General features: G+C 42.3%; 1 protein-coding gene across 1 annotated transcript; it reads left to right on the forward strand.

Annotated features, from left to right (window-relative positions):
• The first annotated feature begins 19,805 nt into the window (after positions 1–19,805).
• LOC147433039 (uncharacterized) lies at positions 19,806–50,989 on the forward strand. The gene is made up of 8 exons (XM_086492788.1): positions 19,806–20,751; positions 21,104–21,299; positions 47,499–47,669; positions 47,754–47,870; positions 49,350–49,547; positions 49,664–49,723; positions 49,848–49,946; positions 50,433–50,989. Exons 1-8 carry the CDS (start codon positions 20,570–20,572, stop codon positions 50,547–50,549), a joined length of 1,140 nt encoding a protein of 379 aa, XP_086348914.1. The 5' UTR covers positions 19,806–20,569; the 3' UTR covers positions 50,550–50,989.
• The last annotated feature ends 21,100 nt before the right edge of the window (positions 50,990–72,089 follow it).

Here is a 72,089-nt window from a genome sequence, read left to right on the forward strand (position 1 = left end):
TAGAAAAACCTGAATCTCATAGAACTTGAGACTCAACGAGGATCACACCATCGATAAACTTGGACTGCAAAGAATAGGATGACTTGAAAGGTCATCGCCTACGGATCGTGTTTGTCAAAGAAGCCGTCGAGGTCCAACAAAGAACCTAGCTACTCAAGCAAACTCCCTGAGATCAAACCAAATGTCCGCCACCTCTTTGCATCTACCAAGATCAAGCCTGTAGGTAAAATCCAAATCCACTACAATATGCCAAGCTGAATACAGACTCGAAAGAGCACATATGCTCCAATTGTTATAACTTGCTTTCTTAAAAGCTTCACCAAAATTGTCCTTTGTACTTGTGCTAAAGGGAATATACCCACAATGGAATTGTGCAATCAATATCCAATACACAACATGATACTAATACTCAAGAGAAGAGTAAAGGAATTGGCTCGAGGAACAAGCATGTGAAGAACACTTCGGCTAATCTTTAACTTTCCAGAAAGGCAGGAAAAAAACTACAAGAAAGAAATTGCTATACTTGTGCCATCCAAAACCAACAAGCTTCTTCTCTCTCAATCAAGTCCAAAACAACATCGGATCAGCCAGATCCGAGCATCCAAGGTGGTCGTGTCACCGAGGGCTCTGATACCATATCAAAGGTGGCAGTGGAAAATGCAATGAAGCAAAGAATTGTCTCATGATCTGGTGGGAATCTCGACTCCGATCTAGAGCACTTGCAATGCCAAACACATGAATGAGGCACATGTGGAGAAGAGATATCGTTGAGGTTGATAACAAACTGCTCGTACAAGTGACCAAGGGTGGTCCCGCATAGATTTGACATGCCCAATGGATAGACCCGAGGAGGACCCAAGGTACACACAAATGCAACTTGCTACTAACGATGTCAACTACTCCTACACACGAGACCACTAACACAGTCTCCACATGGGCATCCAACCCTAAGGTGCTTCTCCTGACACCAACCTAGACATGAAGAGAGAAATCTACATGCCTCAAGACTAGCCATGTATGGCTGCCCTCTAGATGGTTGAATATCTCACGTCTCCTAGGCCTGCACTATTGTCTAGATGCTCTACCTATGCTTGAGATTTCTCACACAAGGGTGCTTTGAAGATAAAACATAGGGCTAGATATGTTGCCCATAAGCACATGCTACCCACAACTAATGCCGAAACACTGTTCTGTTGCCCACCAAAAACGCTAGGGGAGGGGTTGCACAAACACGGATCTGGCCCCTTAGTACATGGCCGGCAAGCAAGACAAAGGGCAGCCCATGGAGGGTGCCTTGTTGGGCTCTACACTACTCCAGAGAGGTGACCCCCCTACTCCCTAGATAAGGCCTACCCTTGGCTGCCCAACCGAGCCCTCAGCCCCCCATGACTAGATATAAATGGGAAAAGATGAACAAAAGGAAAAATGGAAATAACAACCCATAGCGATTAGGGAAAAATGTGCCAAGGCTGGAGAAAAATACTCCCAACCTATAGGAGCATTGGTGGCCAGGGAACCAAGCCCAAACTCGAGGTAAACATGGTCGGGCATAGCCACAAAATAGCCCTCGCTCCCTAACACTTGTCCTTGTGAGAAACTGTGATTGACCGGCCAATCCAGAGAGATGCCTAAACACAAAGATCCTATTTGGGTTCTTACTAAGCTACCACTAGTTTTTCACAAATTGCAAGAGTTGATTATCGTGATACTTTTTCACATGTTGTTTACATTACTAGTATTCAGGTTTTATTGGTATTTACTATTGAATTTGATTTAGAGGTTCATCAAATGGATATCAAAACTATGTTTCTTAATGGAGGCCTCAAGGAAGAGATATATATTGAGCAACTTGAAGGTTTTATAGTCAAAGATGAGGAGGATTTGGTATGTCTACTTGATCGAACACTTTATGATTTCAAACAAGCATCGTGAAGTTGGTACCAAAAGATTCATTTTGTTCTCACATATAAAGGTTTGATCTCCCGTTATCCAGATCCTAAATTATATACCAAATGTAAAAATAATAGTATTGTTTTCCTTGCTCTATATATGTGGATGACATTATACTTGTTTTTGACAATCTTAACTTTCATCAACAAGTTAAGAAGGTTTTTTCTTTTGCTTTTGACATGGTGGATTTGGGAAACATACACTTATGTCTTGGCATTCAAATTCAATTGTATCAAGAGAAGGGTGTTTTGATCCTCCATGAAGAAAAGTTCATTCAGAACATTCTTTAGAAATTTGGCATGGCCCTTGCACATTCTGGTAATACTCTTTATCTTGTGAGTTCTAATAAAAACTTTCAATCTGTGCAGAAAGATGGAGAATTGGCATCACATAAACCTTATGCTAATCGAGTCTTACAGGATGGCGAGCGATTTTTTTTTAGCAACGAAAAAAATGAGCGAGTCCTTCAATAAAGTTTTTTGTGAATTGGAGAGATACACAAGAGCCATGGCAATTGTGATAGGATAAGGGAATTGTGGGCCAATGTGAGAATGGGCCTCACGATCAGCCTACCTGTCCATGGGGTATTGGTAGGACAACTATAGCCAAAGAGAATGATTCTTTCTTTGCTATCCTAGGGACACATCCTAAGGCTATATTCAGGGGTGTTTTCTCTATGTTTGTTGCTTTGATTGGCAAAGCAAGTTTATGTTGGTTGTCAAGCCTACCAGTTGTTGGGTTTCCTTAGAAACCATGCTCTTCCATCTTGCATTTGTGTGGGAAGTGCAAACGCAGAGCTTCAAGCAATTAGAAAGTGAAGATGTAGCAGAAAAAACAACTAATAGGAAATTTTGGGTTAGACCTTTCTATGCACCTGCATCTATCCTTTGTGAACCTAATTCTTCACCTAAACTTAGACAAAGTACTGCTATATCATCTTTGTTGTTCAAGATTATAACCTACTTTTCAAGGTTTTTCTCATATATAGCAAGCCACAAAGCTGTCGATCTCTTGCATAATGTTTGCAAAAAATTGAAGTTTACTATACTTTGAATTGATGCAAATGATGAGTGCTATTTTAGAGGGTTGCAAAGGCTGTTGCTCCATTTTGGCTACTGCTATTGACGCCAACCCCAAGTGGTATTATACTTGGTTTGATTTAACATGGATGATGAGTGTTAATTTATAGTCGCATTATCGTTATCTACAATTTATCTTGTTATTTTGTGCCTTTCAACTGATTGTGCTTTTATTAAAGTTTATCTAGAGTCATGTATAGCTTGGGCATAATCTAGTTGAAATCACCCCAACAAACAATAGAGCAGGCCCTTTCATGCCCCTCTTTCTTTCTACTCCTCCCCACTAGTTATCCATTGTAAGTGAACAAAAAGGATGCTTCTCACTTCCTCTTTGCACGTATATAAGGCTAAATAGCTCATCTACTTTGAGCAAACCAGGCAACATATGTACTTCTCCCCATCAATTAGCTCCTCGTATCAAAATCAATTGCTACATGTGTTGGAAATCTACCACTACATGATTGGCCCCTTTCACCAACCCTTATTACCTTTGCCAATCGCATCTCTCTTCGTATGCACATTATAGCCGATAAAATAGTCGTGCTCTCTACAAGTGAGGCAGCTTGCATCTTGGTTGAAGCTCTATAAAAGCAACTACATCCCACTACCATCTGAGGCGGCCATTTGAGGTGCCATTTAAGCCATTAAATCAGAGGGATTGTAATACCAATTGAAGTTGTCATCAATAGCAGTAGCCCAAAATAGAGTCATGGCCTTTGCAACCCTCTGAAATAGCACTTATCATCGCTAGCTAGAACTCGTCTGCTCCAACAAAGACTACTTTGGAGTATGTGATACAATTTTTGAAAATAAAAAGAAGAAGAGAATTAACAAAGATTCTCATGATGCAATCTGCAATATAAAAAGGTCAAACTTCAGTTGGATGGTCATGTTGAGTGCTAAATGGTGGCGCATGTGCATGTGCAAGTGTATAGTGAACGTTAGGACTCTCTCTCTCTCTCTCTCTCTCTCTCTCTCTCTCTCTCTCTCTCTCTCTCTCTCTCTCTCTCTCTCTCTCACACACACACACACACACACACACACACACACACACAAAATCCATGAGGACATTGTGTTCCCTAGAAGATATTAAGTAGGTTCAAATGCAATGAGTTGATTTAACCAAAAAAACCAAAAACCTCATCGGTATACATTGTCAAAAGGCATTAATACTGCTTGCGAACACTGCTGGAACCAGTCCGCGTTGGTGCGACTTGTTTCAACAGCTTGCAGAAGGTTAAGGCAGAGGCAACATGTGTCAACTAGCTAAACTTGTCGACTTGAGCGAACATTGCTAGGACCAATCCGCGCCGGCACGGACTGGTTTTGACAGCTTACAAAAGGCTCATGCAACAACAGGTGGCAGCTGGAGGGGCACTACAATTGCTGTAGTGGCAGTTCCACCATCGCCACATATTCATGATGGGTGTTTGCGATGGTGGAGATCCACAGAGCTCAGGGAACGAGCTGAGTTGAGCGAGCATGTCCAAGCATGCTTATTCACTCACACACACACACACACACACACACACACACACACACACACACACACACACACACACACACACACACACACACACACACACGCACGCACGCACGCACGCACGCACGCGCGCATGCTTTGCCTCTCACAGGCAGGCCTTTACTTGACCAATGCATTGGAATAATAATGACAAAGCTTGTGAAACAGACGCAAGGCAAGTGAAACAAACACTTTGGCAAGTCTTATACACCAGGGTGGGCTTCGGGAAGTTTGCCACACAACCAGCTACGAGCAGAGAGGTCACAACTGCAGCTTCTCAAGTTTCGCAGTTGAGGTGTTCTAGACGTCCATCAGCCGCCTTCGTTGTAAACAGCATATGAGATTCAAATTTGCACTTACGAGGATGGCACCACCGACCCAAGCTACAATGACATGGTGGAGGCTCTCAAAGCTAAGGAGCTCCCTGTCTCTCACACATTTCAAAACATATCGAGCGCTCGGAATTGTTCCATTTCTATCTTTGTTTGTGTTCATCGAAACAATTTTTTAAGACTTGAACCATGTTCTGCGTTTATACTACAATGTGTTAAAAGATGGCATCGCTTGCGTTGTGTGGCTATGGTGAAGGTATCATGGAGATGCCAAGAGAGGGATCCCATGAAGGTGATGCTCTCACAGAGATATGAGCTATCCATACCCCCCCTTTTATATCCTATTGTTGACTGAAATTTGATTGGTTGCTCTTACAAGGCCCCTTTGGGGTTCATATTTTTCCTAATGCTACATGTAGAGCTTCTTGTTTCTTATGCAAGATGCTCTAAACTTTTGCATTTGAGGAGTGGCTAGGAGATATCACTATGTAGAGGCTACCATTTGGGGGGGTTCCTGTCAAGCCTCTCAGCTCTTGTGAAATTTTTTATAAATCTCTTCATTTCAAGAGGGCAATGAAAGATCACACACAAAGACCCTTAATGTTTTGGTTGTGCAGTGATTATTAGAATATCTTGTGTGCATAATGCCCTATCCATGCCCATCTGTATAATACTTGTATGACATGACCAAAATTAAGAACAATTGCCTCCTAGAACATAAACGTGTGTCTTCAAAAACTTGTTTGCAACTGTGTACAATGGGCAAACGCATTACTGTGTATGGCCTTCAATAAGGTCAGAGACTAGTGCTTATGATTGATAGTCACATGCAAGAGATCAAAGTGGACACTATTAAGCAACATTTTAACATTGATGGCGAAGATTTCTCTCTACATCCTCTCACTTTGTCATGGAGCAGGTAAAGCTTGAGCCCAAAGAAAATAATATAGGAGAGCATGTTTATGCTCTTGATCATGAGGTTTCTCAAATTTCCAAGGTTATTTTGTCTACTTCTCATAGACTTACTCAAAGTTTGTTAGTTCTAACCTTTTTTGGTGTTTTTGATGCATCCACAATCAACCACTTTATATGTACTTCTATGACTTGGGATTTTATTAGGGTGGCTACTTTCTGATAATTTTAGATGTATGACCCATTTGTGTTGAGAAGCTGGTCGAATTTAAAATGACATGAGCATTTGCTTCAATATACCTTGCGCTCACATCAATTTATCAAGGGTGTTGCTCATATTTGCTTGAAAATTGGCTTTGCTCGGTTTTCTTTGCTCGTTGATTGGAAAGCCTCCGTCTAATCTTATTGGATGTCTCCAATTTGTTAGATTAAATACTTCTCCCAGCATTCACTTTGCTACAAATTCTCTTGGAAAACATCTTGTCTCTCCATCTCTTAAGTGTCGGTCTACAGCAAAGTGAATTTTTGAAGTACTTGAAAGGCTCTATAGATTTTGGATTGGTTTATCAATTGATGAAAGAAAATATTTTGATAAACTTTGTAGCTTATGGTACAATCAATTTATTCTTATATGCAATAAAACATACCATTTGTTGAATATATCAACAATTATCCATATCATGACGTGCTATGATAAAGTGAGAGGAAAACCTATAATGGAAAATGCATTGATAATTCTTGTAATAATCCAAAAGGAATAGGCAAAGACATGAGAAATCTTTGGGACTTACTATGTGCATGTTTTATTAGTCAACCTCCCTGCGAGCGCACTGGAAAATTCCATATAGAGTAAGAGAGTGAATTGCTTCATAGTTCTCACTATCACGGGTAACATAACACATCCTTGAATACCTACTTGTCTTGATTGTTAAGTCTTTTGAAGGAAACCTTCAAATTGGCGATGCTTTGGTCTAAATGTATGCCAAATGTGGTAGATTCATCAAAATACCAAAAGTTACCTACCATGCTTTAGTTACCCATTGTTGAGGCTAAATTCAACCACAAAGTCCCCTTAGTTGGCACAATTTCACTTCAAGCACACAATTCAATGTCAACTAACCCATCAAATGGGTTGATTTTGTTCAATCTTTCCAACCTTGGACCTAGTATCAATCTATATGTGAAAATTTTGTTGTAGATACAGATGTCCTTGAATTAATAATGCTTCAATCTAGCACTACTTCTTTTGATCTAATGCATGACTCGTACCATGATATGTTGATTTTTCTTCTTTTTGGATTGACATGCATTCATTGACAATTTTCTCTTTTTCCATGGTTAGGTGTGTGTGACTACATGCTTTCAATAATTGGTATTGTGAGAAATGCATATGTCAATGTATATGGATCACAGGAGTTTTTTAACCACACTTTCTGCTTGGGAAGAACATTTGTATTAGCCTAACATAACATACAATATGTGTCACTCTATATCTACTTACATTACATGGCTAGGTCTCCATGCCACCCTACTACTTTGAGCCATGCATATCCAAGACACCATGCTGAGTTTCCACGTAGCATGCTTTGGTGTTCTTGATACCTCCATCCAAGTAGGAGCACTTTCACTGAATTTGAGCTCCCGCACTACGAAGTCTAGAACATGCGATAGCCTTGCCTACTTCTATCCACAAGGTAGGCATGAAAGAGCCTTTTTCTATACTTGAGATGAGGATGTTTAAAAAATACGGAGCACTTTATACCGGAGATGAGGATGTTTAAAAAATATGTAGCATGCTTTGGTGTTCTTGATACCTCCATCCAAGGAGGAGCACTTTCACTGAATTTGAGCTCCTGCACTACAAAGTCTAGAACATGTGATAGCCTTGCCTACTTCTATCCACAAGGTAGGCATGAAAGAGCCTTTTTATATACTTGAGATGAGGATGTTTAAAAAATACGGATATCCACAAAAATGGTTTAATTCTCCATGCATTTTGTTTGCATGGTAAGCCGCTATTATCTCTAGCAAAACGTGATAAAAGAAGAAGCAATCAAGCAAACAACAACCCAGACTTCAATTTCATGCACGTTTTCACGCTCTCTCTCCATCTTACTCTTTTGGAGTCAAAAACTTGAAAGTAGCTGAGATCCACGTGTGTGTCATGGAAACACCTATCTTGGAGCATAACAAAAAACCTGCAGTGGTCTTGGTCATTAATTGTTGTACTTAGTGACTCTGCATAGCCACCACAAAAAAAAAAAAAAAAAAAATCAGTTGTAAGGGTGAGGTCTCTAATGAGGGAAACAATTTAACACATTCTGGGAGGAAGTTGAAGACAAGAATCTCAAAGCACACGTCACATAAGCTTCTCAACAATGCACACATTAGCCCACTTGCACTGACTATTTGGAACTCAGTGGCAACATCATGCCAATTTGTCACTGCACATAGGTGGCAAAGAAAGACAACACTCATCATGGTTGTTGCACATTGTTAGAGAACTAACATTTAATGAACCCATCACAAACTGATGTTCCTATGTCAAGTGGTACTGCAAAAACTCCATAGGTGCTATTGAGCTACCCCATGATAGCAAGGCATTCGAAGACTTGCAAGCATAGCACAACTTACCTTGAGCTTCCGTAAGGCAGCTATATAATGGACAATGAGGTGGAAAGGAAAACCACTCTGCTTATCACCACTATTTGAATCTTATGATCCCATCTTCCTCCACATTGCAGCAACCACATGTCTATTGAATACCCACCTCCAATCTCCTCCTGATCCAAGGATGTTGCTCCTAGCATGGCCAATGGTTTTAAGGTTTGTAAATAGGGCATTGATTATGGTATACATGATATATAAGCTATGAGGATTGGGACACGTGCATGCCATATAGTATTCCAATCATAAAATATAAAAAGCTTGGTCATTTCACTAGCCAAGAAAAGGCCTTTGTTGTTATAAAAAAAGCTAACACATGAGCTCCTCTCTCTCTCTCTCTCTCTCTCTCTCTCTCTCTCTCTCTCTCTCTCTCTCTGTGTGTGTGTGTGTGTGTGTGTGTGTGTGTGTGTGTGTGTGTGTGTGTGTGTGTGTGTGTGTGTGTGTGTGCGTGCGCGCGCGTTTGTGTGTAGTTGTTTTAACATAAATAAAAACACATAATTGAACTTTTACATTCAAAAGACAGCTGGCTCCAGAGAAAGGGAAATGATAAGTATAAAAACAACTCAATCTTAGAATTATTTTTGTACAATGCTTATAAGAATGAAGCCTCATTCCACTATACAGATATCACAAAGTACTTCCCCTGCAGTAGGTGTATCTGTAATCATGTGTGGACAACTGCTTTAAGCCAAAAAAACTTCCAAGATAAAATAAAGTCCTTACCTGCACCCATCCAAACAAGACAACAGATATGTTAGCCTTGGATGTGTTTTACAGGTATCACTATTATCCATGTCCATCTCATAACTTTTTTTAAACTTACAAGCTTAGTCCAAAGTATTTATGCTGTTTTTCTTTTAAAATGTTTTATTATCCCAATGTTTATTTAGTATTTTGTTCCTATAAGAAGACCATAACCCCTTCTACTCCAAGTGGCATGCTCCCCCTTTTTTTTATTTTTTAAAACCAACTTTTTGAGTTTTTATCTGCCAAATTAATGAGGCTTCATCACATGAAGCCGTAAAGAAGCCTGAAAAATACCATTATGAGTTCAAACTTGTTTTTGTTTATTTAGAACTGATATCGTTTATGTTTTATGGAATACAATCCTTCCCAAGTTTATAAGTCACAATCTCTTAGCAAGCCAAGTGGTAGAGAATTTATGGTAACCTAGCCCGTCCAACTGTCAAACCAAAAAAAGAGCTAGATGTTTATACAGATTTTTTGTACCCGACCATGTGAATGCAAATATTGTATTGCATCATCTTGTCCAAACAACTAATGTCGAACAGGTTCAGCAATGGTATGTAACCGGGCCATATTCCCCCAAAGTCCCCAACATTTATAAAAACATGCAACATCAGCGTATAGATGGGCAAAAAAGACCCCAATATTCACTAAGCCAACTCAAATGGTGGGCTTTACCAAGTTTTTTAAGCGACAGTCATCACGATGCCAAGTTTTAAGCGACAGTACCAAGTGTAAGAACTAATATACATATGGGGTATATCCCCCATCCCAAAGCTCCACTATGTACCGACAAGTTACTTACCATCAGAGTTTTGCATTGTCAAGCCAAGCGGCGGTTAACGTACACTTCTCTCTGGCATCAGTGCACAAAAAAAACCCCTTTATATATACTTAGCCAGTCCAAAATGATGGGCTTTACCAGGCTTAAAGAACAGTGGTCAAGATGCCATGCTTAAGTGACAATTCTCACTCAAAAAATTAGTACACCAGGGGTATACCCCCCATCCCAAAAAAAATTTATGAATAGTATGCGCGGTCAAGTTACTTATCACCAGAATTTGCCAAGCCAGGCAACTTAAATATATATATATATATATATATAGATATATATATATATATATATAGATATATATATATATATATATATATATATACCTCCTATTCAAAAAAACCAGTGAACCAGTTAACGTAGAGTAACATCGCATCAGAATTTTACTGTATAAAGCGGCCATATTTATTATGCCAAACCCCAAATTTTAAGGATCACCTTCATTCAAACCATATAATTATGCAACTTTTATTGAAAAAACCGAAACTCAATAGAGGGGTCATAGCTTTTTAAAATCATTCCTTATGTATTGTCATGTAAAGTAAACCCATTTGGTGGGCCTTATCAGGCAATCAGTGAAGGTGATCAAGATACCATAGCGTGGTTATGTTTGCAATTTAAACAAGAAAGAAAACCAAGTTCAGTAAACAATGACAAACCTAGGTTGGTTGAGCTACAAGCTCCATGTTTGGTGTAGCAGTGAGTAACGAAAACCAACACACACTCCTAACTCTCAAGTAAAAACATACCCAAAGATAAGAGAGGGGCAGAAAGCGCCCTCACCTCTTTAAATAGAGGAGGGGAGACCACCATTACTCCTGACATGCACAGAATCCTCCAAGTACTTAGTATAGCATGCCCCTTCTGGGGAATCGACAATATGCAGCCACCTTAGTAGTGGTCCAGCTCAGTGGAGCGAATTTACCATAGCGCCTCATGGCAGGGTAGGTGAGGCTCAATAGAGAGACCCACGTTTTTACTTGCCAGCTAATGCTTAAGTGCCAGTTATTAGCCTATAAGGGTTCCATCCCATGGTAGATTTAAACTTAGTGTATCTTTAAAAAGTTGTAGGTTTTACAGTGTAGCTATCTACCCAGGGTGACAACATTAGGGTTTAGTAAAGTATTTTCTAATATGTTGAAAACTCAAAAGCAACAAAGTGTGTGTGTGTGTGTGTGTGTGTGTGTGTGTGTGTGTGTGTGTGTGAGAGAGAGAGAGAGAGAGAGAGAGAGAGAGAGGAGGAAGCGTGAGGCACGATGTTTAAATATACATTGCTCTTTACAAAGGATTACGGGATGTTTAAATATACGTTGCACTTTACAAAGGATTACCCTTAAAGCCTACAAGATGTTGTACTATTTATGCTTATATCAATTTATCTCTAAGTCTTCTACCTCAGCTTCTTTGTTTCCTTCTTTTGAGCATTCTTGTCTATTGCTCGATGGTTAAACTTCTATTTATTTTTGCATGTCACCTATATTTAAGTTTAAGTCACACCATCACCAAGGCGTCAAACGTCAGCTCTCAAGAGTATATTGATTGTAGGATATGCTCGAGCTAGAAGGGACATGGCAAAGAAGCTATTGAACTATTTCATAGGAGACTTAGCCTGTAATGTTTTTGAAGAAGCTCATGGTCGATCCCTAAAGAAAAGTAGACAAAGTGATGACTTGAAGGTAATGAATGATCTCCCTGATGCATTGAAATTTTTTTAAAAAGTGACCCTCGTGTAGTGGAGGAGAAGCAAACATGACCCTCCAACAGTAGAGAAGAAGCACATTATAAGTCTCCAACATTGAAGGAGGAAAGAAGCATACGGGGCAAGACCACATTTTCTATAGTTTATAATAGCTAGGTGAGGACAGTGCCACCTCCCCGCCATACATACATATGGTTTTTTTCTTTTTCTTTGTGGCCATGGCATGCAAGCATGTAATGCATTGATCAAGATCTTCTGAACCCATGTTTGTAACATTTTTATTACTAGCAACATGCCTTGACTTCTAATTTTCCATTTGTGTGAGGTTTGGATGATTGAGAACTTGTATGCGTGCACTTTGGGATCATTTTTTGACATAAAATAAAGGTACATTTCTACCCCTCCATTGGAGCACATTCAATGGTGCTTTTGTAAGGCCAAGAGAAAACCCACGGGGGTCACGGACCCAGGCAAAGGGCTTATATAATAGAGTGGTAGGGTAGAGAATCCTCGAGGCAATTTTCTGGGTCTTTACACTAATATCAAAACTCAGAGATTTTTGGGAAAAAAAGGGGCATGGTCCCACTAATCTTGCATGATTTGAATGCCCATGCAAAACCTTGGAGGGGATGACCGTGTCCAAGAGTTCTTAGCAAGCAAAAGAGGTCCAGGTTGGAAGAGCATCGCATGTGCAGGCGCCTTGGACAATCGACCATTGCAGAAGGCCGCATGGGTGAGCTCGTTGGGGTCGCAGGGACCTGCTGAGGGTTTTTTGACACAACACCAAGGCAGGGTTCGTAATGAAGCTCTCTCTCTCTCTCTCTATCTCTCTCTCCCTCTCTCTCTCTCTATCTCTCTCTCCCTCTCTCTCTCTATCTCTCTCTCTCTCTCTCTCTCTCTCTCTCTCTCAACCCACCATCACTTTGCCTTGGAGAAGTGTTTTCAAACGCAAGGCCACCCTAAATTCAACTAAGGGTGCATGCCCACCCTGAGCACACACCCTTCAAAGCCTGTATAATCAAGCTCAGCAAGATGAGGCTACCAATTTTTCGAATAGTATGAAACAAGCTACCACATCAGAAGCTGCAGAATTTTCCCCATGGTGTGACATTTTGGGTAGTTGGGAACTTTGCAAGAGCTTGCTCAATTTCAAATTTTTTGAACTTGCTCTTGAACTTTTCGACATCGACTTCGACAATCAAGACAACAGAACGAAGCTTACCAATTTTCAAGCGAGTCGGTATAGTATCAAAGTGATTTTATCCGAAGGCTACAACTTTCTTTTTGGTATCGCATCATCTTTTGGCAATTTCAAGATTGGCACGACCAAGCAATCTACTCATAGCAGTTGTTTTTCTACTATCACCCAACGCTTTTTGAGATAAGGTACTATCTTTTCTCTTGCTAGCACATCACAATACCGCCATGGATTCGGACGTTGATATGCGTCATACCTTCAATTTTGAAAATCCTGCACCGGTTCCACATGTCGTTGCCCCACGATTGGATACTCTCACGGAGGGTACCCACACGGCACCAGGGCCGGATGATGGCTATGAATTGCTTAACAAACAAGAGTTTTGTGCACTGCAAACAACATGTTTGTGTTAGAGAATAATTTTTCACGTTTAAATAAAAATAACACTAAATTATTAGATTTAGTAGTGCAATATATGCAACAGCAAACCAAGAGCGTTGTTGGCCTGCATACACAGGAGCAAGGCTCCAACCAGGGGTAGGGTCCAATCCGGATTCTCTGCACTCTCTCACCCAAAAAGAGGTGGATGATTTGTTGAAAAATACAAAACCATCGAGTTTTAGGGGAGAGAAGAGAGAACACAACAAAGATACGTCGAATATGTTCCTAAAAAATGGGATGGGATTTGCGATTTGAGACGCACTCGGGTGCAGTCAAGGCATTGCAAACAAGTCTGACTCTAGAAGGCAAGGCCACAAATGGTGGATGTCTCTCAAGGAGAAGGGCATCATACAATAGACTTGGGCAGCCTTTGAGGATGTATTTAGAAACGAATTTTTGCCCAGAAATGAAGCGGGCAAAAATTGGTATGCTTGGGATAAGTGTTCATGCTTCGGCATAAAACACTGTTGGAGTATATCTCGCACTACCATGATGTCATTCTCAAGATCGAGGGGTTAGATACCTTTCAGTGAGTATGTGGGTTCGATGGTCTGATACCAGAGTTTAAGAAGCATGTCAAGACCCAAGATCCCAAGACACTTGAGAAGGCTATAGTGCAAGCGCATACACATGATGATTTAGATGAGAAAACACTGCATAATAATCACTTGTCTACCACTAAACATGAAAATGCACGGACACAGCACATGCACAATAAAAGAAAGTTTATAGTAGCTACATTGGAGGCCAGGGGTCTAGGGGTCCTCTGTCCGTTGAAGAGTTTGAGAAGGCTAAAAAAGAAAAATTATGCTTCGCATGTTTAGGGAGTGGGCATGACAAAAAGGCTTGTCCCAAGGGCTGCTCAAGGAAAAGAGAGAGCAGTGCACATGGTGCAGCTGTCCTCTTGAGTCCTCCTCCCGTTTCTCCAATGCGGAGGTAACACACACCGAGGTGGTGCATGAATGTTGTATCATGGCCTCCATGTGGCAGCTGAACTTCGGTCCACATGAGCTGGTGCGTATGTGTAAGGTGTGAGCTTTGTCCTAGAGTCACTAGAGTGTGAGTCAAGGAGAGAAGAGGTGAAATTATCCCACATGTATTGGTGCAAGGCTGTAGAGGTACTTAAAGGTCATTTTACTCATTTCACGAGTAAACAAACCAATTCCATTTTGCATTATATCTCTCTTGTTTATGGTGAGCTTGTAATGGCTTAGCAACTACTCAAGATCGTGTTATGAGTCCAAGTTAATCTATCTTGGAACCTAATTCGCTTGAGTGATAATCTAGCCTACACACACTCACTTATGTGCACCATGTTTGTCTTTCATCCACCCTAACTAGCACGATCCCATTCCCATCAAGTGGTATTAGAGCTCCACGGTTTGCTAGCTAGGTTTGTTACTATGACTGTGTGATAATGTAATTAGCATTTCCATTAGGCTTCTCTTCTCTCTAACCAATTCATGATTAGGCTATGTGTGGGCAAGTTCGTGGTGAAAGTCCATTAAGCCACTACCCTCCATAGCTAGGTCAAGCTTGATTAAGAGTCGTAGGATCTTTGCATTCGATTAGTGCATGATTGCATTCTCTTAGTACGCTGTCATTTTTTATTTCCCCTGTAATAATCTAACTAATTAAGCATCATCAAGCAAGTTATTGCATTTTTTTAAAGGGTGCACTTAGTGTCCTTCAATTGATTTCATCAAGCTTGCTGTCTCGTCGCATTGGTCACAAGTCTTGAAGTGCTCGTTGTTGCAGCTTTCCATAGACTCCTCAAGCTCTCCATTTGGAAGCTGGGAGCCCCTCTACCCCATCACCATTTTTATGCTATCATTAGGTGTGTGTTTTTTTTTTTTTTTGTGTGCATCCTCTCTTAAACACTGCATATAAGTTAAACCCCCGGAGGCTTTGACATCAAATGGCCTTGCCTTGTTGGCTAGCTTGACTTGGGCACACTGTTATTGGCTTGTGGGGTCATGGGGTCAAGCCTCAGAAGGAGGACGGTGGATGTGAAATTGCATCAAATTAAGCTTTTCACTCAAGGCGGGTTCATAAGCAGCGATTCTTGCGCATCCACAATCGGGCAAGCTAGGCAAAATTCAAACTCCATATCAAATCGGCCTTGGGCCTCGGACAGGTCTGCAAGGGAGGTTTCTCACGCCGCGAGCATGGTCTACCTCATCGCCCGGATGCCAAACTACATGAAGCTAAGCCTATTGAGGTTTTTGGGTCCGTGAGCAAGCGCTCCCGCGTCCGGTACTCAACAGCCCTGTAAGTTCCACCACCAAAGCCCCCCTTCCCACATGGTGGCCTAGCTCCCAACCTCCTAAGAGGTGCTTCCCCAAGGCACCCATTCTCGTGAGCTTCAGGCCCGAAGGCCCTCACCCTCTTACCTTGGCAAGGGGTCTAGTCCCACGGGCAAACCCTCTTTTCTCGAGAACTTCAAGAACTCCCTCAAGGGAGATTTCTTGCCTATAGACAAAGCTAAAAGGCACTAAAGAGAAATTTTAGAAGGCTTTTCCAATGGCTATCATCAAAGCTTCAAAAGGTTGAGCTAGTCAAAGCTTTGCACTCCAAGGCAAAGAAAAGATAAAAAATTGTGAAGAGGAGCTTCACAAAATCAAAGGAATTTTCTCTCTCTCTCTCTCTCTCTCTCTCTCTCTCTCTCTCATTTAACTCCAAACAACTTTGCAGCCAAGCACAATATTTGCATTAAGGAGGATAATGTCATTGTGCTATTGTACGAAGTTCATACACTGGCCTTGGAGAGTCTCCAAATGCAAAGACCGCTGGACAAGGCATCATGAGAAAATTTCAAAATTCACTTTGAGGGGAGGAAAATTTGGCAACACCATCATTAGCATCCGCATTAGCAGTTCTTTTACATCAGTATTTTTGCATTGCATTTGTTTTTTCAATAAAGCCTGATTGCACAACAAAAGGGGGAAAGAAGCACTTGTTCGAGGAAAGGATACGAAGACAGAGACCATGAAGCAGTTGAAGACAAAGCATTGAAGAAGACGAAGGTGCTCTTGGATTAGAGTGATGCAGGCATTTTTTAGGATTTTACTCTTGGATTAGAGAGATCTTTTTTGGCTCCTGGATTGGAGTGTTATGCTGTTTGTCTCCTGGATTGGGGATGTATGTTGTCTGTGCTCTTGGATTAGAGGGTTGTCTTTCTTCATCGAGTTGTAGCCCAAAGTTCAAGGGGAGGATTCCTCTTGTATTGGCATCCTTAGTGGATACCATGTGTCATCCTTAGTGGATAAAGAACCTTCATTGTATTGTCCTAGTCCAAACCTCAAGGTGTGAGCTTTGTCATAGAGTCACTAGAGTGTGAGTCAAGGAGAGAAGCAGTGGAATTATCCCACATGTATTGGTGCAAGGTTATAAAGCTACTTAAAGCTCATTTCATGAGTAAACAAACCAATTCCATTTTGCATTACATCTCTCTTGTTTATGGTGAATTTGTAACGGCTTAGAAACTACTCAAGACCGTGTTTATGAGTCCAAGTTAATCTATCTTGGGACCTAATTCGCTTGAGTGATAATCTGGCCTACACACACACACTTGTGTGCATCATGTTTGTCTTTCATCCACCCTAGTTAGCACGATCCCATTCCCATGAGCATGCATGGGTCCATCCAAGGGCACAAGGTGCGGATCTTGGTGGATGATGGTGCTTCACACAATTTCATTAACTATAAGTTAGTGAAACGGATCAAGTTGCACTAGACTCCGAGTTCCCACCGTTACAAGGTAGCAATGATGAATGGCCATGATGCTGAGGTGTGGGACACTCAAGTGACAGATGTACCACGAGAAACTCAAGGGTATCACACGTCCTTGGATTTCTAAGTTATGAATATTGAGCGGACGGATGTGGCACTTGATCGGGAGTGGTTACATAGTCTAGGATAATCACTTAAGCGTAGCTATGAGTACAACAATTTGATGTTCGAATCCAATGGCGTGCACATGCTGCTGTTGGGAGAGAAGGATGTGCCTTATTAGCCACTCATTTGCACAATAGAGCTTATGAAGCTTACTTCTCATAATGAAATAGAAGAAGTTTTTATGTGTTACTCCATATGCCAGTTTCTTTGAATGTTGATAATTTTTACTTGACAATTCCTCCATACTACATGCTTCTTTCCTTTCTATTCCATCGATGGCTACTTCTCTCTCTCTCTCTCTCTCTCTCTCTCTCTCTCTCTCTCCCCCCCCCCCCCCCCCCCCTTCTGAATAAGCAAATGTTGCTAATAAGTTAAAAGAATTATTAAAGGAGTATAAAGATGCATTTCCAAACGATTTACCATGAGGGTTACGAGCCGACTCGAGATGTGCAACATGGCATAGACGTGGTGTGTAGGCAATAAACTAGTAAGTAAACCACCCTATAGAACGAGTCATTCTAAGGCTGCTGAGGTGGAACGTTAGCTTGCTGACTATCTCAATAGAGGTTTTATACAACCCAATTATTCACCATGGGCTTCTCCCATCTTATTGGTGAAGAAAAAAGACAAAAGCATGGGCATGTGCATAGACTTCGGGGATTGAATGCGGTTACTACAAGTAACCATTGCCAAGATTGGATGAGCTATTTGATAAGCTCACCCGTGCTTGCATCTTTAGAAATATTGATTTACGGTCAGGGTATCATCAAGTACGCTCTAGGCTTGTGGATATACCCAAAATTGCATTTTGAACGTGGTTTGTACACTATGAGTTTTTGGTTATGCCCTTCGGGTTGACCAATGCACCAGCTACTCTCATGAAACTTATGGACAGTGTCATGAGACTATATTTAGGCAAGTTTGTTATTGTTTTTCTCGATGACATTCTCGTGTATAGTGCTTCTGAAGAAGAGCATTTACAACATTTGAAGTAAGTATTTGATTTGTTATGAACACACGAGTTATATGCCAAAGAATTACAACCTAGGTCACCAGTTACGGTGGGGTTGGCGATTGAAAAGCTTCAACAGGTCAAGGATTTTCTCCAAGACCATATGGACACATTGAAACTATCTTGTCAAAATGTTTGACATATTGAGAAACATCGGCGAGTTACCTTCACGGAAGGGGAAGAGGTAGTTTAATGTGTCCCCGAGCATTCAGAAAGTCCAAAGACTAGGCCAAATCCTAAATTATCATTGCGGGCCTTTCAAAATACTCAAGCGAGTTGGTGATAGGGCTTACAAACTCTCCTTACCTGCGCACTTTGGTATTGATCCAATATGTGAGTCGTTTACGTAAACGCTTACATGGAGACGAGAATGTTTGGAAAAACATTAGTTTTCTTAAGAGGAAGTTTGCCACTTTTTATTTTCGAGGACGAAAACACTTCTCCAAGGGGGGAGTAATGTAAGGCCAAGGGCAAACCCAGGGGGGACACGCACCCAAGCCAAGGGCCAACTGCTAGGTGATTCTAAATATAGACGGCCAAGGGCTTATATAATAGGATGATAGGGTGGAGAATTCTCAAGGCAGTTCCCTGGGTCTTTACAACTCATTTCATAATGTGACTTGAATTGAACCCTTTCCTACAGAGTAATCATTGCACAGTTGCACATGTTGTCGCCTTAGAATGAAGGTGAGGGAGGAGAGTCCCATAGAGCTGGCCAGGCCTTGCTTCTTCTTGGTCGTGGAAGCACACGGGTCGCATACTAGTCTAATCTTTAATAGCTTCTCCAGGGGGCTGCATGTCCTTGGCCAACATGGAAGGCGATGCGTGTGTGTATTAACATGGGAGATGGAGTTGGCTATGGTGCAAAAGGAGATATGTAGTGCCCTCTCTAAGTTGAAGTACCCTACCATGACTGGCGCATCGCCTTCTTCATCGCACTTCACATCGCATCGTCCCCAATCACTATTGCTGCCATCACTACCATCAACTCTACAACTTGTACTGCCAACATATTACCATGCCTCTTTGCCTTTAATACTATTGGAGTCATCATTCTTCATTGGCCTTCTCTCTCTCTCTCTCATACACACACATGTTAACGTGCATTCTTCTCTCTTGGTGGTCTTTGGCAGATTGCCCAATTGAGCGAAACAATCACGCTCACACAATATGAGCGTTGAGGCTTGCGAGAGATGACAAACAACCATGGGGTGGCATTAGGTTTTGACATGTGGAAGGTGACACACACACACACACACAAAACATGAGCTTTGAGGCTTGCAAGATCCACATATGATCTTGGGGCGGCGCCTTAGCAAAATGAGCTTTTGTTTTAGTGACAACAAGTTACGCATAGATAGATAGGTAGATTTCTTAATTTGCACCCTATTTATGTGGGGATGCGGAACGCCCCCTAACTCAAGGCACCATATGATATGCATGAGCATAAAATTTGCGTTTTGAGGAGAGCTTTCGATCTGGCTGGTCCCTCGCTCCCGCTCCCAACCCCCACCATGACCATCTGTCACCTGTGAGATTGCATTGCGCGCCCATTTTACCGGTTCCCAAGTTCCAATCAACCCTGCTCCTCAATTTGTCGCCGTCGCGCGCGTGCAGCCCTCGTAAACCTCCTGCGCTTTTCTGCAGCAGTGCAGCAGCACGTGCACGCCCTTGCTTCACAACAGAGGCTCTGAGAGCAAAAGGAGGTCGCGGTAAAGATCTGCGGTGAAGAAAGCTGGCCTTTCGCTTCCCTATCACGCTCTTTATCCAGAACTCTTCACAGGCTGTGGCTAGCGGTCTGCAATCTCGTTGAAACTAGCTAGACTAGCTTTTTGGGCCAGCATCAAGGTTACCTGTCGTCCTTTCAATCACCCTTCAGACAGAAAGGGCCTAATCCTGTGGATTTGGCCCGACAAAAGAATCCTTGATCGCAGTCCTAGAACCTTTGCCCCGAGCCTGACGATTGCAAAATCCCTGGTGGCTATTCTTGTTCCGAGCATAAAAACTTCGTGGACCAGGCACACAGCACACCTACATCGTCATTGCTCGCTGTTTGTATGACGCTATCACAGCTTGTATCTGTATTGTGCAGTTTGTGAGTGATCTATCATCTGATCAAGCTGGTAGCTTCACATCAAACACACTGATAGATGAAGGAAGCTCTCTAATTTGCCACATGTTGGGGCTTCTTTGATTGTAACACAGAGGTCATTTCAAGCATTCTGTTTGAATACCTGTCTAGAGCTCCAATTCTGGAGCCATTCTCTCTTTATATGTGGCCATGAGGGGTGCTGAGGCAGATTCTGATGCTGAAAAGAAACAAACATACATTACTGAATTCGAGCCAGGGCCTGTTCCACCTCTCAAGCCTGTTGACAAGTATGGTTTTCTCAAATCAGACCAATCCACGACTGTTCCTGCAGAAGTATCCAGCAAATGCAAGCCAAGGAACGAGAGAGAAAGGTAGTTATTTTCTTGATGTCTTCGGAATGAATTTTAGTCGTAACATTCAAGTCTGGCCATGCAAATGCCACGGAACAACATGCCATTTTATGTAGTCTCTCAGGGTAGCTCATGTAGATTAGTTATTGTCACACATTGCTTTCTCAAGCGTCATAAGTATCTTTTGCATTTTGTTAGTGTTGTCCATCTGTTAGTCCACTTTGGTTTCTGCTCGGTCATACTAGGGCAGGTACTGTTAAACTCTGTGTAATTATCTTTGGTCAAGTTGGAGACTTGTTTAGTGGGTTTTGTGCATTGGATTCTAGTGATGAGCATGCTCATTTATGCTCACCCTGTTGAGTACTTTGTGCAGAGAAGAGAAAAGGTTAAGGAAATGGCGGAAAATGATTGGAGTTGGAGGGGCTGACTGGAAACATTACGCACGACGGAAACCCAGCGTGGTCAAAAGGCGCATCAGGAAGGGAATTCCTGATTGTTTGAGAGGATTAGTTTGGCAGTTAATTTCTGGGAGCAGAGACTTGCTTCTCATGCATCAGGGGGTATATGAGGTACACAACTTTCTGAGCGCTGTTAAGTTAAATGCAGGCAAGATTTTGTTATAGTAAAGCGCTTGACATGACCCTAGTTTTACCTACTGCAAGGAGACTCTGAGGTCCAATATGCTTTTTGATGTTAAAGAGGGTCCTCTTCCAGTTGCCTTCACACGATGCAAGTATGTGCTGCTACTACATTTTGTTCCTCTCTTTCCGTTGCATGTGGGTTGCGCACCCAGACACTTGTAGGCAGATACTCCATCATGTACATGCTCCTTAATGCTTCCATCAGCTTTGTTGTTGGCCTTTCCCTTGTCCATTTTTGCTATAATATAGGGTTCTTAATTTTTCAATATTTGGGGGGGGTGGTGTGTTATTTTGAGGTCATGGGTCATGTTTGACTTGTGTGACCTTCTACCTATGGAGTGTTGTAGATAGCACTCCACATGGTGGTATTAAGGGTGAATTGCATGGTTGAAAGCCGGTCTTTGTAACAGGCAAGTCACTTCTTGTGCAACACACACTGCACTAGAATTAACATGCTTAATCGATGTGCACTTTTGGAATTGTCGCAACCCTACCGAAAGCCTCTAGGTAAAGCTCTAACAATTGAGGAGTATTTGTCAAATCTTCCTCCATCCACTTTGCATCAAGAGCATGATCATTCCTAAACGTGACCAAGTGTTTTTGGACCAACTTACCCTTCACTTTCCTTGTGCGCTAGGATTTGCTTGGGTATAAAAATATAAACCTTCTACCTTAGGTTGCTCCTCTGGCTTTGTGTCCTCTAGAACTTGTTCCTTGAAAGGTCATAGTAGACTCAAACGAAAAGCATTGTGAAGCATGTGGCAACTTTACTCGAAAGGATACCCACCTTGTTAATCTTTTTGGAGACTTGGGGGAACCATAGTATGTCATACGTAGCTTTCGATAAAGCTTCTCCTTACCCTTCCACCTTTCTTAATTTAGCCTGCTCAGAACTGCAAAAGCACCTAGTCACTTTTCTCTAACTTCAAGTTGTGTCAATGCTTGTATGTTGCTGTCTTATGCCGTTCTTGAGACTTTTGCAAAGCTTTCTTAACCTTGGAAAATGACGTGGCTAGATCTTCTACAAAACGATCTACGTGAAAGATCTTATCCTTGGTGCACAAGATAGGCGGAACCTATCCAAGTCGCAACGGAAAAGGTGAATTGGATTAGATCAAGTGTGCAACTGCGAGCAAACATCCTCTCGAGAAAGGGCAGCCACTGGATCTCAGATCTACTGGCGTAGTGCGTGTGTGTGTGTGTGTGGGCTTGCTTTATTATAATGCCTTTATGTCACTTGGGCCCCATTGGACGGGGTCCCATAAGTTGGTGGGAACTTATTCCGCTTCTTCTTCTTCTGTTGCTTCCGCTTCTTAGGGTTTAGGCCTCTCAGCCGGGATCTATAGGTTGGCTTCATTCTTCAGTGGCTTGATCGAGCAGCAATTTTTGACATTTGATACCACTGTCACGGGGACGGGCACCATGTGCCAACGGAAAAGAACAGACTGAACACACTTTTAGCACTTCAAATAACATTGAGTTGAAAGAGAGATGACACACGAGACGGAGAGTGGCGGAGTTCCACCCTAGAGAGCACTAGCCCCAACCCTTGTGTCACATGCGCACTTCACTTGCGCCACGTGGACATGCTTTTGCCATGGTCTAGCATCAGTTAAAGCCTAGCTTAGGACTGAGCCTACCACTTTGTGAGCCTCTAGCAGGACGTGTATACCCAGGCCGGTCACAATTGCATACCCTCTCTTGCACATTCAGCTAGCACGAGCATTTTCCAGAGCATAGAACCCTTTTTGCGAAAGTACACATCTTTCACTTATTTATTAATAAGTGACTTGTTGGAAAAGTAGGTAAGGCAAATTGCTAAAGAAACTATAAAAGAAACCCTTTGGGCACTCAGTAGAAGCAGAGGAGCAGTAATCCAATAGCAGAAGGAGCCTCTCAACAGAAGTCCTAGCAGCAGCTAGCGTTTTGCATCCACTGCAGAGCCTAGCGTTTTTGGGCAATTTTCAGCCATCAACGTTTTTGCCGTAGTACCAACCCTTAGCCTCGTCGCATACCAGATCCCATTCCCGGCAGCAGATCCTCACTGGAAAGCCATCCATTGCGACAATTTTTAGTTTTCAGCCTCGTCGTCATCGTCATCGTCACGACACAGTTCCAGTTTTCAGCCCCTTACATCAGTCGTCGTCCCCACGACGATCGTCGTCGTTATCATCATCGACATAGTCCTAGATTTCAGCAGATTCTTAGCGATAGCAGATTTCAGCCCTAGCCTTGTGTCGTCGTAGTCACGACGACATCATCGTGTCCGTGACGGCCGTTGTCGTCATCAGCATCGTCATCGTCATTGACATAGTACCTCCAACACCTCAAGCATCTCAAGCACCCTAAGCATCTCAAAGTATTCATAGCATGACCAACATGATGACCCCATCGTAGACCTCCCCGTCCTTGACATAGAAGTCGCATGACCTCTTGTCGACTTAATCGTCTTCGACATAGACAAGTAGTACCCGTTGTCGAGTTCATCGTCTTCGACATAGACCAGCAGTGCCCGTCGTCCACATCATCGTCTTCGACATAGACAAGCAGTACCCGTCGTCGACATCATCGCCTTCAACATAGACCAGCAGTGCCCGTCGTCCACATCATCGTCTTCAACATTGACCAGCAGTATCTGTCGTTGACATCATTGTCTTCGACATAGACCAGCAGTACCCGTCGTCGACATAATCGTCTTCGACATAGACCAAGAGTACCCGTCGTCGACATCATCGTCTTCGACATAGACCAAGAATACCCGTCGCTGACATAGTACCATGTCGTTGACATAGTCCCCATCAGTACCTCGTCGTCGACATCATCGTCATCGACCTAGAACTCGGGTACCTCAGTACCCTTTAATATCACAGTACCTGTACCCAGTATCAGTAGCATCAATACCCATTAGCATGAGCATCTCAACACTTAGTCATTGTAGTAGCATTTGTGCAAGAATAAAGAAAGTACTTGCTTTGGCAACATAGCAAGGGAGCCCTTGAGGGTTGGGGTCTGACATCCCTGTGTCTGTCTCTTTTCTCTCTCTTATCTCTCTCTTTCATTCAGTTCAGTTCAGTTCTTTCAAGTGAAGTAAAGCGTCCCTTGTGTTTAGTACTAGATCCGAGCTAAATCCATAAACACTTCCGTTGCACCAGACACATTGGTGCCCCTTTCGGTATTTCTATATATTGCTTGAACTCAGTTATCGCCGGTACTCCATCCTCTGCACCTTACTGTAAGGTGCAGCGGAAGTGAATGTTGATAGTGCTCAGGATGAGTGCTCCGAACTGTGCTCAAGGATTGCTTTTACTTACGGAAGGGAGAGCCTTCCGTTCTTCTTAGAGAGAGAGTGCAAGTGCAATGATCACAAACAAAGTGAATGCTACTGTGAATGAGAGTGCTGAGAATGAGAGATAGAGGGAGATACAAGCATACGACACCAGATGGTTCTTAAACCCTCCTCCAAGAGCCCCCCTCTCTATGGCGAGAGGTCTGTGCTATAGATTGATCATTGCACAAATGTGGTACAATGGTTTTGATGCAATGGACTTGATGCTATGATGCTAGATGAGGCTAAGTCGATGATGATGGCGATGGCGACCAATGGGCTGAATTCTGAAATTTCTGCCGTAGTGCTAAGCTGGACCAAAATGCTACCTGATCTGCTATTGAGGGCTGGAATTTGGCTGAGCGACAAGGCTGGAAACTGATCAATGTCTTGGCTGAGTTCTGGCAGAAAACGGTGGGGGTTCCTGGCTGTGTAAGGTGCAGCGGAAGTGAATGTTGGACTTTGCTCAAGATGAGTGCTACGAACTGTACTCAAGGGTTCCTTTTACTTACGGAAGGGAGAGTCTTCTGTTCCTTTAGTGAGAGAGTGCAAATGATCACAAACAAAGTGGAAAAACACTGCGAATGAAGGTGTTGAGAGAGAGAGAGAGAGAGAGAGAGAGAGAGAGAGAGAGAGAGAGAAGAATGTGAGAGAGAGAGAGAAGAATGTGACACCAGAATGTTGTCAAACCCTCCTCCAAGGGCCCCACTCTCTATGGCGAGAGAGGTCTATGCTGATTGCACAAATCTGGTACAATGGTCTAGATGCAATGGACTTGCTGACGATGTCGACGACAATGATGACGGCGACGAGACTGGCTGAAATCTGAAAACGCTAGGGGTTGAAATCTGCTAACTGCTGAATTCTGACATTATGTCGGCGAGGACGGCGACGCGACGACGATGCGCTGAAAACGTAGATGCTGAAATCTGCGAACAGCGGGCTGAAACTGAAAACGCTAGTTGATCTGACTGTGTTGCGAGGATTTGTTGCGGGAAGGTGAGACATGTGAGGTTTGGGGCTGTTGCGGCGGAGTCTAAGTGCTGATAACTGAAAACGCTGATGCTAATGGCTGATCTGTCACTAGGAATCTGCAAAACGCTAGGTGTCTGCTGCGGGAAGGTGAGATCTGCGAGGTTTGGGGTTGCTGCGGCGGAGTCTAAGTGCTGAAAACTGAAAATGCTGATGCTAATGGCTGATGTGTCACTGGGAATCTGCAAAATGCTAGGTGTCTGCAAGATGCAAAAACGCTAGCCCTGAGTTGATGCAGAAACGCTGGGCAAGCTGCTGTACGAAACGCTAGGTCTTCTGTGATTTGCTAACGCCAGTGTTGATTTGCAATCTGCAAAACGCCGATGATCTGCAATTGTTGAAAACGCTAGGCTGGTCTTGATGGTTGAAAAACGCTAGGTTGTCCTGCCAAGTCTTGTTGAGAAGGTGCACTCCCAGACACTGGGTCTCTGTTGCCTCTTCTGCCAGAAAGTGCTAGCGCTAGCTTTTATTTATACTTGCTTAGCCAATTTGCCCTACCATGTTCCCAACAAAGTTAGTTATTAATAATAAGTGAAAAATGGCTAAAATAGGGAAAATGGGTTGTGTGCACTGTAAAATGCTCATGATGGCTATTGACTGTCATGGTGATGATCATGCTCTGTGCAACCAGAGGATATGCAACTACTCTAAGTGCCTGGACATACACGGCTTGCGCACAGGCTCACAAAGGTGCTAGAATACTTCCTAAGCTAACCTGAACCCTAGACCCGAAGTAGCTTGTCCACATGCACATAGGGTTAGATGTGCACGTGACATCCCCTCCTTTTTAAAGTGAGGTACTGGTACCGAACTGTATGGTGTCGAGGGAGATCGCCAACATCGTCTAGAATCTTGGGAAGGACTCTTTGCTGGCCCACTCTGATGCGTGGGTCGTGCGTGTTAGGTGCAGCGGAATGAATGTTGTATTTTCTCAAGATTAGTGACCTTCATTGCTCAAGGTTCCTTTTAGTTCTTAGGGAAAGAGAGAGCTTTCCGTCTTATGGAGAGTGCTATGATCACGAACAAAGTGAGTGGATATTGTGCGTGCAAGTGAATGAGATTGAGAGAAGGAGAGAGAAGAGATACGACACCGAGAGGTTGTAAAACCCTCCTCCGAAGGCCCCACTCTCGTCGGTGAGAGTGGTCTACTTGATTGCACAATAGCGTACAATGCGAATGCAATGGACTGATGCAATGGGACTATGCCGATGACGACGACGGTGATGACGACGGCGACTTAGGCTGAAATCTGTGACTTTCTTGGTGGCTGAAAATGACTGTTTCTCGCTGTTTTAATGGCTGAAAATTGACTGTTTTGTCGGGGTCGAAAAGGGGATAAAAAACTCTGCTGTCATCTGCTCTTTGGCTGCGTTTTTGGGGAGAAGTTCCTTGCTGAAAAACGCTGGGACAGCAGAGGGTTTCTCGCTGAAAATTGCAGGTTTTCAAGTGCTTAATAAACCCTTACCCGGTTGTGGTGATCTGCTGCAAATTGCTTGATGAAAACGCTGCATGGCTGAGGTTTTCTCTGGCGTTAGTGGTTGCTAAAAACGCTGATCTGACCAAGGCAAAAACGCTAGCTTTCCCTGTTTGCTGGTGATAGTTGCATGGGAGGAAAACACTAGGAACTGGGGTCTTGATGGTGCTGGGATCTGGAAACGCTAGGCTAGGGGAGGGAACTCGCCAAGGCCTTGCGGGGGCTGAGGGTACTCATGAGAAGTTGCCTGTTGAGCGGGAAGCTCCTGCTGCCTCTTCTGCCGGAAAGTGTGAACTTTGGTTTGCTTATATATTAACTTAGCAAAATTGCCCTACCTACCTTTGTAGGAAAGTCACTTAAAAATAATAAGTGAAAATCCCAATAAATAGGAAAATAGGCTAAATGCACTGGAAAATTCCCCTAACTGATGCGAATGGATTCTGATGGGAATTTCGATGATCATGCTGTGTGCAACCGGAGGATATGCATCTATGCTAAGTGACTGGGCATGCACGGTCTACGAATAGACTCACAAAAATGCCAGATCACTGCTAATCTAAACTGATTGAACCCTGTGGTGTGGCTTGTCCACTGACACATAGGGTTGGGATGTGTCACGTGACATCCCCTCCTTTTCAAAGTGAGGTACTGGTACCGAACTGTATGGCGTCGAGGGAGATCGCCAACAGCATCCGGAATCCTGGAAGGGACTCTTCGCCGGCCCACTCTGATGTGTGGGTCGTGCGGTACTTGAACTTCATAAAGGTCTGCAACGCTTGCTTCTTTGGGCCGCGCCGAAAGCGACTCAAAGTCTTCTGAATCTCCTTTCGTGCTTCAACTTCGTCTAGAGTCCTGCTTCTTTCGTCTTCAAGAATCTCCATGGCTGAAAATTCCTGAAACAATCTCCAACACAAAACCATGAACATACCCATTCCATGTATAGTGAAAGAAAAAAATCTGGTCTTTTCTAAAGACTGTGTATGCAATGTAGATGAACATAGAGACGGAGTGACAACCCGTTCATCAAACACATGTAAACAATGCGATCGAATCTTTTCTGTTTGATCAAAATCAATCAACTGTGGCAAATCACAATGGAAATGCCCATGCTTGGTACTCATACAATCATGTGCTCCTTCCAAAACTTTGTCATGCCAAGGAAGAGACATGCAATGTGACTTTCTGACATAAAAACTTTTCAGCTTAACAATCCGCATAGATTCGTGCTCATCCATGAGAGAACCGTGCTCAACATATAGTATGTTATGCCTAGGAAAAGGGATCACATAACGATGCTGACTAAAATACAAGAAACCTTCACGAATGAAACACTCGAACAATGCGTGCATATCAATCATGCGAATACACAATACTTCCTGTGATGGTTCCTTGGACCAAGGCTCGAGAGCCAAGATCGGTTCGTCGGGATCTATCGAATCTTCTTGTGGGGGATCTGTGGACCTCGACTCGAAAGCCAAGATCGATTCTTCCTGAATGAGTTCTTCTTGAGTGGGTTCTTTCTGAGGGGGTTCTGTTGACCTAGGCTCGAGAGCCAAGATCGATCCTTCGTGAGTGCTCATATTTGCAACGAGGTTAGCTTCGCTAGAAAAAGCATCCACTAACACATCATCCTTTTGAACAATCACATCATCTTCATGCAACTCATCATGCTTGTGAGAAATCACATCTTGATCATGCAAATCATCATGCTTGTCATTGGCATCCAAATCATCATGCTTAGCAATATCATTCAAATCATCATGCTTATCTTTGTCATCCAAATCATCATCATGCAAATCCTGTGTATCATCATGCTTTGGAGAAGAAGAGACTGAGAGAGTCTCCTTTTCCCGATCCTGTGTATCATGCTTTGGAGAAGAAGAGACTGAGAGAGTCTCCTTTTCCCGATCCTGTTGCATCTGTGCCTGTATGCGAGAAAAGAGTCGCAACATCTCTTGCCTTATTGCGTTGTTCTTGCGATCAAACTTGGCTTGCATTTCTTTGTTCTCTCGATCAAATTCTGCTTCTCTTGCTTTGGCTTTCAAGCGTGCTTGCTCGCTCTCACGCGCTATGGCTGCCATTCTTTCTTGATACTGGCGCTCTATGGCTGCCATGTCTTCTTCGTAGGCTTTTCTTTTTGCTTCTCTTTCTTCGTCTAACTCCTCCATAGGAGTTCGTGCAATCGTTGTCGTAGATGGGGAAGGGTCGGAAAAACCTCCTGGTGAGGAAAATTCTTCTTCGCCTCTCTCATGCTCATCACCTCCAAGCAAAGTATCCATTCCGCTTCGAGTGATGACCATTCTGAAGTCGTGGGTTCTTGTGGGTTCTTGTGGTCTGGGTTCTTAAGTTCTCGAGGAACTTGGGTTCTTGGGTTCTTAAGTTCACGAGGAACTTGGGTTCTTGAGGTTCTTAAGGTGCTTGATTCGTGAGAATCTAGGGTTCTTGAGGTTCTTGAGTTCTTGGGGTCCTTGATTTGTGAGAATCTAGGGTTCTTGAGGTTCTGGAGTTCTTGGGGGTCTTGGGTTCTTGGGGTTCTTGAGGTTTTCTTTCGCTTGCAAATCGCGTTGGAGAAGGATCTTCTCTTCACCCGAGTTCTACTCTTTTCTGCGGGCGCACCCCTTGGCGGCCTTGCGCTCACACCAAGGTTGCTTTTTCCCACCTTACGTCGATTGGCCGGCCGCTAAGTGCACGGTCCGCTCTCAATGAGTGAAAAGAGACACAAGGGGAGGCTGGACAAGCCCTTCTTTCTTGGGATTCCTGTCACTCTTCAACAAAACACGATTAGGAATCGCCATGCCCAAGTAAACTTGGGTTTGTGCGATCGCAACAAGCAAAAAAATTATTGTGGTTCTTGTGGTTCTTTCCTTGAGTAATGCCGAACACTTCCAAAGCTCTGATACCAATGTTAGGTGCAGCGGAATGAATGTTATATTTTCTCAAGATTAGTGATCTTTATTGCTCAAGGTTCCTTTTAGTTCTTAGGGAAAGAGAGAGCTTTCCGTCTTATGGAGAGTGCTATGATCACGAACAAAGTGAGTGGATATTGTGCGTGCAAGTGAATGAGATTGAGAGAAGGAGAGAGAAGAGATACGACACCGAGGGGTTGTAAAACCCTCCTCCGAAGGCCCCACTCTCGTCGGTGAGAGTGGTCTACTTGATTGCACAATAGCGTACAATGCGAATGCAATGGATTGATGCAATGGGACTATGCCGATGACGACGACGGTGATGACGACGGCGACCTAGGCTGAAATCTGTGACTTTCTTGGTGGCTGAAAATGACTGTTTCTCGCTGTTTTAATGGCTGAAAATTGACTATTTTGTCGGGGTCGAAAAGGGGATGAAAAACGCTGCTGTCATCTGCTCTTTGGCTGCGTTTTTGGGGAGAAGTTCCTTGCTGAAAAACGCTGGGACAGCAGAGGGTTTCTCGCTGAAAATTGCAGGTTTTCAAGTGCTTAATAAACCCTTACCCGGTTGTGGTGATCTGCTGCAAATTGCTTGATGAAAACGCTGCATGGCTGAGGTTTTCTCTGGCGTTAGTGGTTGCTAAAAACGCTGATCTGACCAAGGCAAAAACGCTAGCTTTCCCTGTTTGCTGGTGATAGTTGCATGGGAGGAAAACACTAGGAACTGGGGTCTTGATGGTGCTGGGATCTGGAAACGCTAGGCTAGGGGAGGGAACTCGCCAAGGCCTTGCAGGTCTGAGGGTACTCATGAGAAGTTGCCTGTTGAGCGGGAAGCTCCTGCTACCTCTTCTGCCAGAAAGTGTGAACTTTGGTTTGCTTATATATTAACTTAGCAAAATTGCCCTACCTACCTTTGTAGGAAAGTCACTTCAAAATAATAAGTGAAAATCCCAATAAATAGGAAAATAGGCTAAATGCACTGGAAAATTCCCCTAACTGATGCGAATGGATTCTGATGGGAATTCCGTTGATCATGCTGTGCGCAACCGGAGGATATGCATCTATGCTAAGTGACTGGGCATGCACGGTCTACGAATAGACTCACAAAAATGCCAGATCACTGCTAATCTAAACTGATTGAACCCTGTGGTGTAGCCTGATTGAACCCTGTGGTGTAGCTTGTCCACTGACACAGGGTTGGGGTGTGTCACGTGACAGTGCGATACTTGAACTTCATAAAGGTCTGCAAAGCTGGCTTCTTTGGGCCGCGCCGAAAGCGACACAAAGGGATCTCTGTGGCTGCTTCAATGTTCCAACTTCGGCTATGGACGTTGGTCCACCTTCAATTATCTCTGAGGAGGAAAACCCCTGAAACCATCTTTAACAAAAACATGAACATACCCATTCCATGTAGAGTGACTGGAAAAATACTATTCTTCCGAAAAGACTGTGCATGCAATTGAGATGAACCAAGTGACGGAGTGTCAAACCGTTCACCAAAAACATGCAAAAACTGGGGTCGAAACTTGACTTTCTGATCTACATCTATCATGGAATGGAAATGCCGATGCTTGATGGTCAATCTTCTTGTGCTCTTCCTAAGACTGTGTCATGCCAAGGAAGAAACATGGAATGTGAATTCCTTAAATGCAAACTTTTGTTCTGTTCAAGAGAAATCCGCATACATCCGTGCTCATCCATGAGTGAATCATGTGCATCGTGCAATACGGCATGCCTGTGGAAGGAAACACATAAAGACGGTGACGAAAATACAAGAAACTGTCACGAATGAAACACTTGAACAATGCGTGCTCACTAATCATGCGAACACACAATACTTCGTGAGTGATTTCGTTGGACCTCGACTCGAGTGCCAAGATCGGATCTGCGTGATTGTTCGTATGTGCAATGAGGTTAGCTTCACTATACAAATCATCATCTAAACCATCATCCTTGTGAACAATCATATCTTTATCATGCAAATCATCTTGCTTGTGAATAATCACATCTATATCATGCAAATCATGTGTGTCATGCTTTGGAGAAGAAAAGACTGAGAGAGTCTCCTCCTTTTTCTTTACAAGCTTCGCCTGCACATTAGAAATGAGAGGTCAAGAATGGACAACTTCCTCTCCACGAATGACAATGGGAGAGTCACTTTTGGCATTGAAAGTGAGAGTATTGTATACCCAATCAATGAGAGGGTTATGCTCACGAAACCATCGAATGCCTAGAATCATATCACATCCTGGAAGAGGAGACACTTCAAATTTTCTGCGGAAGGACACTTATTGTACCGTGAATAACACATCAAGGCACTCTCTTGTAATGAGAGAGTCCATACCGGAAGCGAAGCCCGACACCTCGAAAGGAGATGTCTTGTGAACCTCCAAGCGGGCTCTTTCGACAAGAGAGTCACCAATCACATCATGCATACTACCAGAATCAAACAAGACCACCATGTGTTGACCATTCACATGACCATAACACTTCATGAGAGACTCATCAATGATAAGATCATGAGAAACTTGGGACACATGAGTGTTCTCATTTATGGCATTAACAGAGGATGTGGGTTCTGTTGGTTCTTTAGATTCATTAGATTCAATCTTAGGACATGCTTTCTTTATATGACCCTTGGCGTGACAATGATAACATCGACCTTCCTTAGAATAAATGACTTGTTCTTCTGCCGTGATGTATCCTCCTATGATTCCTTGTGCAACTTTTTCACCTGGGGTGGAGCTTAGGTTTAGCAAGTGTGTTAGCTTTACCCTTAGATCCATTTTGAGTGTTCTTTTCCGAAAGACTATTGAAAGATTGGCTAGAAGAGTTACCGTTCTTACCATTCTTACCGTTCTGAGGAGTCTGAGAGGTACTTTGAGAAGACTTGTTCTCCTTGGGTTTTTCCTTGTTGTGCTTCATCTCTTGGGAGAGAGCAATTGCTACCGCCTTGTTGAGATCCACGGGGTCGAAGACTTCTACATCAAACTTGATATATTCGTCCAACCCAAAAAGGAAAGCCTCTTTGTGCTCATCATCCGATTTGCGTAATTGGGTGCTGAGCTGCAAAACACGGTTACAAAAAGACATGACTGGCATACCATTTTGCTTGAGATTGCGCTAATCTTCTTTCAACCGCGCTAGGTACTGAGGAGGCATAACCGTGCCTTGAGCTTGTCTTGGAAGTCGGCCCAATTGAAAGAAAGGGGCGCGCCTTCTTCGGCTTCCTCTAAGTGCGCGGTCAACTGTGCCTCTTGCCATGCGTGGTACCAATTAATGGCATCGCCGGCAAGGTACATGGCTGTCGTCAAAACCTTGCTATTTCCTGTCTTCTTAGTTGTCGCAAAATAAGCATTAAATTGATGTAACCAAGAATGAATAACACTAGCATCCATCTTACCGTTATACTTACTCAATGTCAACTTCTTTGTGACGGGGTTGTTGGAGTCCGAATCTCTGCCTGTGCTACTTGATAAACTACCAACGTCTTTGACCTTTTTTCTTCGGCAGCCACGCTCCAAGGCTAACCTTTTTTCTTCGGCAGCCAAGTGCGCTCGCTCACGCTCACGCTCCAAGGCTACCCTTTTTTCTTCGGCCGCCAAGCACGCTTGCACATGCTCACGCTCCAAGGCTACCCTTTTTTCTTTGGCCGCCAAGCGTGCTTGCTCACGCTCACGCTCCAAGGCTGCCTTTCTGTCACCTGCACATCTAACCCTATGTGTATGTGAACAAGCTACTTCATGACTAGGGTTCAGTTCAGTTCAGTCAATCTAGCTTAGGAAGTGTTTTGGCACTTTTGTGAGTTTGTTCGCAGACTGTGCATGTCCAGACACTTAGAGTAGATACACATCCTCTGGTTGCACACAGCATATGACCATCAGATTTCAGTTAGAACCCATCAGGAGCATTTATATAGTGCATAGAGCTATTTTCCCTATTTTAGCCATTTTTCACTTATTATTTTTAAGTGACTCTTGTTGGGAAACTGGGTAGGGCAATTTTGACAAGCATGTATATAAGAAACCCTAGCGCTAGCACTTTCTGGTAGAAGAGGCAACAGGAACCTGTGTCCAACATTGTGTCCAACAGTGCACCTTCTCAGCAAAGACCCCCCCCCCGGTAGGAGACATAGCGTTTTTCAACCACAAGAACAACCAGCGTTTTCAACAATTGCAGGCCAGCTGGCGTTTTGTAACTTGCAGGTCAACCCGGCAATAACAGACTCAGCAGATACCTAGCGTTTCTGCAGAAGCAGACCCCCAAATTAGACCTAACATTTTTGGAGCAGCATATCAGCCCAACGTTTTGCAGTTCCTTCGCGACAGAACCCCCAGAAGCATCAACGTTTTCAGTTTGCAGCAGTCAGATCCTGCATTAGAACCCCCAAACCTCGCAGATCTCACCTTCCCGCAGCAGATCCTCGTCGCACGGTCAGATCCACCGAAGTTTGAGAGCCCGGAAAATGCAGATTTCAGCATCTGCGTTTTCAACGTGTCGTCGCTGCATCGTCGTCATCCCTTCGTCATTGACATAGAGTCAGAATTCAACAGATAAAGATTTGCAAATTTCAGCCATTAGTGTTTTCAGATTTCAGCCCGTCTCGTCGTCGTCGACATCATCGGCAAGTTCATAGCATTGTAGAGATTTGTGCAATCAATAGTAGACCTCTTTCGCCATAGAGAGTGGGGCCTTCGGAGGAGGGTTTGACAACTTTTCTGGTGTCATATTCTTCTCTCTCTATCTCTCAGTCTCAGCACCTTCATTCACAGTGTTTGTAATCATTTGCACTCTCTCACTAAAGGAACGAAAGGCTCTCCCTTCCGTAAAGTAAAAGGAACCTTGAGCACAGTTCGGAGCACTCATCTTGAGCAAAGTTCAACATTCACCACCGTTGCACCTTACATTGGTAACAGAGCTTTGGCAATGTTCTGTATCACTTAAGGAAAGAACCACAAGAGTTTTTTTGCTTGTTGCGGTCGCACGTAACCCAAGTCCTCTTGGGCGTGTCGATTTCTAATCGTGTTTTTGAACAGTGACAGGAAACCCAAGAAAGAAGGGCTTGTCTAGCCTCCCCTTGTGCTTCTTTTCACTCATTGAGAGCGGACTGTGCACTTAGTGGCCGACAACCAATCGACGTGAGGTGGGAAAAAGCAACCTTGGTGTGAGTGCAAGGCCGCCAAGGGGTGCGCCCGCGGAAAAGAGTAGAGCTCGGGTAAGAGAAGATCCTTCTCTAACACAGATTGTAAGCTAAAGAAGAACCTCAAGAACCTCAAGACCCTCAAGACCCTCAAGAACCAAGAACCACAAAACCCCAAAGTTCCTCGTGAACTTAAAAACCAAAAGATCTCAGTGTGTGCTCATCACCCGAAGCGGAATGGATACTTTGCATGAAGGTGATGAGCATGAAGAAGGCGAAGAAGAATTTTCCCCACCAGGAGGTTTTTCCGACCCTCCCCCTTTCCATTTACGCCTAGGATTGTACCAAATCCGATGGAGGCTTTGGTCAAGTCGATGATGGACATGATGTTACAACAAGAAGCAAATCGCGTTGCCTTAGAGCGCGAGCGCGAAGCACGCAAAGAAAGGCAATCTTGGATTGCGAGCGTGAAGAAAGAAGAGCGGCTCTTGGAGTTAGAGCGTGACGTGCTGAGAGACCAACGCATGCAAGAGTTGGTCCCACAGGTACTCACCTCCAAGTCCGAGGCGACCAAAGAGGTTGGTAGTTCATCAAGTGGCGTAAGCCGAGATTCGGACTCCAACAACCCCGTCACCGAGAAGATCACGTTCAGTAAGTATGACGGTAAGATGGATGCTACGGTTATTCATTCTCGGCTGCATCAATTTAATGCTTATTTTGTGACAACTAAGAAGACAGGGAATAGCAAGGTTCTGATGGCAGCTATGTTTTTTTGCCGGTGATGCCATTAATTGGTACCACGCATGGAAAGAGGCACAGTTGACCGCGCACCTAGAGGAAGCCGAGGAAGGCGTGCCCCTTTCCTTCAATTGGGCCGACTTCCAAGACAAGCTCAAGGTGCGGTTTATGCCACCACAATATCTAGTACGGTTGAAAGACGATTGGCGCAATCTCAAGCAAGATGGTATGCCAGTTATGTTTTTTTCTAATCGTGTTTTGTAGCTCGGCACCCAATTACGCAAATCGGATGATGAGCGCAAGGAGGCTTTCATTTTTGGGTTGGACGACTATATCAGGTTTGATGTCGAAGTCCTTGACCCAATCGATCTCAACAAGGCGGTAGCGATTGCTCTCGCACAAGAGATGAAGCACAACAAGGGAAAGCCTAAGGAAAACAAGACTTCTCCAAGTACCACTCAGACTTCTCAGAACGGTAAGAATGGTAACTCTTCTAACCAATCTTCCTCTAGTCTCTCAGAAAAGAATTCTTCAAATGAACCCGAGGGTAAAGCTAACACAATGGCTACACCTAAGCTCACTCCAGAATCCAGATGAAAAGGCAAAAAAGGAATTCTAAGAGGATATATCACGTCTGAAGAACAAAGCATTTATGCTAAGGAAGGTCGTTGTTTTCATTGTCACGTCAAGGGTCACATAAAAAGAACATGTCCTAAGCTTGAATCTAATGAATCTAAAGAACCCACAGAACCCACTTCCTCTATCAATGCAATAAATGAGAACACGAGTGTGACCCAAGTCTCTCATGATCCTCCCATTGATGAGTCTCTTATTAAGTGTAATGGTCATGGTTATATTGTTTGACCCAGGCAGTTTGCATGATCTGATTAGTTGTCACGATTGTGACTATGTTAACAACAATACATCTACTCCTAGTTGCAGATATGCGAAGTGCCATGCCAAGCAGAACCCCTACGCTTGGATGGTCACGGCCCTTTGCCCAAGAGACTGTGCCTCTTCGCCAAAAGCCACACTCCCTCGACGACTGGTCACACCCCTTCGCTCTACGGATGCGACTCTTCGCCCAATGGTTGCAGCTCTTCGCTGAAAGGATGTGTCTTTACGTCTAAAGTCATGTCTCTTCACCAAGAGACGTGTCTTTTCATTTGTCTCTCTTCGTCTCCTATATAATGCTAGGTGCAGTGGAATGATTGTTTGCGCTTTGCTCAAGATGAGTGCTCCGAATTGTGCTCAAGGTTCCTTTTGTTCTTATGGAAGGGAGAGCCTTCCGTTCTTAATGAGAGAATGCTACGGTCACAAACAAAGCGAATGGACACTGTGCGTGCAAGTATATGAGACTGAGAGATAGAGAGAGAAGAGAGATACGACACCAGAGACGTTGTAAAACCCTCCTCCGAAGGCCCCACTCTCGTCGGCGAGAGTGGTCTACTTATGATTGCACAATCTGGTACAAATGGTATGCATGAGATTGATGCAAGTCTAGGCTATGTCGGCGATGACGACGTTGACGACTTAAGGGCTGAAATCTGCAATCTTTCTACTGCTGTCCAAAAACGCTATGGGTTGAAATCTGCGAATCTTCTATCTGCTGAATTATGACTCTATGTCGAGGGCGATGATGCGACGACGACGTGCTGAAAACCGAAACGCTAGAGACTGAGGTTGAACAAAAACGCTAGTTGATCTTGCATTTCCAAAAACGTTGGGCATGTGAAAAACGCCAAGCATGTGCTGGTCTTTCCGGCGACGATCTGATGCAAAAATGCCAAGGGTTGACTTTCCGGCGATGAATGCTGTTGAAAACGCTAGGGATAGAAATCTGCTGCTTGGAGAAAACGCCAAGGCTTGGGATCTTGCTTGGAGGGAATCCACCAAGGTTTTGTTGAGAAGTTGCCTGTTGAGCAAGGTACTCCTGCTGCCTCTTCTACCAAATAGTGCTAGCTCTAGTTTGCTTATATACAAACTTAGCAAAATTGCCCTACCTACTTTTGTTGGGAAGTCACTTAAAAATAATAAGTGAAAAATGTCAAAAATAGGGAAAATAGGCTAAACGCACTAGAAAATTTCCCTAACTGATTCTGATGGGAATTCTAATGATCATGCTGTGTGCAACCAGAGGATATGCATCTATGCTAAGTGATTGGGCATGCACGGTCTACGAATAAACTCACAAAAGTGCCAGATCACTTCTAATCTAGACTGACTGGACTGACTGAACCCTGATCATGCTGTAGCTTGTCCACGGACACATAGGGTTGGATGTGTCACGTGACATATAAGGAGTCTATTGTACTCAGTTTTCAAGCAATCATCAATGAATCAACACAGAGTCTTTTGAGTCTTGTTTCGGAGTTCAGTTCAAGTTTCTTAAGTCTTAATCATGAGTTTAAGTACTTAATTAAGGATTAGTACCTAGAATCCTTACAGTGGTATCAAAGCAAATTTTTCCCAAGACCCGAAGGTTGTGAGTCCTCTCACCCTCGCCGCTACCCTCTCCCCCCTTTCCCGGAGTTGCATGGAAGCCGAGGAAAGATGGTACACACGATTACTACAAGCATGAGGTGACTTGTATTTAATTTGCTTAATACTTTACTTATAAAAGAACGGGACAGCAATGAGTGTGTGTGACGTACTCGGCAAGTTTATGCACCCTTTCGCTCCTTCGTGCTTGCACCCTTTCTAGGAAAAAGGCATCGCGAGCGGCCACCTCCCCTTCGTACCCCTTGGGCAGGAGAGGGCACCTCTTGAGTAGCAATCCATCAAGCGTCAACAATTATTCCCAATCGGCAAGGGGGGGAACTCTGGGGGGAGGGGCTGTCGAGGATGAAGCTGAGGTGGGTGCTGGAGGAGGGACCTCATCTTGCTTAAGAGGACTGAAACGGTTCCCCGTGTGAACCCACTACTGCTGGGCAGGCACCTGAAGACCACTCTGAGTGTGCCTAGATGTCACTGTGGCCCCTGCCGTTGTCGACCACGGACCTCCTACCATCCCTCCTCCGCTTGAGCCCCAGGCTCGGAGGGAGGCTCTGCATGTGTGCGCTGTCTCTGCTTGTGGTTGCTGACTAGCCCTTGCAGGCTGGGGCTGACTCTGTGGTGTAGGTTGTGGCCTCCTCCTTGGACAAGCCTTCGCAAGATGGCCCATCAGTCTCGACAAATGAAGCACTGGTGCGGGAGATCCAAATACTCCACACTCTCTCTAAACCAAACTAGTCCCTAGTGGCCCTCTTCGGCGTGGCTTCAGCACAATCGACAACCCCAATCCAGTTATTGGTCACTGGTGATTGACCGCCCATGGTCGCCAGAATGTCTTCGTCTTTACCTTGGTGCCTGGTTTGCAGAAAAGCGAAGCCCAACAAGAAACAAGTGTTCTCTCGGACTTACCGTTCCCGATGTTTCCGAGTGGTTCCTTACACTCCTCTTTCCCAGTAGCTGATTTGGTGTCGGAGGCCTTTCGTCTACTTTTGAAGCCTTCTTCTTCTGTTCTCTCATGCACATCAATCAATACTCGTGTGAATGTGCCATGGCCGATTTTCTAGATGGGTCTGAAGGTTTCGCGTTCATCACGTAACTGAATTACGTGGACGATATTCCCTCTGAGCTGTCAGTATGTTTGGAGAAGGCGATAACCATATTATGTCCGAGGACACCCTTGCTGTTCTCAAGGAGCAGATGGCAGCACTTTCGACAAGCCTCGCATCAATCAATACTCGCTTGGAGGAGTTGCAGATGCGAACCAAATTTTCTCACCCGAAGCATGGTTTCTCAGAGACAACTAGACACAAAGTACCTTCGTGCGAGCAACAAAAGTCTCAGCATGAATATTCTTGGAAAAGTTACAGTTCTCAGCAACCAACTTCTTATCGGAATCATCAGCAACGAAAGCAGCAACATGAAGCTTCCAACGGATCATCAACGATATCAAGATGGCCTTACTTAGTGGCACATATATCCGACCCTAGTCGAGTACTCGGTCGTGAATACCGCAACGCTGGACAAGTTCCCCCTCGCGAGCCATGTCCTACATTTAGGTCTTTCTTATCTAATGGTGGTAAAGTTGAAGATTTATTGATCTTTTCCTTATGCAAGAGGATCCTTTAGAGGTCTAAGAGGCAACAACTCCATCGACCTCCGCCTTATCGATTGAAAGCCTTAATACCCGCTGAAACAGTTGAAGATTCAAAAGATTCCGGTTCTTGTGTGACAAGGGACAAACACATAACCCCTTGTTTGGTCGTGATCCAAGCAGGAAAATTCGCCTCGTCACCGCCCTTGCAGAATACAGTCTTTGTCTCTAAACAGATACCAGATGCTATGGTGAATGATAATTTTTCAAACTTGAAGACTGCAGTCCTTACCTTCAGCAGTGCAAAGGATAAAGCAAATACAGGCTCTTGCAGCACGACTTTAGTCGCTGCAAATGAATCTTTGGACACAATGTGTTCTATTGATAAACCTTTACAAATGAATATACCTCCAAACACTACTCTGTCTCAGTCTACAACATCCCTTCAGGAGGTTCTTACTGTTCGAGACAAACCAATGGAAAACCTTACAGATTTCCAACCAGTGGTCATCACTCAACAGAAAACTCATCACTCAACAGAAAACTCAAGTCAATCTACCAATAGTTTCACTTGAAGCAGATACAAATTCAATCTTTTATTGGACAAGCTCGAAGTTACAAAAGACTTTGACAAAGACACTTATCAAGTTGCAGATATGATCAGTTTTCAGTTTGGCAAAATAGTCATGGTCAATAACAGGGCCATGACGTGGGACTTAACAAAAAGAGCTTTGGGTGCAGAAGCACAACAACAATACATTTCCTTCTCCCGAAGTTTCTACAACTACCCTAGGTTTTATTTAAAGAGGGAGGGAATGTCACGATTGTGACTATGTTACTTATTGTTCGCCAGTGATTCTCGTATTAAAGAAAGATGGATAGAATGTGCATTGACTATAGAGCTCTCAACAAAATCACCATCAAGGATAGGTTTCCAAAACCCAAGATCGATGATATAGTGGACAGGTTACAGGGCTCTATATGCTTTAGTAGATTCGACTTGCAAAGTGGATATCATTAGATCAGGATTGCTCCTGGAGATGTATACAAGACCATGTTCAGGACGTCCTTTGGATTGTACGAGTATTTGGTGATGGCCTTTGGTCTCACAAATGCTCGTGCAATGTTCAACAGATGATGGACAGGATTTTCAGAGAGTAAAGGTCATTTGCGGGCACCTTTTTTGATAACATCATCATATTCTTCAAGAGTGAAGCAAAGCACAACACCACGTGCCAATAGAAAAGAACAGACTGAATAGACTTTTAGCACTTCAATAATAGAAAAGAACAGACTGAACAGACTTTTAGCACTTCAATAATAAGTGAACTGAAAGAGAGAGACGACACGCGACACGGAGTGGCGGAATTCCACCCCAGAGAGTCTGTCACGGGACATATCCAACCCTATGTGTCCATGGACAAGCTACAGCATGATCAGGGTTCATTCAGTCCAATCAGTCTAGATTTAGAAGTGATCTGGCACTTTTGTGAGTCTATTCGTAGATCGTGTATGCCCAGTCACTTAGTGTACATGCATATCCTCTGGTTGCACACAGCATGATCATAAGCATTCCCATCAGAATCCATTAGAATCCTTCAAGGGAATTTTCCAGTGCATTTAACGTATTTTCCCTATTTTTGACATTTTTCACTTATTATTTATTAAGTGACTTTTGTTGGAAAGTAGGTAGGGCAAAGTGAGTAAGTTTGTATATAAGCAAACCTAGACTAGCACTAAATGGCAGAAGAGGCAACAAGAGCCAAGCTCAGCAGGCAACTTCTCAACAAGACCAAGCCTTGGTGGACCTTCCCTCCAAGCAGCAGATTCCCCTTCCACTAGCGTTTTTGGAAAGCATCTCGGTCTAGCGTTTTTGCATCATCAAACCATCGCCAGAAGACCCCAGCCACTAGCGTTTTGCATCAACATCCATCTCCAGCAGAAGAAGCAGACAAGCTAGCGTTTTTGACATTAGCAGCCCTAGCGTTTTTTTTGAAGAACTTCAGCCTTTGCAGATTCAGCAATGCAGCGATTTGCAGCAGTAGAAGACCTTCAAGTTCAGTCCTAAAAGAAGTAGCAGATTCAGTCTGAAAGACCATCAGTTTTCAGCCCTCAGAAACCTCAGTTTTCAGCCCTAAACCTGCAGATTTTCATCGTCAAAGACCCACAGGAAACAACTCCCAAATCAGCGTTTTTGGACCTGCAGCAGATTTCAACCAATAGTGTTTTTGGACAGCAGTAGCAAGATTGCAGATTTCGGCCCTCAGGTCGACTTCGTCATCACCGTCGTCATCGTTGACATAGCCTAGGCTTGCATCAGTCACATGCATTTCATTTGTACCAGATTGTGCAATCAATAGTAGACCACTCTCGCCAACGAGAGTGGGGCCTTTGGAGGAGGGTTTTACAACGTCTTTGGTGTCGTATCTCTCTTCTCTCTCTATCTCTCAGTCTCATACACTTGAACGCACAGTGTCCATTCACTTTGTTTGTGATCATAGCACTCTCTCGTTAAGAACGGAAGGCTCTCCCTTCCATAAGAACAAAAGGAACCTTGAGCACAGTTCGGAGCACTCATCTTGAGCAAAGCGCAAACATTCATTCTGTTGCACCTTACATTGGTATCAGAGCTTTGGCAGTGTTCTGTATCACTCAAGGAAAGAACCACAAGAATCACAAGAATTTTTTTTTGCTTGTTGAGGTCGCACGAACCCACTTGGGCATGTCGATTCCTAATCATGTTTTTGAAGAGTGACAGGAAACCCAAGAAAGAAGGGCTTGTCCAGCCTCCCCTTGTCTCTCTTTTCACTCATGGAGAGTGGACCGTGCACTTAGCAGCCGGCCAATTGACGTGAGGTGGGAAAAAGCAACCTTGGTGTGTGCGCAAGGCCGCCAAGGGGTACGCCCGCGGAAAAGAGCAGAACTCGGGTGAAGAGAAGATCCTTCTCTAACACAGATTGCAAGTGAAAGAACTCAAGAACCCCACGACCCAAGACCCCCAAGAACCCAAGTTCCTCGTGAACTTAAGAACCCAAGACCCCAAGAACCGACAAGAACCCACGACTTCAGTGGATGGTCATCACTGGAAGCGGAATGGATACTTCGCCTACAAGTAATGAGCATGAGAGAGGCGAAGAAGAATTTTCCCACCAGGAGGTTTTTTCGACCTTCCCCCTTCCCCATCTACGTCAAGGATTGCACTAACTCCTATACCAGATGTTTATGGAAAGGAAATTAGAACGCGAAGCAAGAAATGCAGAAATGGATCGCAGAAATGCAGAAAGAATGGCAGAAATGGAACGCAGACACGTGGAAAGAAGAGCAGAAAGAGAAGCAGAACGAGAAGCAGCAAGGAAGGAAGCCAAAGCAATACAAGAACAGAGCGACCGACAAAAGAAAGAGTTCTGGCGACTCTATTCTCAAGTTCAGGCACAGATACAAGAGATTTGGGGAAAGGAGACTCTCTCAGTCTCTTCTTCTCCCAAGCATGACACACAGGATTTGCATGATTATGAGAAGCATGATGAATTGAATGATAATGATGAGCATGATGATTTGAATGATAATGACAGCATGATGATTTGGATGCCAATGACAAGCATGATGATTTGCATGATCAAGATGTGATTTCTCACAAGCATGATGAGTTGCATGAAGATGATGTGATTGTTTACAAGAATGATGTGTTAGTGGATGCTTTTTCTAGCGAAGCTAACCTCGTTGTAGATTTGATCAATCACAAAGAACCGATCTTGGCTTTCGAGTCGAGGTCCAAAGAACCCCCACAGGACGATTCGATCATTCAGGAAGAACCGAACTTGGCTTTCGAGCCTAGGTCCAAAGAACCCTCACAGGAAGTATTATGTGTTCGCATGATTGATACGCACGCATTGTTCGAGTGTTTCATTCGTGATCGTTTCCTGTATTTTAGTCAGCGTCTTTATGTAATCCCTTTTATTAGGCATGACACATTGTACGTTGAGCAGAAGAAACAGACAAGCTAGCGTTTTTTACATTAGCAGCCCTAGCGTTTTTTTTGAAGAACTTCAGCCTTTGCAGATTCAGCAATGCAGCGATTTGCAACAGTAGAAGACCTTCAAGTTCAGCCCTAAAAGAAGTAGCAGATTTAGCCCGAAAGACCATCAGTTTTCAGCCCTAAACCTGCAGATTTTCAGCGTCAAAGACCCACAGGAAACAACTCCCAAATTAGCGTTTTTGGACCTGCAGCAGATTTCAACCCATAGCGTTTTTGGACAGCAGTAGCAAGATTGCAGATTTCGGCCCTTAGGTCGACTTCGTCATCACCGTCGTCATCGTCGACATAGCCTAGACTTGCATCAGTCACATGCATTTCATTTGTACCAGATTGTGCAATCAATAGTAGACCACTCTCGCCGACGAGAGTGGGGCCTTCGGAGGAGGGTTTTACAATCTCATACACTTGTACGCACAGTGTCCATTCACTTTGTTTGTGATCATAGCACTCTCATTAAGAACGGAAGGCTCTCCCTTCCATAAGAACAAAAGGAACCTTGAGCACAAATCGGAGCACTCATCTTGAGCAAAGCGCAAACATTCATTCCACTGCACCTTACAGAGTCTTTCGGTATTTCTTTATATTGCATCAACACAGTACAAGCCGGTACTCCAGACTCTGTACCTTCTCCAGGAAGCATGCCAGAGAATGAGCCCTAACCTCATATTTAAAGGCCCTTGGCCTAAAAAACAATTACAGTGAAAAGCCTTCAAAACTCAAAAGCTCCTGGTCTAAAAAGCAATGCCAAAAGCTGTCAGCTTTTCGTAAATCGCGCTGGTGTCCGTACAGCAGGCCACGTCATCAGCCAACGCAATTTTCGAAAATCTCCCTGCTGCCCTTAGGGTTAGGGTTAGGGTTTTTGCAGTTTTAGGGTTAGGGTTTCCAAAATTAGGGTTTGTAGGTTTTAGGGTTAGGGTTTTTAGAATTAGGGTTTGCAGGTTTTAGGGTTAGGGTTTCCAGAATTAGGGTTTCAGTAGTTAGGGTCTATGGCAAAAATTAGGGTTCGGGTTTCTGCTCTCGGGCAGCCACGTCATCACTTTGCGACAGTTTAGGCCCCTCGGCCACATCTGTGAGTTGGTTCCATTCTTGAGGCTTTGACACGTCAGCAGTTTGTTACACAGATACTATCTCTTCCAGGTTTCTCAGGCATTACGGCAATATAGATTGGTGGTTAACAGGAAGAAGAGCGAGTTTTTCTTGCCAGAGATACACTTTTTGGGACACATCGCCTTTCCAAAGGATGTAAAATGAACCTGGCCAAAGTAGAATTGCTTCAACATGCTGTAATTTCCTCTTTTGGTCATTGTCAGGTGCCCAAAGCTTTGTATAAGCACCCCAATGCTTTCCCGAGGCTCCCTTGGTGTTGTGGAGCAATTTAGGTGCGAAACCCTAAACTTGCAAATAAACACAGCAATCTGTAATTCTCTGTTTTGGATCGTTTTGAGTGGAGCAAACACGTTTACGCATGTCTCAAGAGCTTTCGCACGCAATAGGACAATTCCCCTTTGAATTGGACGAGTTTTCACGCGAGAAAACTCTTTGTTTTTGTAATTTGTCTCGATGGAATTGTGTACTTGTGGGGGATTAGCAATTAGTTAATTCGGTTCTTGTACAGAAGGCTCTTGCCTTGGCAAACGCGCATAAAACCCATAGAAGTGTACATGTTCATCCGAGAAACCCAACTTGTGGGGCATTACTCTGTCTTTCTCCCTTTCATATGCCATGCACCCCCTTTTCACAGCAGGATCTAGTGAGATTCCAATTAATCAAATCCAAAAAAACGTTTTGCCACACCTACTCTTCACAGCCCCGCAACCGGCCATTGCTGCCCCTATGCAGCAAATACCATCTCCCTTTGCCTCTACGATGTCCTCTTCTTCGCGAACACGCTCAGAGGGTCCACCTTCCTCTCTCTGCTTGCCTTTGCGAAGTGTACATCCACATCCTGCTCCTCGGCCAAGAGCCTCAGCTTATTTGTCTCTCTTTGTCTCTTTCTCAAAGGGTGCCTTGTCCGTTGATGAATGCACCGTATTGTTGTATGCATGCTCAAGCAAACGTAAATATTGTTCCCACTTGCCCTTATTGTTTGACACATAGCATTTGAGTAGGTCTAGGACAGTAGAATTGTCCTTTTCTGACTGTCCATCAGTTTGTGGATGAAATGAAGATGAAAACTTCATCATAGTGCCCATGTTTTCAAACAAACCTCTCCAAAACAAACTTGTCATGCGACGATCACGAGCATTGACGATTGATTGTGGCATACCATGGTACTTAAACACATTGTACATGAACAATTGTGCCATTTGATCAGATTTTATCTTGTTCCTGAGAGGAATAAAATGGACATGTTTGTTGAAGTTGCAAATAATGGTCCATATACTATCATTCCCTGTCTGTGTTCTCGGAAGATCAATTTAAAATCCACAGCAATACTTTCCCATGGCTTATCTGGAATAGGCAGTGGTTGTAATAACCTGTCAGGTGCAGTGGAATTGAAATGGTGAAGATCTAGTTTTACACTTTCACAAATCCTTCAACTTCTTTCCTTGTGTTAGTGATTCCTTTTAGCTTCAATGATGGTTCCTTTTGCTTTCCCCTGAAGAGAGGGACTGAGAGAATGCAATAGAGATGTGCAGAGGGAGAGAGAAAGAGAGAGAAGCCGCCCGATGGGGTCCCAACCAACCCTCTCAAGGCCCCCCCACACAGTTGCCGATGTGGTATTTGCTTTAGATTACGTAATGGCTTCTCTTACATTTGAGAAAAGTTAATGTGATCTATCTTAAGAATAAGTATATCAAGAAATACTGCCTGAGGTGCCTACCTTAAGGGCCAACAGCACCTCTGGAGGGGAACTTTGTCCCTCTATGTGCTCTTGGTTGTGTGTCTATTTGAAGTTGGTTTCATGTTCTGTACTTCAAAGTCTTGTGATTGCAAGTCTTAGCAGTACTTCACCGTCTATCGAGTTGTGCCAGCCTCACAGTTAGACTCTCACAAGAGGACTTCTCTTAGCAGTACTTCCCCGTCTATCAAAGTTGTGCCAGCCTTACACTTAAGACTCTCACAAGAGGTGCATCAACCTTCAAGCACATTCTTCCAGCCTGAATAGAAGCAGGTGAACAAAAGGCTATGGAATTACCTTTTCAACGATCTATTGCCTTCATCACAAGATTGTATCCATTAGAACAACCCAATAGAATAATACAACAATTTGTCAAACCCTATCCTATGGCTAATATTGTTTGGATAGAGTAAGTGTAGTTTTCTTTTTCATGGTACAGTAGATTTTCAGTATAAATCTACCTTATATTTTGAAAGAATGATTAAAAGAAAGGATGCTGTTAACTGTTTATTAACATGCGCCTCACATTTAAGGTATTGTTTTTGTGCAGCAATTGGTTCTGTATGAAACATCCTCGTCAGAGTTGGACATTATTCGGGACATTTCACGAACGTTTCCCTCGCATGTGTTTTTTCAACAAAGGCATGGCCCTGGTCAAAGGTCGTTATATAATGTCCTCAAGGCTTACTCTGTGTATGACAGGGCTGTTGGTTACGTTCAGGTAAGCTTCGTTAAGCTTTTGAGACCACATTTCAGAATATTATTGCTTTGATCTTTGAGCTATCTGGAAGTTTGATTTACTCAGGGAATGGGGTTTTTAGCTGGTTTGCTTCTCCTATACATGAGTGAGGAAGATGCTTTCTGGCTACTGGTGGCTTTGCTGAAGGGTGCAGTTCATGCTCCAATGGAAGGCCTTTATCTGGTGAGGATCATATCTTTGAGTGAATGTACTGGTCTTTCTCAAAATTTCAGTCCGGAAAAGATCCAGACCTCCTCCTTTATCAGAGGATAGCAGGAATTGCACGTAAAGATCAATCACACATCTGGGCAGAGAAGATTATGACTAGCAAGACAGAACAGTTTGTGGACTTAGTTTTTGTCCTTTTTAAGTTCTTCAAAGTACTTTCAATTGCATGTTTTATCAGTAGGTGGGTTACTTGACGATTGTTTGTTGATGCCCGAGACACCGATAATAATCTTTGCGTGCATGGTTGTCTTGTGCCACGTGTTTCAGTTGAATAGAAGCCTCTTGAAACTAAAGGTTATCAATCACTACAGGATACTCCCACGTTGTTCCTCATTCAGGATAGGAGTGCAAATTCTTTTACCTTCATTATGTATCATGTGTTATCCTTCTTTTACTCCTTATTGAAGCCAGTTGAAGTTGAGCATTGCTTCTCTAGTAGTTCGTAATTATATGCATCATTCTTACATTCAAGAAACCCCTGAAGGTTTGTATTTATAGCTCTATGTCCACCCTATCACAGATATTTTCTCTCATGCCTACATGTTTTGTTCTTGATGGTTTCTTATTTTCTTTCAAATTAGATTTGTTGCATTCAATGAAGTGCATGGATACTTTTCTTGTTCATATATATGGAGTGAGTGAACAAGGGGTGGGGATGCTGCAAGCTCAAAAGGATCCTTTCATTCTAGGTTCCAGTTACATGGGCTCTTCTTGGCCCCCGTTTTGCACATTGCAAATTGATAGCTTTCACCTCTTTTTCCATCCATCAGAAGAAGGCTTTCTTTTGGTCTGATGTCACTTAAAAGCACTTGGCTCGACTGTGTATTTACTACAAAATAATATTTTGAACTAGAGACCTTACAACTGACTGTGAAATGTGGCCATGTTTATCTGCTTGTGACAAATATTATAGCAGCATTTGTGAAGGTATGAGCGTAGAACCACACTGATGGTATTTGCAATTAATTTTTAGAAGAGACATTCGTAAGAGCTTGGTGTATTCCAAGAATTGGTTCATGTGAACTTAAATGTCACCACCTGCAAATTGCATCAGGACCTGTGAATTTTACTGCATTCTTTTTGTCCTGGCAATAGTGAGCCAAACTCAATAAAAGTCCTCACTTTTTATCACATTTTCATGGCAGATTTTCTGTATAAGTGGATGCATAGTGATACATAGCTGACGCAATTGCTTTGTTTTTAGCGGGACCATTTTTTGTTTCACGGCCGTGGAATATGATCTGGCATTTTGCATTTATGGATGTATTGAAAGCCAGTATAGGTTCCTAGCTCTGCACTGTGCACATGTTCTCTTTCAATGGTATGAATGGGCAAGGGGTTGCCCTGATCCTTTTTAATCTATTCTTCAGTCTTTTATTCTCTATGTAAATATTTGGGCAAAGGTACCAAAATCTTTCTTTGTCATATGCTCAGGTTGGGCTACCGCTTGTTCAACAATATCTTCACCAGCTTGACAGACTTGTGAAGGAACAACTGCCAAAGCTTGGAACCCATTTTGAGGAGGAAATGATAAATCCGAGCATGTATGCGAGCCAATGGTTCATCACTGTGTTCTCGTACTCTTTTCCTTTTCCTCTTGCACTCCGCATATGGGATGTTTTCCTGTTTGAGGTTAGTAACGGTGCTATGATTTCCTTTTTGGTATTTGCACTTTGCTAGTGAAAAAGATTTGGAGTCCTTCCTAATATATATTGTAAATTTATTAAATGTCAGATAAATTTTTGCAGGGTGTAAAAATTGTGTTTAAAGTTGGGTTGGCACTCTTGAAGTATTGCCATGATGACCTGGTAAAGTTTTGTCTTTGTCTCCGAGCCCATGTGAATTTTTAAAAGCAATTTTACCTTTTTCTGGTGGGTGGCTGTACTATTTTTTGTTCTCCAAGTCTTGAAATCACTCAAAAGCTGTTTGCAGGTCAAGCTACCGTTTGAAAAGCTTGTTCATGCATTGCGCAATTTTCCTGAAGATGCCTTATGCCCAGATACTCTCTTACCCATGGCTTTTTCAATCAAGGTTAGTCCTTCAGATGTTTGTGCTCATCTTCTGCTGTTCACCAATTTCATGAACGAAGAACTGTTTTTATGCATGGTCAAGTCAAGAAAAGACTAGGAAAGATAAAGAAAAGAAGCACGCTCACTCTACAACCTCTTTATATAGAGAATGTGAAGGCAGTTGATTTTCCAATGTCACGAGGCTTTTCATTCCTACACTCACTGTTCGCTTTTGCATTTGAAATGTTTAAGGTTTTGTGTTTTTCTGAAATTGTAGGGACTTGCTTGCGTTCCATGTGAATCGCGCACACACGCATATGCTCACACATGCACGCACGCGCCCCCCCACACACAAGAAGCAAAAACCCAATGTCTCCAATGTTCAATGTTAATCATGCCTTTTTTTCGAGACACAAGAAGCATCTTCACGAATGTACATGCACCAGAATGAGTAGTGCATTCACCATCCAATAATAATTAATGGCTCACGGTGCACGAGAAAGGGCAGGTATCGAAGCGGCTGGAAGAGCTTACATTTGAGTATGAGCAGATGAACAATCCCTCTCAGGAGTCTAGCACAAGCTTGAAGACGATCAGACTACGAGGTTTGCCAAAGTTGTGCTGAGGGGTGAAAGGTTCTGTTGACGAGCCTATTGGGGATTGTCGTGATGGTGATCGATGACAGAATGTGTAATGAATCCCATTTTTTCTGCATGGAAAATCGTCAAGAAAGTCGTTTTCTGCTTAATCTTCGGCAAGTTTCAAAACTACCTCTCTGCTATTTTGTAACTTTATTGATTCATTTTAAGTGGTTTAGGATGACTAGGGTATCTTAAAGAGGAAGGATTGTAGGTATCTTTCCAAAAGATTGAGCTAAGCGCTCTATGGTTACTACCGCATATCGTAAAATAGTTGGGGATCTAGGCATCTGCAAGTTATTGCCTTCAGGTTATGAACTTGAGCCTCTAAAATAACATCAAGTATCCTGTCTGCAGGATCATTATTCTCATTCTATCGAAAGCTTTAAACAATAAATGGACTGCAATGAAGTTTTAGTTTCTTTCATGTTCTTTTTTTAGTATATTGCATGTTTTTGTCAGTATTTTTCATGTTTTTGTTGTATTCTTATTTTAGTGGCACTACTCTAATGATCAACACTAAATGATTCGTATACATGTATAATGGGGTTTTGTGTGTGTTAGAGAGAGAGAGAGAGAGAGAGAGAGAGAGAGAGAGAGAGAGAGAGAGAGAGAGAGAGAGAGAGAGAGAGAGAGAGAGAGAGAGAGAGAGAGAGAGAGAGATGTAAATGAAATGAAATGTTATATTAAACGTCTTCAAAAGGCCAAAATGACCTATGAGACCAAACTGATATAATCTTGGTGGATCTAATACAATGTCGGGACTTTGGGTACAAAATAAAAATGAAGTAAAGTGAAAAATTTAATTCATCATCATCATTATCATCAATGCCCGAGGATGCTAGCATCGGGCGTTGTCCAAGAAAGTATTGCATCGGTCGTTGAAGAGCATCATCAACTTCTGTCTCTGAAAATAGTCGTACTAGGCGTCTCCCATGTCGTGCTAGAATAGTCTTGGTCCTTTGATGGAGCCTTCGTTGATGGCGTAGGCGCTCTCGTAGATGTGGGCGTCTAGCTCTCCTGAGCTCGATGGCTCTGTCTACTAATATACATCTGGTAAAGGTGGGCTTTGAAATGTGTTGTGAAGTTTGCTCATCTGACTGTTGAGTCCTTGCTCTAAAGAAGTCAATGAGCTCCCTCTGTGAATGTCTCCCATTGCCTGATCTCCTCATCAGACTCTCCTAGTCTTTCCCTGTGTCTGCATAACTCTAGCAAAAACAACTCGAGGCATCTCTGATCTTGAGCCAATGGTCCAAAGCCCTCTTTGAATAGACAATGAAAGTGGCCTCGTATCTCAATAGTATACCGGACAATGATAAATGTGGTGTATCTCTGTCTCGGGCTCTATATGACAGTTGGCAAATATTGGCCTTGGTACTCATAAATGTGTCAGTCTCAATCTCTATCTGATGCGATGATGTGCGCATCTGACCAATAGCACATCGTAGCCCATGGGATAAATGAGTGTCCATATAGGCCGGTCTGATCACATATCCATCCTCTGTTAGTTGGAGAATATGCTCTCTATAGAAAGCCATCTTCATGCCCGAGAGAGAGAGAGAGAGAGAGAGAGAGAGAGAGAAAAGAAAGAAAGATTTTTAACGTCTATGTCAGGCCGAAATCGGCCTATGAGACAAATCGAATGTACATGGTGTGTATGTCCCATTATCGTGCTTAGAGGCCGATTATGGGACTGAAAGAAACATCATTTGGGGGGTATGGAGTTGATAAGTGATTCTCCATATTCAAGGATTGTGGAAATGAGGGTCGTGATTGAGAGCCCACATAGAAATAAATGAAATACGATATATTAACGTCTTCAAAAGGCCAAAGTGACCTATGAAACCAAAAGTTTACAATAGCTGGTGAATCTGATACAATGTTTGAAAAAATAACTAAAAATCTAATTAAAATGGGGGGGCAATGGGAGGAGGGAGTAGCCTATGGCAAGGAAGAGAGGGATACATGTAAGGGCCTCTCCGACAGTAGAGGTAGGCATCATATACATCGGCTCCCATGTCATTCTAGTATGGTGTGGATCCTCTGTCGTAGTCTCTGTCGATGTCGAGAGGGCCCTCTCATCGGGGGTTGTGGGACTGCTCCAACTCTATCGTCCGATCAAGCAATGTACGTTTTCTGCAGCTATTCTGTGGGGTCTGTTGGTTCGACTCAGCAGTCTGTGTGACTGAAAGAAATATGTAATCTGTTGCTATAGCTGTATCTCCCTTTGTGAGCCCCTCAAGAGATCCTCTCTATGTCTTCGTAGCTCCAACAAGTATAGTCCGAGGCATCTGTGATCCTAGTATCTCATGACCCTAGAAAGAGGTCCAAAGCTCTCTCTAAATAGATAGTGGAAGCGGCCTCGTATCTCATAATGTGCTTGACAACAACATATGTATTATAATTCTATCTTGGCTCCGTGCACAACTGACAAGTCCTGGTCTCGGTTGGTACTCCTCTAAATCTGTGTGTCTTGATCTCTAGATGGTGCGAGGATGTGCCTATCTGACCAATAGCACATCGTATCCCGAGAGAGAGATGAGTACCCGGGTTTGATCATAAATCCATCCTCTGTAAGCTGAAGAAGATACATAGAAAGCCATCTTTGTACCCAACTCATGTGTTGGTTGTATCCATGTCCTTCTGGTATCCAACTGAGTCAAGTCTTGCTTGATGAGCCTAGTAATCCCTGTCCGAGTGAGAGAGATGGAGGGTGCATCCAGGCAATACTGAAAGGGGGGTAGTCTGTCCATACTAAAGCCATGCAGGTGGAACCAAGATGCCATTTGTGCATACTAGCATGATCTATCTCCCTGTGATTCCAGCTGTCTTGAGGAGCTCCGCCCTGAGAATCTCATGTGGTGCTAAGGCCTTGGCCCTAATCATCCTAGAGATCATAGAAACCAAGGGCCTCTCCATACATCTCCATCAGTACTGCCAACTCTGCTGTGATGATCCACTGATGGTTCCCATATCTCCACTCTGTATAGCATGGCAGAAGTGACTAGAGTATCAAAGAGCCAAAGCTTTGTTTGAGGTTCTTGGAACTGAACTTGTGAACGCATCCTCTCAAGTCTAAGAGAGAGAGAGAGATCTATTCATGTTTTGCCAAGGCCGGAACGAGTTTTGAGACCAACATGTTACAAGCAAAGGTCTCCTAAGTGGATGAATGCTCAAAACATTGAAAGAGAAGGGCCTTCAGATTGTATAGCATTGAAGTTGGTGTCAATCTCCCCATTCTCGTCAGTCTACATGTCTTTGAGGCGGTGGCCAGTATCAATGGTGCGGTCCACCGGAGCTTCTGGTCTCTGATATTTGCAAATTTGGCCATATTTGTATATTCAGATTATATTATGGTCGCATCCAAGGCATCAGATCTTTCTTGGCAAAGAGAATATGAAACGATGGATTAAGGACTTCTGTGATGCCCACTAAATGCCATTCAATTTCATTTTAGCCCTGGTTGCTATGTGTGTGACCTTTGAGACCAAACTAAAGCTTTAAAAGCTAATAACCACACATACAAAAGGTGCATGCAAAATATTCAAGACATCACACCTTGAAGATGTGTCCCTATTGGATCGAGGTGCCTTGGCATCTTCCTCTTGTAGTGCTCAGTGATAGCTTTGATGAATGGCTTGGTTGAGCGTCAACGTTGTACCCAATCTATCACACTTGGAAGACGAAACCTCTTGATGATGTTACTCTTACCTGGGTATGCCAATATGAGAACCAGTAATTGTGCTTATGCATGGCTTGATTGATGAGACATCGTATGTAATTTTCGAACGCCTCCAAAGTTCCAAGAGGAAGCACCTGATGCCTCCTGAATTTGTGCGACTCCACCCATCACCATTTTGAAATTCGTGGCACCTCCTTGAAAGATCATAGCATATCATGCATCTCACAAAGTCGGTAGATGCAATTCTCTACCTCTAAACACTCCCATATACATCTCCATTGTCAATTGATGTCATGAGGTATGAATATGACCAATAGCTGTGCGAAATTCATATGAAAGTTTGGTATCCATATAGTTGGGTTGGATGATAAGACCATATGTGGAGAGCTAAAGAAATCGACTCCAATAACGTGGCATCCTAGTGCAATGTATCAATACTGGTCTACCTAATCCATGTCTTCTCTACATCTTGTCTCAACATATTTACTTCAGTTATTTGGTTAAGTTAAAATGAGCTAGTCTAGAGTCTTAGATAGTTTGGACTCAAATGGGGGTTTCATTTTACAGAGAGGCATCCAAGTGCTCATTTGAGCATACCAACAAGGTTTGTCGTGCTCAAGTGCTAGCAACATGGAGGATGTCAAGGCTATTGTGGACATCTATTTGAGAAAGCTCCCGAAATCTTTGGAGGGTTAGTCATTATCTCTTGTAGCAGCCTTCTTCTCAATCGTGCACAAGCCACCATATGAAATGGCTTGTAGAGGTTCACAAAGTATCAATAAATCCTCTTTTTCCTTGCCCTACCCTCCCAAGGATTACTCTCAAAAGGTAGTGTATCCCTATAAGCCACCATATGAAATGGTTTGTAGAGATTCACAAAGTATCAATAAATCTTCTTTTTCCTTGCCCAACCCTGCCAAGGATCACTCTTAAAAGGTATTGTGTCCCTACATAAATCTAGCATGACCCATCGATATCATGTCATTCGTCTGTGCCTAGCTTCCTAATTGTATGCCATGACCAACTAATCATCAATAGATTGGTACAAGTGTATGCGTAGACAAGCAAATCCTAGAGAGATTTCCCTATTATATATATGAGCTAATGTTGTTTCAAGCACCTTAAGCTATCATAATTTTGGGATTTGACTTTCTTTAATTTGCATACATATATGGAATGCCTTACCCTCTCTCTGACAAAGCTAGAGTGTGTTGTCCTAGAGATTGATGGAGGGGACATAGGCTGATGATTTGGAGCTCATAGAGCATGTCAGCACATCCATGCTATTTGATACACCTCTGCCTCAAACATTGCCAAATAATCTCACTTCTTTTTTACACAAGCATGCAAAATAGTGTACAAGTGTGCCCACATAAACGTGTACAAAGTCCACCTCTTGTTGCAAGTGTGCGTGACAACCATACTTTGAGGCAATGCAATGCAACGACTTAGTATATGGCACACTGTACATGAAATCATGAGCTGCTAAAGTAAGCGATTTTGATGCTGGTAATTTTTCAATATCTAGCTGAGAGTGCAATATTGAATCAAATATTGAACTAAGTTTGCTCCTCTCTTCGCATTGAAGTAGGGGAAAACCCTATGTTCTTGGCCATTGTGATCATCCATAATTGATGGCCAGCCCATGTGCACTCCTAAGTGCTAGTGGATGAATTTAATGCTAGTAGGCATTAAATTCTTGTGCTAAAAAGAGGGCCCCAATTCACAGATTTTTTTGATGTCTTTGTATAGTGGGTGCATAATTACATGTAAGACAAGTAATTGGTGCACGCGTGACCATGCATGAGGCACAATTAATTCAAAAAGTGATTGATAACTATGCATCGCATGACCACTGCCTAAGATATCTTACCTTATGTGTAATCTTGCTATTGATTTAAGTGGAAGAAGGTGCATTGAATAGTTACTTGCTTGCATCACATGACCACTGCCTAAGATACGTTAACCTTATGTGTATTTTTGCTAGTGATTGATTGGAATAAGTTGCATTGAATAGTTACTTGCTTGACGGATTGGCATTGCATCAAGGCTTGCATTCTGTAGCCAAGACGAATTAGAAGCAATGCTAAATTTTTTTTTTTTATAATTGTTCAATGTTGCAGAAAGAAATTTCTCTCTGTGGATGCATTGAACTCTAGCTATGGCATGAAACTAGAGGCATGGCGCTCTAACTACCAACTTCTAACTTCTAGCCCTCAATTTACTTTCCCTGCCCTAAAACACATTGCAACATTCTCTTGGCGATGCATTGAACTCTAGCTATGGCACGAAACTAGAGGCATGGCACTCTAAACTACCAACTTGCTAACTTCTAGCCCTCAATTTACTTTCCCTGCTCTAAAACACACTGCAACATTCTCTTCAATGCCATGAGTCATGTCCCCATGCAAAAGAATCATTCCACATCACGGAATCGGATGTGGTGGGTAAACACTCAGCACTAAAGGGCATGGGGTACTTAATGAAAGCTCAGATAGTGGGATCTACGATAGCGAAGTGAGGGCGTGAGATGCGAGGTAAACCCGATCGTCTGATTAAAGGGGTGTGTCCTTGTTTATTTTTTGTGTCTTAGTTTACTTTTGCTTGTATCGGTTTACTTTATGAGTTTTTGTTTAGCCGTTGGATACATTGAAAGGCACACAGGTGTGTGGATAGAGCATTGTGTTGCCACAATGCATGTCTCCGGTTCATCAGGGGCGGTTGACCACGTGCAATTTTGTTTGACATCCAACTTTCTCGAGATTTGCACGTTGAGCTCTTCGCTGCCGATCCCATCTTGGGGGCCTCATTTAAGAATCCGTGCCCTTTAGTGTTTTGTGGGGATAAATGGCCATTCCTTGGGATTTCCCGCTCTACGCTAAAGTACTCCCACATCATCGCCTCCTTTGCTACTCACATAACACCCTACCCTAGCATGCATGAGCCCACACCCACTCTCTTAGCAGTTCCTCCCACATTCAGTCATGCTTGCAACAAGATGCGCTTCAACTACAGAACAAACCGGCCATCAAGGTGGTGTTGTACATAGCAACACCAACACAAAATCCCATGAGCATGCTAAAAAAAATCTAAGCTACATCCTCAAACGATTGCGAACCGTGCTGCAATAGGCATGCATGTGTGCATATTGCTAGCTCCGCTAGTAAACAAATATGAAACGGAATATGAAAAATGATCTTGTCATGGTGTCTCCCTTCTCTTGAATTTCTTCACGGGTGCTTTTACGATGATTGGCTCATTAAGGCCTTGCATAGAGGTGATGCAAGTGTAGGTTTACTAAAAACGTCTACATTATCTTACTTATTGATGAAGCTATGGTGGTTCAAACCTTAGGGGTTGGACACTCAACGATCCATAGTTCTCTGTTGTGTCTATTGAGATGGTCTATATCCTTTTGTGCAATTCCCACGTCAACTATCGCAGTGATTTTGTGAAGATCACAAACTGAGGAGAATCCCACCCGTTGACCTGAGACCCAAGGAAAGGAAAAGAAGTGATTCCTATGGAGGTCCACAAGGACAACAAGCATCAACATAGTCAAGTGGACCAATCTCCCAAGAGGTCATCAAGGAACCTAACAAAAAACCCAACAAACCTAAACAATGAAGAAGTATCTTGGATCATTATAGATCTTAAAGATAATTGAAGAAGTCATCAAGGAACCCCATGAAAACACCCAACAAACCTAAACAAAGAAAGGAGTACCTTGGATCATTATAGATCATTAAAGACGCTAAGAAAGTGGCTTTAACCATTATAGATCATTATAGATCTTATTTTGGATCATTATAGTTCTTACAAACCCTAGAAAAGTGGCTCCAATTAAAGATTGATTAAAGGTCAATCCTATATGTTTCATAGCTCTACTAGACTCCAAGAGTCCTTCATAGATTTAAGAGCAAGAGCTAGGTGCATAGCCCATGGCTTTGTATGGATGTTCACCGATATCTATAGGGTTGGATTAGTGAAATCACTACTTTGAGAGGATTGTATGTGTTGGGATTGTCAGCCACGACACCCATGCTGCTACTTGGGGATGTGGTCCAAACAACAACAAGATGCTATTGAAAGAATTAGACATGTTGGAACCATATGTAGTGTACAATACACATACAACACCTAAAATACGCAAGGAAATAATGCAAGGTCGCTCATGAAGTGGATAAAGGCTAATGTATGTATATTTTAAAATTCAAATCTTTATAGACGATAAAACCCCTATGTTTGATTGTTTATGTTAGATGTTTATGCATGCTTAAAGGGATGGAAATATTAGGGAAATGGACATCTATCACACCCTTGATTGGGTAGCATATTCTTTTGGGAGATTTCATGGCCTTCCACACCTACATTGTGGGACATAATACGAATAAAATACATGTGATCTTTTCCATTTGATTAAGGATGCTCAACTGCACTTAATTAAAGAGTACTCCGGAGCTTACAAAGTTCTTCTCTCAAAAAATGGCCATCAAATTTTATGTCTCTATCACTAACAATATTAGATGGAAGGCCGTATATTTTGTACATGTTCTCCACAAATAGCCTTGCCAATTTTGGAGCTTCGGACCATAGTTTTTGTAGGAATAAACTTACTTGCCAATTTTGGAGCCTCGGACCATAGTCTTTGTAGGAATAAACTTACACATCTTGGTCAATCGGTCTACTAATGTCCAAATAGAGTCATGGCTGTGAATTGTCATAGGTAGACCTACAATGAAATCCATAGAATTGATTTCCCATTTTTCATTAGGAATTTCTAATGGAGGTCAAAGCTTGCCTACCTTGAGACCCTTAGCTTTTGTTACTTGTTGACATTTTTAACAATGTAACACATACTTAAGTTTGTATATGTCCTTATGTAAACTTAGCTAGTAATTTTTTTTTCTAACTCATACATATGTCTTCCTAATACCAGGATGACTTGCACTTAGACTGTTATGACTTGCACTTAGACTGTTATGATACTCAAAAAGAATTTGGTGCCTAACACATACCCTTCTCTTGTGGAGTGAATACCCATCCTCGACAAAAAAAATCTTCCATCGTTATGGTTCTGCTTGCAAAAAAGTAGAACTGTGTGTAGAGTTAACTTGTGCACTCACATTAGAGAGAAGGATCCCTCATTTCTACATGAATCCACATCATATTGTACAATGAATCATGCTCACACTTCCCTCCTCAAAAAGGGGCCAAGAATGCACTCTTAATTTCCGCAAACGAGGGAGCATTCATCTCGAACATGTGGCTTAAAGCATTGGCTACCACGTTGTTGCAACCTTTATGATACCGTATAGAGCAATCACACTCATGAAGGATATTTGCCCACCATCTAGCCTTTCGACCCTTCAAATCCGTCCGTTTGATTGGTAAACCATTTAATCCTCTCATCGTCAAACATAATCTCAAACTTAGCACCATATTAATAATGGATCCATATGTGAAGGACATGTATAATGGCATATAACTTGCGCTCATACGTAGAGTAATTTTGTTGAGCACTATCTAATTTCTTACTTTCAAAGGAAATTGTTATGCTATTTTGTAGTAGTATTCAACAAGTGGCCTTATTGCCATTATCAATCTCTAAACAAAAAAGAGGTTTTGTTGGATCGATGATGTTCAATCGAGGAGCAGTAGATAAATCTATCTTAAGCTTGTCAAAGCTACTCTATTGCTCTACTTGCCAAGTAAACTGATGATCTTGAATCCTGAATCAGTTAGTTATAGGCACATCTATCTTGACATAATTTTGGACGAACTTTCAATAATAGCCATCCACACCTAGAAAAATTTAAAGCTCTTTCAAATTTTCAATAATAGCCATCCATCCTGAATCAATTAGTCATAGGTACATCTATCTTGACATAATTTTGAATGAACTTTCACTAATAGCCATCCATACCTAGAAAAATTTAAAGCTCTTTCAAAATTTTGGGAGGACCATTTCAAAATTATAGTCTCTACTTTACTAGGATCCATCTTAAGATCCTCAACCAAAATAATATGACCAAGATACTGCACTTCTTTTTGCATAAAGGCACATTTGTAGGACCGTGCCCATTGGTTCCATAAATAAAGTTGCAAAATTTGTCAACCCAAAGGGAAGAACAAGAAAGTCAAATTGTCCAAATTGCGTTAGGAAAGTTGTTTAAAGAATATTGCTTGCATCAATTCATAATTGATGATATCCACGCCTCAAATCAATCTTTGAGAAGTATATTGCTCCATAGAGTTGATGGAAAAGCCTAAGACCATTGGAGATGCCCATGGAGAATAATTGGGTCTAATGAATCCCTCATGGAGATACACATCTAGTTGACATTTTAATTCCTTAGCTCACTTTGACCAAGCATGTATGTCGGTTTGCTTATACGTTTTTTTTTTACTGCATAGTTATACTATGTTGTATTTCCCTCTTTGGAGGTAACTGGAAGGTAAATAATCCAAAAAGACGTCTTTATACTTGTGCAATAACTTGATTAAGTCCATCACTTTAGGAAACAAAATCAAAATTTTTATCTTCATTTATAGAGAATTGAGACAAGTAGCAACACAAATAAATTTCTCTATTTCATTTTGCTTTCTGCAGTAACTGCAGCTCCGTTGTACATATGAGAGGATAAGCAGGAATATCTCTCTCAAAAAATTAAAACATGATTACCATCAACCTCAAATCGGAGAGTGTTATGATGATAACTACGCTTCAGACTAGATCTTAAGCTACATCAGCTCTTGACATGTTCATAACCTAAAAATTGATTGTCATTAGATGGCCCTAGATTTCTACTGTTACATCCTTGATCGTAGGGTCATACATTTGAGCCTTGCCCTTGCATAAGAGATACATTGTAACGGTGTATACTCTTTGTCTGTGGAAGCTTCAATTGCTTCACCAAAGCATAATTGAGAAAATTATGAGTTGCCCCTTTGTTGATAAGTATATATTCATGAAATCGGAGTATATCATGAGGACACACTAGCTGCTTCCATATTGAAGTTGTAAGGAAATACTCATATGCTTCTATGGAGTGAGAGGCTTCTATATGAGAAAATTGAGGAGACACATTTAACTGCAATAATTGGAAAGTGTGTAGAGCCTTGTCATTACCTTTTATCGCCTCTTTGTTATTGGCACATTTCCCATGGCCTTTTCCTGATCTGTTCTTTTATTCAAAGGACAATCCTGCTTGGTATACTTGTAAGATAGATGCTTGAAGCACAACTTATCCTTCTTTGCTTTGTAAAATCTCCTAAAGACAAAAACCTTGATGACCATTTGACTTCTTTGTAGCCTCTTGATAATTTGAAGATCACTTGTGTTTATGGTTTCTTTTTAGAAGAAGATCGATATCTACTGCAAGGTACTTAACTCGTAGCTCTTTCTCATCAACATCATAAACTAATGCTTCAAAATAGCCTTTTAAAAAGTTTTGGGATGCAAGTGAGTAATCTTTGCCTTGACTTATGGGTGCAAACCTTGTAGAAATCCTTGAACTTTGTGAAATATGTCGAGGATCTAGCTTGAGGATCACATCAAGATATATAAGTAGTCAAAGATATGTACGTATGAGACACTCATTCCAAGCTTGCTAGTTTTTGTTGGCCTCGTTGCTATGAAGAAATACTTCTAAAAATTAAATTAAAATGGATACCAAGTTGTAGGCTTTTTGTGTGGCTTTAGCGACATCCACCACTTGTAGGCCTTGCCTTCAAGTGCTAAACTTGTTTCAAAAGAACATAATAGATCTAAAGTTACACATGTTCAAAAATGTATTCATAGCATCTTTGTTCTCTCCCAAACTTTGCCTTTGTACAATGGTGGTTTTAAGTTCTTGATCCATGATGAAGTCCTTTGCTTTTTGTGCCTTGCCAAAAGAGATTAGGATGGTGTTGGTTCACTGTCGGCACAACTAGATCTTGTGGTCGGTCCTTGGCCATATGCATCATGAAGTTGTTAACCAACTTCATGAGTATAGTTAAGTACGAGTTTAAGGCTACCCAGTTATTCTCCACTTGGTTCATGTATCGAAGAAGAGAATTAAACTGCACTCATGGTCTTGAACCCATGGTCATCATGAAGACCACCATCACTATCCTCATCCTGCACATCTGCCATAGCCGCATATATCCCCATAGGTGGAGCGGTTTCAAAATTAAGGCAGTGATTGGACGGAAGTTATTGATCGTCCAACATCTTAACGTACTTGTATGCAAAACTTTCTATAGAAATAGAACAATTCAAAAATTAAACTTCTGAATTTAATTGCTTACTGACTAAATGAAGCGCTTGAGATTAATTCTAACGAATCTCAAACTTAGGAAAGGTGGTTGAAGCCATGCTTTATATGGGAATAAACCCCTCTTTGGCCACCAAAGAATCTCCAAGGGAGCACCTAGTGAGAAAGAAAAGAGCTTGAGCTATGGCGTGAAGTAAATGGCAACATAGAGGGAGAGAGAAGAGCTCGCAACATTGATCACACTGCATGCTATGGTGCTCCATTGGGGCCACTTAAGAAGCGACTTTAGCTCACAGGAGCCAAAAGAAGCTTTTTGGACCCATAGCCTCTGGTTTTTGTGCACCTCTACTCTCTCTCTTACTTGTGGCTACGGACAAGTCTTTCCTGCTATGCAATCTTGTTGATCCATGCAAAAGAAATGGTTTCTAGTGTGTGTAAAAGACCACACCTGATCTAATATCATTGAAAGGACACATGAATTGTAGAGGGTGACGCCTAACACTCCTCCGAACCATCCCCTCTCTATACTTATAGCCCTTGGCCTAGAGAGAGCCCCTCTGCATGTCAGTCCATGTGGCCATTTGGCCCATTTAGCCTTGCTAAGGTCTTATGACCTTTTTCCTAACATTGTATTCCTTGTAGGTAAGTGATGTGAAGCACAAGGCTACACTACTAGGGGATCTTCACACTTACGATGCACGCACCGATGCAGGTGAACTAAGGTTTTAATGTTTATGGGATCACAAAAACATCCAAAATTGTGTCGTAACAGAATGGTTGCTATGTGCATCGCTATCAAAGTCACTAAATAGAGACTTTGATATCAACACATATATTGGCACACATATTGAGTATGATATAGAGGCTCTATAACCATAAGTATCGACATACATATCGATGCCTGAAGGTAATTTTTTGGGGCCAAGAACAAAGGCTCTACTACCCAATCAACCATCATCAACCATTGTAAAACCATTACTCAAAATCAACCACAATAGCAAATTGAAAAACACCAACATAACTTGAAAAAGTTGAGACGATGAATTTTGAAGAGAATTCATATTTTTTTGCGATAGTGTTTTTAATTACATCGAAATTGACAATGCCAAAGTGTAAAAAGATACAAATGTAATGCCAAATGTTGAATTACAAATATGGACCAATGTCAAAGTGAGATGACATATAGATATGGAGCCGAATGTTGAAGTATAAAATTGGAGAGCCATGCATCCTTAATAGACACATATATGCATGTAAATAAAAAGAAATATATGAAAGCGCATGAGTTCACTATTTCGGTTAAGAAATCTCATCATGCTATAACGGTGGTTGAGTCGGATTTTGAATATAGAAAAGAGACAATAAAAAATGTTTCAATAACACACAGAAAAGTAACATAAATGTAAATAGTGTTCAAAGTTTTTATAACTTACCATGCCGGATCAAGATCTCATAATGTTTTATATGAACACATTGAGACCTTTTCTTGTACCATAACTGTGCTTGAGTGGGGTGGGGCCTTGATATGTCATTCTCCATTGTTAAAATCATTTAAATGCACCATGTAAAATAGATCAAGCGATTACAAATTGAAAACCCTTATCCCATAAAAGCAATGTAAAAACACTTACAAATTATCCTCAAAGCATGCAAACCACCTTTGCACCGTTCTATTTCAGGAAGGGTATGGAGGCAATGTCGATCTCCTTTTGGAAAATCCAATGAACCAATGTAGCAAGTTTGTAAATTGTGGCACAGAAGCTAGAGGAAAAACAATCCTCAACAACATAAAAAATAAACGCAAAACAAGTTCCCTGTCTTATGGTGAGTGTAAACGCACCTTAGTATGGTATTCACATTTTGAAGCATATTTGACACATTTTATGCTTTAGACCAGTGAGATTCCCTTCCTTTGTGAAGGTCGTCTTGAGTGAGTGCATTACGCTTGTGGGTGTTCGCATGGACCGTCTCATCTCTTTCACCTGGTTGCTATGAAAATCTAAGATACTCTGGAAGAATTACTCACTTGTTGCTCGTTGTTTGTTGCGAGGAGCACTCCTTACGACCAATATCTCTCAAGTCAATTCTAGCACCAAGCGTATCTTTCTTTCTACTGAGATGGTTTTACAATAAGCTGTCCACATTCTTGAATATGTGCATTGAATTTGACGACAAATAATTGATTCTTAATCTTGTCGAATAGGGTAACTTGTATCATACCAAGAATCTTTTCATCCTTGGTGGAATGCATTTGTCATATATCTCCTTTTGCTATAGCCATTCATGGGTGAACATTCTCAGGTACAATGGTCTAGTGTGAACCGCTAGTGAGTGAGTTGGATGGATAGGTGTGCCATTACTCCAATAGGTAGACCAAGTCAATGTAGTCTAGTTTTAGTTTCATTAGCAAAGATATGTGTATCTGCCAATCTGCCCCAGTGATGAAGATTGTTGGTAATTGTTATTCATGAGTAGTACATGATGAGCTTGACATCTAAACACGAAGATCTCTTTTCACTTGTAGGTATGTTTTTTGTCAAGAACTTAATACCTTCGAACCAAACCTAATTGATACCTTTCTTCCTACTCATCATCATGTCCAATATCCCATCCAATACTTCTAGTGTCGATCATCACAATATTGGCTTCGCGCATTTGTAGTCAACTTTTCTTAGAGTAGGAGCCCTCAAAAACATATTGTTTAGTTTCCAAAAAACCCTCAAGTGCTCTTCTATCCAGACAAACTTTCACCTCTTTCATATAAACTTCTGCAATATGAGAAATATAGGGCAACCATATCAAATAAAAAACACATGTACTTAAGAACCTCCAAATATTTTGTAAGCAAAGTGCATGCATATCTCTTTCATTCTTTGAATAGCATCAGCCTTGAAAAGTTTTAGTCTTGTACTAGATGGTCCACATAAGTGTCGTGCAATCAAAACTTTTCTTTTGACCTAAAAGAGTAAGGTTGACCTCTTCAAGCCTAGATAATACCTTGTCACAATTGACAATATAGTTAGCCACACAATTCTTTCACCCCCTCTTGTCTTTGTCCATATCTTTATCACTATCTTCAAGCCCCTTAATCGACATGTTGTCAGTAAATAACATGGTAATCTGAGGGATGAAATCCCGTCACACTTTATTCATACCATTCATCATGTGAGCAACTAAATTAGTTGCATTATGTGGCAATGTTCACATCCTTACCAATCCCATTGGAGTATGCATAGTAGTCAAGTCTTTGCATTCCATAGCAAGTTGAAACTAATCATAACCCAAATACAAGTCTCCCATGGAATAGATAGCCCCATATGCAAAAGCCTCTGAAAGGAAAGGGTAGAAAACCCACCTGCAATGTAAAGTTGGAAGGCCAAGTATAAAAGGGGTCTATGGTTGAATGGAAAGATATCCATGTTTGTGTTCAAAAAAAAAAGTATAAAAGGAGCCTATGGTTGAATGGAAAGATATCCAAGTTTGTGCTCCTTGAGTGCAATGCTCTATTTATGAACTTGTGATCACCTTGTTTATACTCAATATCATGTTCATGAGCCCAAGCTTCCATCTTGGGACCTAATTTGCTTGAGTAACATTGTTTGGCCGCAGATACACACACACACACACACACACACACACACACACACACACACACAATGCCAAGCACTAGATTACAACCACCCTAGCTCTAGGATATCTTTGTGTTTTGACAAAGATCTGAAGAACAATTAAACCATTAGAGCTACCACATTGGGATCCACACACCCGATCTCTCTTGTCTAAAAAGAAAAAGTTTTCCTATGCTTTTGCAACATTTCTCTAAAGCACTCCATCTCCTCTTGATTCAAGAAGTCGTCATCATCAAACTTCAATTCTTGTAAACTTTCTTTAGTAAATGGATGCCCAATTTTGCTTGCATCCCTGAGAGTAGAGTGTCGAGAAGCTTTCTCCATAATTGTGTCACTTTCTTTTGGCAATGGAATAGCTACTTGCATGACCTTCTTTACAATTGTTTTACAAGTACTTCTTCTCCATCTAGTCCCTCTTCAAACAAAATAAATTCATACATATCAATTGAGTTCACCATTACAACATCAACTCCAACTTGATCATTAGATTGCATAATTACATCCATTTATTATATCATATCCATGAATGAAAATTCTTTGGAAGTTACTTCACTAGATCAAACATTTCGAATTCTTGCTTCTACCCTTTGCATAAATCATTGAATTTCTTGTATGAGACTAAACTCTCTGAGAATCTTGAAGAAAAAGGCTCTTTGTATACATCAACTAGCAATAAATTTTCTTCAAAGCACCATCGTAGTCTCACTTTAAAATCATGGAACTTGGAAAAAATCCTAGAATTCCCTGTATCCCTTCAACTCCTTCATCAACTTTGGCAAAGGACGGTCTGAGAGACTGCCCCTATTCCTACTATAATAAACACAAACTGCCAAAATATGAACATCTTTCTTACCATCCCTACTCTAGATCCTAGCATATGTAGATCTTGCATCCAAAACCTTCATCTCCATTTGCACTACACTGATGAAGTACTAACCCAATAAAAAAGTGGATAGGTAGAGTGTTTCTATACAAAGAAATTATGTTCATCACTTACATCCCCTATGGTAACCTTGACATTAGGCATTCACCATTTACATTAGGTAACCTTGAAATTATGTTCATCACTTACATCCCCTATGGTAACCTTGACATTAGGCATTCACCATAAAGATCTCCTGGATGTGCATTGGTGGCCCGTATATGCCACCCATGGTTTGTGTCAAATAGGCCACTTCACTCTTGAGTTCAAGCTTTTTGACATAAGATTTATTTCTAACCCATTATCAACCAATGCAAAAAATGGCTTTTCAAAATCATCTCCCTTTAACAATGTTTTTGTGGTAGACCTTGCTCAATGGTTCTATGAGAAAATGACTATGTGGTATGACATTTGTGTGGTCCTCCTATTGAAATCTATGTTAACTGACCTGATGTCAGTTAACAGGAGCTACTAAAGATCGAAGCCTTATGAATGCACATCGAAGATGAATATGAAGAAGCAGCCAAGATTGGAGTTACACACTTTTCACATTTTTCACATTTTTTCCAAAATGGCCATGCATTGTAATTTCTCGATTTATTGTGATAATTGTAATGTGTTACGAGCTCAATAAGAGTTTCAAGATGTAAAGAATAGGTCAGTTAGTGTACCTAGGTTGCAGATATAGTAAGGTGTGGAGCCTCAAAAGTCTTGGGCTCCCGGACATTGCATATTTTAGACCTTGGCTAAGGTATAAAAGCCAACTTTGTAAAGTTTTGATTAAGTTTTTGGATAATAGAAACACAGCATGAGCTAACGGCGCTCACTTCTCTCCTTCTCATGCTTCCATCTCTCTTCCTGGTTGTCACATTGCAGTGCCGTCTGTTGTGTTGCAACCGGAAGAAAGAGCTCTACACATTGACGTAAACATATCATGGTAATCTGTAGCTTTTGGCGTCGCCGACCCGTGGCCTAATTTCATCATAAGTAGGAATTTAAGCTAGGAAATCACAAAGTAAGCATAGGTGAGATATTGGGGCATCATTGTTAAGCATTTAGATGCATTCAAGGTAAAAAACAATTAGGTCAAAAACTCACTGTTGTTAATAATCGTGATTTTTGCACTTCATCAAAAGTGAGATTTGAGACCATAAGCATGTGTGCTTAGGTCTTATATACATGCCCTAGAATTTTGTAATATTCGGATGTCATTTGATGCTATTAATGGTCATGTTTTGTTTGTCGATTAGCGATTGACTTTTGATGACTTAGGTCATTTGAGTGTAGCTTGTGTTAGATGCGAGTTTTCTATTGTTTTCCAAGAGATTGACACCCTCTTGTAGCCTCTATTATAAGACCTAGGGGACTAAGACGTAGGATCCTCCTCCCTACTGCCCTTTATATAGGCCTAGCTCCTAGCTCTTGCCCTAAGAGGATCCCCAGTCCACACTGGTCCAGACCAGGCACTTGACCTAGGTCTCTGACTCCCTAGGTTGGGCCTTGCCCCGTAGGACCCTTGTTCTGACATTACTCCCCCCTTAAGAAGAGTTTTCATCCTCGAAAACAAAAGTGGAAAGATTCTTCATAAGAACACTAATGTTTTCTCAAGTGGCATCCTTCATGGATGTAGCTGTTTGGTTGACTGGAACATGGTTCCACAGGAGGTTCAATGAAACCAAGAATAACATCTTGGTTTTCCACATTGTTGTCCATTTGCAACCATCTAGTGTGTAGACTCCATTTAGAACGCACATGAGCATGCTAAACGAGTTATCACGACAAAGATATACCAAAAAGAGTACCGGTTTTCACTTTCTGTGAAAGTAAATTGCTGACCTAAATCATCATTCAAGTGTAAGTCCTTGTCTTGTTCTCAAATTTCATCAGTAAACAACCCCACCCTAACGAGTGTCAAGGTTGAGAACCTGACTTATACATGAAGAGACTACCGAGTCACAACATGCATTAACTGATGATATGTAAACTCCAAGAAGAGCAATAAATGCTTAATAATTGGATCGCTTGGTGCTAACGTACGCACTTTGCTTATCCTTCAGCACAAGATTACTCTTTGTAATCTGCCTATCCCCTTGGATAACTGACAGTACTGAGGTGTGTTTTCCTCACGGTTTACAGACAGTCGTCCAAGATGACTGGTAAATGGGGAATCACAGTAGTGTATAACATCGGTGAGGAATCAACAATGTACAAAATAACCATCATGGTTTATTGGAAAAAATCCACAAACACCCAAACCGAGCCATGACCTCTATTGGTGATTAGTAGACCCAAAAGTAATCTCCTAGAGATATTGCACGTAGAGTGCAAAATGCTTCATAAGCAACAGCTTAAGGAATATGCATGCCGTTCCAAATTAGCCTTTGCTAAACACTAGGGCCCATAACACCTAGTGTGCATGCATTTAGCAAAAAACAGATCCGAACCTGTATATCCATGGTGATCCTTGCCAATACTTATGGCAGTGTGATGCACCTAGCACATATTAAAAAGGAATGTAAATAGTTCTGAAAAGAAACTAAATACTTTCAGTTGAAATCTTGTGCAAGCCTTGCTGAAACGTCTAAACCACAATAGAAGGTGAAACAGTGGTCACTTCTAGGTAGAAACAATGAAACTTTTTCATTTGCTATATGTATAAACAACCATTTGTAATGTTGTTTAGCAGTACTTGTACCTTAACAAGTCATTCCAAGTATCCGACAATTGTTGGCCATGAAATTGCTCCTGATACGTCGTGCTAAAAATGGTCTAAAAAAGAGATGTGACCAACACCTAAGGGCTTTGTTGTGACACATAATTGAAATAATGGTACCCGTGCCAGCCTAGAGACTCATATTCTCCACATGTGGAATATGTCTCATGTAAGGATGTGTAAAAAAGAACATCCTTCAAGTACAAGATGTACTTGTGTGTGGAGGTAACTCTAAACACTCGTGACAAGAGTGAGAGGGACCCTCATTCATTGCTCCACACTAGCTAAACCAAACTCCTTGAGTCCCTAGACCATGTTGTATCCCATGTGACAACATGTGCCAAAGTGAATCCTACAAGTGGATTCATAACAGCACAATGTACTTTGGATACTATGGCCCAAAATACTTGTTTTGACCTGCCCTTGGCATGGCCCTGAAATATTCAAGCATATTTAAACGACTTGAAAAAACCAAGCAATGCATACTAAAAACTGGAATAACACCAAATCAATAGATGCGTCCTGGAGATTGAACTGAATGTTCACTTACCCGTATTCAAATACAAAGGAACACGGCGTCCACATGTAAAAAAACAAGCAATATTGCACTAAAAACCCTGGGTGTTGCCTTCGCAATCCAAACCCGTTGGGTAGAAGCTACGTAGTCAAACGCCTTGGTAAAACCCTTTGTAGAACGCGTGGTAGATTGCGGAGTTCTTTCCTTGAAAGTATAGAAGATCAAATTGTGATCCTCAATGCATACGGGGTGATTTAGTAAGCACCTGCTGGGTCATACCCCAAAACTGTGATGCCATAGACACTCGTAGTGCTATAGAGAGAGCAAAAAATCCTCCGAAATGACAAGACTCTTGCTCGTCCATTAGCGTCAAGATGTTTGATGTGTACTCCACTGGGAAAATATGTTCGATCCTAAGAACAATAACCCAAGGAATGGCAATAGTTGGATCTTACCCAAGATCTGCAATGGCTCTTAGCCAGCCTGTGTGTGGCTCCTAGCTCTTATGATAGTTAGTGTTCAATCGATAAACCGATGAAAACTAATGTGAATGGAATCTTGGCCTATTTCTAGTTTGCTTGTATACCACTCTCATCGAGAGAGGGAATAGAAAAAATAAGCCACAGCTTGACCCTCTTACCATGTATGGGGTCGTGACTTTAGAAAAATGACTTAAACTAGAACTTTGCATGTGAAATATGTCGTAGATTTAGGTTCCATTTAGTGGTAGGGTGCGTTGACAACAACCATAAATTTAAACTATCGAGAACATAGTATGTCTGTGACAGAGTGCCTAGTGTGATAGCAGAAGCGTAATCTTTGAAGCGGTGGAATATATGCCACCTAGTTAGCATGCCGTGCATACAGATTGTGAAGCCCTTGGCGAGAGTGATGGCCTCAAATGTGAAAGCCAAAACCAGTAGTGCCTTGCACAATTGAAACTGGTAGGGATTTTGTGAGGTGGTATTCCCTATTTTGCCAGTTTGTCAATCTTTTGTGCCACTGCTAAAAATAGACAATAATGAACATGGTCTAACTTGGTCATCCTGCTGTAACCAGTTGTCTTGAGATGTGGGAAGAAAAACTCGCTCAAATGTAGATCTTCATCTCCGTTGCACGAGAGAAAGTTGGCCTAAAATATCCTGCAGGCATACGGAGAAATTCCCCCAAAAGCGTGTGCTCATAGCAGACCCCAAACGGGAAAAATCTCAATTTAAGAGTCATAGATTGAAGCCTTGCTTCACATAAATATCTTTGTGCTGAAACCAGTGCTGTATAAGCATCCTCCGTCAGCGTGTAAAAACTGTGACAAAGAGTCGGCCATGCCAAGGAACTTGCTTCCTTTTTCAAGTCCAGTAAGAGGCCATGCATGTCTCCTTTGATGCATGTTAGATATATGCAATAGAGATGATGCATGTTCCATCTACGTCAAATGCTTCATAAGCAAATGACAGCCCTGCTGTTGTTACATCAATTCGTGGTTGATGATGAAAAGATGTATGGTAAGTACATGACGCCAGTCGCATATATTACCTTATGTAGAGATACGACCAAAATGCTGTAACCCGTTATGCAGATGACAATAAACCCAAAATCAACTGCGTACCTCATTAAACACTCTTGCCGACCAATCTTGTCTACCCAAAAATTGAACGTGTTACCGAGGGGAAACTGCAAATAGTACGAAAGCAGTAACCCAACATTGCACTACCGGCCGTGCTCATGAGCACCCTTGCACGAAGTCTTGCTAATGGGAATAGCAGTCATAGACTTATTGACCATTACTGCTAGGCAACGTTGCCG

Source organism: Adiantum capillus-veneris, chromosome 20, assembly GCF_014529385.1.
Source record: "Adiantum capillus-veneris isolate H3 chromosome 20, ASM1452938v2, whole genome shotgun sequence".
Lineage (NCBI taxonomy): Eukaryota > Viridiplantae > Streptophyta > Polypodiopsida > Polypodiales > Pteridaceae > Adiantum > Adiantum capillus-veneris.

Bases quoted from the DNA above. Each gene is read 5' to 3' on its own strand.
- LOC147433039 (XM_086492788.1), top strand. From the start codon at position 20,570: ATGAGGGGTGCTGAGGCAGATTCTGATGCTGAAAAGAAACAAACATAC. The intron at 47,670-47,753 runs GTAAGCTTCGTT...TGATTTACTCAG, and splicing joins GGGCTGTTGGTTACGTTCAG to GGAATGGGGTTTTTAGCTGG. The intron at 49,724-49,847 runs GTAAAGTTTTGT...AGCTGTTTGCAG, and splicing joins AGTATTGCCATGATGACCTG to GTCAAGCTACCGTTTGAAAA.